The 72,089-nt window shown below is 41.9% G+C and overlaps 2 protein-coding genes and 1 pseudogene across 2 annotated transcripts; all 3 read left to right on the forward strand.

The window, feature by feature from the left end:
• The first annotated feature begins 6,536 nt into the window (after positions 1-6,536).
• On the forward strand, positions 6,537-44,172 carry EGY3 (ethylene-dependent gravitropism-deficient and yellow-green-like 3). The gene is made up of 8 exons (XM_087393826.1): positions 6,537-7,256; positions 7,369-7,518; positions 16,113-16,646; positions 16,754-16,951; positions 17,114-17,338; positions 33,125-33,363; positions 43,156-43,310; positions 43,500-44,172. Exons 2-8 carry the CDS (start codon positions 7,378-7,380, stop codon positions 43,853-43,855), a joined length of 1,848 nt encoding a protein of 615 aa, XP_087249952.1. The 5' UTR covers positions 6,537-7,256; positions 7,369-7,377; the 3' UTR covers positions 43,856-44,172.
• On the forward strand, positions 34,463-35,089 carry LOC147888168 (uncharacterized). Its single transcript, XM_087393981.1, has one exon. It carries the CDS (start codon positions 34,463-34,465, stop codon positions 35,087-35,089), a length of 627 nt encoding a protein of 208 aa, XP_087250107.1.
• LOC147888169 (uncharacterized) lies at positions 35,090-38,593 on the forward strand (annotated as a pseudogene).
• Positions 44,173-72,089: the final 27,917 nt, after the last annotated feature.

The raw sequence follows: 72,089 nt of genomic DNA on the forward strand, positions 1-72,089 counted from the left end.
AGTAGAGGACGGAGGTTGGATGCTAAGGAGTCAGGGTTGCTGTAGCCAGTGATGAATATGGGCTTCACGGGCTTGCTCTTATATAGCCACCAGTCGTAGTCGGTTAGACCCAATTAGGAGACCGACCCAGTCGGCCCAAAACGGTCGACTGGAGGTTGGTCTCGAAATAGGCCACCGACTACATGATAGAACCGTGGCGCAAAATAGAGCAATTGACGTACAGTCTCCATTCAGCCCAGAGCCATCCGGGATCATCTGGGGCTCCAAACGAGCCCTGCAACCCGAGAGTGAGCTGCCTCGAGAAATGCTCTATCTACCCTCAGTGCGGTCAGTCATGGGATGCCTTCCCGCACTTGCATGTAGCCTAGTTGGCAGTGTGCCAACTCTATTTGAAGCTGTCTAGCCATCAGGCCAAACATGGCCCCCATTTGGTATCCAAACCAGGACCTACCAGATAACTGAGCTACTCAAATGCCTTCTCCTCATATGGGGGGCTTACAAGTAGAGTTAGCTGGTTCCCGCGTAGTTACACGAGAGTGGAGCATTGATATCTAACATGGATAATTATGGAGGAGAATGATATATCCTCTAGAAGCCATGTGTGAGGACAAGTTCTCATCCTTGGCATTTTATGGAGGTGCCATAGGATATTTTGAAAGGGACACATGGCAAAAGTAGCCAAAAAGGAGGTGGAGGGCCCCTCTTGCATAGATTTATCCTCTCATTCCACTTTTGCAACCCATGACTATGTATAAGAATTCTACTTTCTTGAGGTTAGGTTCAGTGGTTGTGTGAAGCATGATCCCATCTTGATGTGGCTTGGTGTTGGGAGAGAGTAAATATTGAACTTCTTGAAACTTAGCATCAGAAGGCCTTGAGGGATATTGATGTTGGTAATTGAAGTATAGAACTTATTACAACTTTCACTCAAAAAGAGAAGCTCACACAAAAAAAAGATTTGAGAGAAGACATCTTCAAAATTCATGACTCTATTATTAAAGATCAGAGACCTCTACACATCCCTACGAGGCTTGTTGTGGAGGTTTATAATGACCAAGACTAAGAAGAACTCAAGCCACAAATGCTTGACTAACTAGGTTTAACTAAATAAAATGTCAACACATTTCAAAACCTTGGGCTTTAAGATCTAACAACCTATCAATGTTTTTAATTATGTAATCCATCTCTCTTTCTAACATGCCATTTATCTACTTTAGTAGTTGCTCTTGAAGCAATTAGTTGACTAGCTTTATGCTTGTCTTGACCTTTTGCCAACTCAACACCAACTTGGTTGACTAGCTTCAAGCTTTGTCTTGACCTTTTGCCAACATAGCACCAACTTTGCACTTAGAGCCAACTCTGCACTTATTCTTAGAGCCAACCAAACTTTGACTTTGATTCCATCTTGTAGACAACTTGTGTATGTAAAAGTTAAATTAAGTGCAATGTCTACAAATGGCAACCCAAAAGATCCATGTGATGGACCACAGGCACTATTGAATGGGCATCATGTTCATGATTTTAGACTACCATACTTTAATGACACATCCAATTCATTTTATGCATACATGACATATAAAACATGCATGCATGTTTGAATTGATTTTTTAAAAAGCTAAAAAGTACACATGCATGACGAAAGCTACAAAGAATGCATAATTTCATGACATAATTTGTTTTATGCATACATGACTCAAAAAACATGCATGAAATATTTGCCTCTAACAACCCTTCTTCCCTTATCCAACACCCCCTCCACAAATTCCATGTTGCCTTCTTCTGAATCTCTTCCAAAATCCATGACCATCAAGAAGAGACCCTGCAAACCAACCTCCCACTTTGTTCTCCTCACTCCATCGATCGGACTCACATCAAAAGGGACAAGTTATGAAAGTTCATGTAGCTCTAATGGGCAAACCAATTGAATGCAACCAAGGTTGAGGCAATGCTAAGCACCTATAACAAATCTAATTAACTTATCCCATCAATGGTAGGAAAGTGAGCATCCATAGACTATTGGTGGACAAGGTGTTCTCAACTTCCATACGCCCATCCCGAATTCGTAGAGGTGTGATAAGTACTTCAAAGAGGGAAGGTACAATGGTTCCAGGGGCAACTTGTTAGAAGAACCAAGATGAGTCAGTGAAAATACATTGGATTGAAGAGAGCACTAGCAACATCCCTCAAGCTTACCTGGCCAAAGCAATAGCCGCATATAAAGACAAGTTTGAGGTGGATTCGGACACAATGTTCTACAATAAATTTTTATTAGTGTGCAATAAGGTTAAGTGCATTGCAAACTGAGATTACACTTATGTGTGCTCAACATAAACCTAAAAGAAGGGGTACGTATCGTGGTTGAAACTAGATGACACTTCCATTGTCAACAAGCTAGCGGGGCTAGAGTTTATTGTTTGATGCGGGTTATTGATGCGCACTCAAGTAGATGGTTGCCTTGTCAAAGAATTGATGGTTGTGGACGTGTTGCTAGATGCAAAGTGCCTACTTGATGGTCTTCTAGTTCTTCTTTTGTATATTGGCATGCTTGATAGTCATTTGTGGTTTGCATATGGGTCATAGAGTCACTACTGTAGGTCACTATAGTTTTTCGATCTTTGTAGCTGAGTTGTAGTAGTTGTAGTTGATTGTGTCACCCATGGGGGAGGCGTTGAAGGCTAGCTCGTGCTGCTGAGTTGTTATAGTTTGCTTTTTTGTTGCTTTGTTGCCTTTGTTACATTCTGGCTATGAGATGCACTACTTCCTATATATAATCTAGGTATCTCTCACTAAGCTGGTAAAATAATAATATATTGCTTTTCTGTTGTGAAATGTATTGCTGTTAATTTTTGCTCAATAATGCCACCGAGCTGGTCAACAACTAATGTCTGTTCAACCACGTTGTTCAAGACAATCACATAACTGGTGATTGAGCTGAACCAGCCTACAGTTGCATGATGTTCCAATCACCGGGGTGGTTTAGGACAATCACATTTAGTCTAAGCTTGATTTAAGAAATGAAACAAGTAAACTATCCCAAAGCTCAATCACAAACAACCATCGGGCTGGTTTAGGCACCACTGACCTGTGTTGTATCAAGCATGTGTATGATGTGCTCCTTAAACACCTTGTGTTCCGTTTGCTTTTTACAGATGTCCTTTTTAAACTGTTGTATTTTCATGCCAAAATGTCGTCACTGTAGCAATGACTTCCGCACTTAAGCTATCTCTCCTTTTCTTGCGTTTTGTTGAAGCCCACAGACTTCTCGGATCGAGATGATTGTGCATTGCTTTTGCTCTACATTCAACCCATTGGAGCCACGTTGGTCATTCTGATTGACAACATCTTTGACATTGTGCGCTCAAGCCATTTCTCCTTTATTTTAAGAGACACCAACATAGCTAATGTTGCCCTCTCTATAGCTAGTTGATCTAAGCTATGAACCCCTTTCACTTTTTGTAGGCCATTTCTCAGGTTAGAGAGCATCGCCTCTTGTACGTGCATCTCCCGAGGTGTTGGTAGGGTTGTTACTCTATGAACTTTAGGGTGCAGGCTAAAGCTTGTGAAGACTCGCGACTAGTATTCACTTGAATGGCCTGATGTTGTTGCCTTGAATGCTCCCACCACCACAGCTTGTGTTCTTTACTCCAATGGCAATGATCAAATGCGTGCATTTGCAACCGCTTCCTGTTGCTGCTCTACAAGGAGTCTTCTTTCTTCTCGTTGTCTCTCCCTTCACAATTGTTGCTTCCTGTTGCTGCTCTACAAGAAGTCTTCTTTCTTCTCGTTGTCTCTCCCTTCACAATTGTTGCAAAAGTGTCTTTCGTTACCATTTTGATACCAGGCCATTGCTTTCCTTGACTCGCAATCTGTTCCTTGTGCCTTGACTAGGCTTTTCAGCTCTCCTGTCTCGTAGCCTTTGTCTGCTTCTCTTGCAAGCCATGGCGAGCTGCATGTTGCCATTGATGCCATGGCCATGATCAATCCAGAATAGACCCAAAGAAGACAATGCCAAACCAAAGTTCGCACAAGGTCACATTGATGTGCGTGCAGGTTTGCAGGGCGTTTGCTGGGCAAGGGCATGTTGTAGGTACTTAATCTTCCAAGATTTGATGGAAGGAAGGTATGAAAATTCAAAATTCGTGGGACTAGCGAAATTTTCAGCCATCGATTTTCCCGCCTCTGACGATACACGTTAGCATAATTGGATATCCCAAACAAGTGCAATATGGTCTCAAATGCTTTAAAACACAAATAGGTCAAAGGGCATGCTATCTAGGTTTGATGTTGTGTACTATGAAATGCAATGACCTTTGGCATTCTAATGAGCCATATAGTAAGTAAGTACATCGAAAAAGAAACAATTCAAAATTGTAAATAGTGTTGGAATTATTAAAAGATCTTTGCACATGCACGAATTGCACATTTTCAACTTCTTCCATTTTAGGGTGAATCTAGATATCCAACAACTTTCAATGTTTTAAGACCACCATGAGTAGTCCCACTAGTTTGGATTCCAAATTTGTAATCCGTTTTGGTTTTCAACAAATAAAAAAAAGTTATGGAGCGTGCCCTCAAATGGGTGTACATCACTTTAGCACAACATTGGAGGCTCGTTAATCCATGTCTAATGTTCTCATTTAGGTGTGTCCTTGGGTTGAGGCAAAGCTCACATAGTGTACTTTGGAACAATTACTTGGTTGCATGTATATATAGAACAAAATTTTGATGTTTTTGAATAAATTGCTATATCCTATAGTCTTCAGGATGCATGCTTCACATGTAACAACATAGCACTTGTAATGCTTTAATGGTCTCATTCCAGATCCTTATTCCATAATTTTTTGGAATAAGGATTGTATCTATTCTTCATCATGAATAAAAAGGATGCATTTATTATGAGTCAAAACTATTGTTTTGTCCATTAATATGTTATGCAATGATATATAATTTTCTTTTGGTATTTAATGACTCTATTCTTCATATATTCTAGCTATTGTAAATTGTATATATGAGTAAATAAGTAATTGAATGTGTGTGTGTGTGTGCACACACACATATGCCTACGTGTGTGTGTGTGTGTGTGTGTGTGTGTGTACACACACATGCATGTATGTATGGAGAGAGAGAGAGAGAGAGAGAGAGAGAGAGATTTCATGTATGACATTGTAGGGACAATTGATAAGTCCCCTCTATATTGTCTTATGCAAATGAGTGGGAATGCAATTGCCTTTGGGTCCCACTTTAAGCCTTATCCATACGCAAGGAGCAAGTAGTCATTTAAGGCTTGAACGATATGGTACCAAATGTGTGTAATGGTTTCTCTTGGTCTACATTATTAATACAATGTAATAATGAGCATTATTCTAGCCTTTGCCAAAGATGTAGAGGTGGTAGTAAGTAATAGTCATGATCACATCTACCTTGTGCTGCCACATGCCACCCATTGTGTTTTGTCATTCAAATGCATGTTGTAGCTTGGGCAAGGGTGATGCTATGGTGGTGGAGGGTTACAGTTTATTGCTTTTGTTTGATGAGAAGACTTGCAAAATTAGGAGGCAAACCCTCACCATGAGTAGTGCCCATCACATGATGTATACCAATCGGGACACATCATTCTTATATTCTTCTAGGTAGAATCCTAAGCACCCCATTAGGAGAGTGTAATCTTCCATTAGGGAAATGCAGCATTCATTCTATTTATCGATAGAGAAACGAAAAAGCAATTTTGCTTCTTTTTCTCTTAAAAGTCTTCAAGTTTCGGGCTAAGGTTAGTCACAATATCACAGTATGTTTTGGGAAATAAAAGCTCAAAACTTTCAACAATTTGTGATTACACGACCGATATTAAAGGGGAAGCTTTCTATGAAGATGTGCAACAAGGGTTAAAGTGGAAAATGAATGTTGGGGGTAGAAATAAATTTTTTATAATTGACAATCACCCTCAAATATGAGTGATATTTGAGACTCATATTTGAGGGTGATTGTCAATTTGGATCTCATCGTGAGATCAGCACCAATCCTCTAATTCGTTTGGTTTTTGCGACTCAGAATGTTAAGAGAATGTCTCAACATCACACAAAAAGCTAGCCCATTTACAGCCCCTTTTTAGCGCTACCATGTGGGGCCTTAAGGTTAACCCATTGGACCGAAACCATTGTGATTCCATAACCTTGATATAGGATGGTGACCTCTCCTCCGCCCTTGGACCGAAACCATTGTGATTCCATGACCTTGAGAGAGGTAAGGCAACCCTTTTGACTTGAGCAATGGAATTTGAGCGTGGTGAGCTAAGGCGTGGGGTCTTAGGTGGTATCATGCTCATTCCATACATAATCGGAGTCGAAAGCGGGCCTTGATTTGGCTGGCAGAGGGGAATTGGATGGGTTGCATGGCCAATGAGGGTGAGACACGTCAATTGTTGGCATTGCACCACGTGTCAGGCATTCCACCCTCGAACATTCTCACATCCTTCTCGAACATCCTGGGACGATCTACAAGGACAAGTTTCTGAAGCTCATCAAGTAGCAGCACTCGTGCTGAATTTCGGAGGCGGCGAAGTTGACATTGAACCAGTATGAAAATATTACACGGAGCAGCTGAAATTGGAACGACAAGATCTTGAATTGGAAGATAAAGAGCAGCGACCTTAATCTGTAGGAATTAGACGCAGCTGCAATTGGGCTGGGCTTATCCAATTGTGGACTTAGAGCACCAGCTTCTGCAAGCATCACGAGGAGCAGCTGGAATTGGAAGAAGCAGGAAGAGCATCAGTAGCTGGCGGAACTCCCGACTTTCCCAGGAGGAGCTCAAGACGCAGGAGCTGCGTCTAGTTTGAAAGGAGACTCCACGCTTCGAAAAGATTGCATTGCGCATTTAATCGTGTGATTGCTTGAGGTCTTCATCCCTGATCGATAGGATTGTGCAAAGTTGTCTCTCTTCAGTTTTTGGAATTCAACTCAATTCAACACACAGCCCTTGTCGGCCTCGCAGCAGCTGATCGCTTCCGATTCCTCTTTTACTAATTGGAATACGTATATTCCCGCCACGATCGATAGTTTCCAATCCGCTGATTTCGTCTTCGTCCAGAGCAATCTTAAGTTCGTTTTTTCCTTTCCCATTGGAACAGCTCCATGAGCTAGGAGGTCACTTCTCTAAGAAGTTTCTAGCTTGATTTTGAAACGAACAGCGTCTCGCACGAGAAGGCAGCTTGGTTTCTTGGCGTAAGGTGTGGCTGAAGGAAGGTTCGAAGCTAGGAGGTCAGAACTATTAATCTTGCGTTCGCTGACTCTCATCAAGTTTGGGTTATCTTTTTTCGGCCTCGGTTTCCTGGAAAACCGAGTTCATTTTTTCTAATTTGTATCTTCGTAGGAGCATCGAATGGCAACTCTATTCCAACCGTTTCCTGTTTCTGGTTTTACGTATCCTATCGAAGTTCGGAGCTTTCACAGTCGAAGAGGTTATTATAAGAGAAGAATCCCTTGCAGGAACGACCTGCGGAAGTCTAATCTAATATCTCAGGTAAATTTGTTGCCGAAATGGTTTTTTGTCTCGCTCTCGCACCTAGTCCTGCATTCTTGAACAAAAGATAATCAGAATTCTTAGGGGCTCGCATGTGTTGTTCTATGCACGTCGCATTGCAGGTTAGTCTATCTTCGCAAATGACCTTTATGGAGAAGAGAATCGTAAGATTGAATATTATGGTTCACTCTTGAGATTTAAGTAGGACATCATTAGTGTGGAGCTTCTATACTTGAGTTGCTCCTATGTAACAGTATTTACGCTTACACTGGTAGTAACAGACAATTTTAGAGAGGTGCATTTAGACTGGGGGATAAAAACGTTCACCAATGTACACAGGTTTTAAGGAAGAAACTCCACTCTGAAGAGAAACTCCACTCTGTCCTACGTTATAGTCATATCTTTGGAATGGGTATGTTCAGGATCCTTGAATGGAGAATCAAAATCGAAAGTGGGAAGCCATGTTCCTGTTGAATTCTTAGGCTTGTTCCATTTTTGGTGGTCATCTACTCTTCTGTACTTGTTTAGTTTTTATACACACACACACACATTTAAGACGATATATTTCATTAAGAAGAATGTACATTCATAGCTGTTCCAAAATGGAACAGCTACTACTAATAAACTAAAAGCAGTGATAAAACACTATTTTGGAACAGCTACTACTAATAAACTAAAAGCAGTGATAAAACACTTCTAACTGGGCCAGAGGAAGGTCTCCAAGAGAATGCGCATCTTGAAGCGGCCGATGCAATGATGAACGAAAGAAATGATCAACGTCCACCAAAGTGTGCCCTTATAGTCGAATGGTACTGACGTGATATAATGACAATAGAGCCCGATAATGACAGCAGCAAAAGAACTGAGCATAGTCTGGTATAGAGGCATGCCCACCAAAAAGCGAGAACTGCCTGCCAAAAGAAATCGTGAAAAACGAGCATAAAGACCAGTTCTCAGCCTAGGAAGAAAATCACGAGCAGTAAGATGGGTCCCAAAAAGATGTAGCACAGTAGCACAGTCTTCCTCGGATGCGAACAAGTAGGGCAGGCCGAGGAAGCGATAAGCCTGGCAGCCAATAAATATCCCACTGGCAATGCCCCTACCAAATAGCATCACAACAAAACTGGTGCTTGAGAGGAAGTTTACTGCCCCAGATGCGTCAAAGACAAACCTTCCACCAAGTAAGACACTTGTAAAGATGCTCAAAATGATTCCCATATCGTTGGATCCATGGCTGTGGAAGTAATAATGATTCACATAATATTTCTTGCCAGAAGATATACAAAAAAGGGGAGTAACCAGGAAGTGCCGGATCGAACTTCCAATCCAACAGAGGAAGAGTAGTGAGCAGGTTGGGGACAAACTGAAAAGGTTGTAGCATAGCAAAGAGAATCCGCCAAATAGGCCTGTGATGCAAACCCAAATCCTGGCCTGAGGGAAAGAAGAAGTATAGCCCCGATCATCCAGCACATCCTCCACTGTAGAAACACTCAAACGATGCAAGAAATAGGTCTTTTAGGCTGAAGATGGGCTGAAGAGGGAACAAACGTGCAGCTCCAATGAATGCTTTGCAAAAACGGAGGGTGTTGCCAGGATCTGCAAGGTGACCTGACCATTGCAAATAAGTCAGAAGCTGCTGCCAATCATGAATCAGGTGAGTAGAAAAGGGACAGCCAAGAATATCACCATGAAAGTGCCCAAAAATAACATCAGAGATAGCGGGAATCCAATGGCCAAAAGCAGTTGTAAAGAGAGCCAATCATACTACAAGAAAGCATAATAGCCCTCAAAACTCCATGCATCCTGGGCGAACAAACATAATGGTATTTGAGAAGACGGAGCGCCTTACAATCATGTCTGGTGTGCCAAAAACATTCCATGACTTTGTGGTGATAGATTTCTGAATGTCCAAAGAAGATCAGAGGATAAGTGGCAAATAAAACTTCACATATGCCATGAGAATGGACTGCACAATCCGAAGGCCAACACGCAGTGGCCAAGTAGACAATTTTTAATAATCCAGCTTATGAAAAAGCTCCAAAGTCTCTCTTGCGGCAAAGAGACATGCCATCCAACAGGGTGACCCAAATGACGTATCACCTAATGAGGAGGGAGCAAGACGCCAGGCCACAAACAATCACACTCCCTCAGAGGTAAAACTTTGGATTTAGTGAAATTCACTTTCAGCCCAGCTGCGAGACCAAACAAATCAAGGCCCTGGCCCCTACATAAGATGCCTAACATCTACTTCCTAGTTCCATAGAAAGAAAAAATAATCATCTACATAAGCCTGGCTTACGAAAGGTGTGCCTTTAGGAAAATCAATGCCATGCAAACACTATTGCGAAACTAAGGTATTCAAATGCATCAACAATAGATGAGTAGCGATTGCAAAATGCAGGGCACTAAGAGGACAGCCTTGACAAATAGAGCGGCCTAAGAACCAAGAAGCTAAAATAAGAGGCAACAAGCTGTGCCATCTTCATAAAGTGAGTAAACCACATTTTGCATCTTGGGTCCAAAGACCAACTGCCACATAACATCTGCAATAATATCCCATGAAACATGACAAATGCTTTTTCAATATCCACCTGCATAATCAAGACATCATGATGGGTGTATTTGGCATATTCGATGCCAACGTAAGTATTTGCAATATTATCCATGATCTACCTATATGGCAGAAAACCATACTGAGCAGGCTGCAAGCCCGTATTTACGAAATGCAATGTGCGCAAGACCAGCATTTTAGAAATCTGCTTATAAATCCCTTTTTCCACGATGAAGCATAGTGCTAGAGAGCCAAGCATCATTAATCATTTCCAATAGAACAAGGCTCAGCCGATCCCAAAATTCAGCAGAAAACTCACCTATGAGGCCATCCCAACCCAAGGGTGTAGCGTGCCCTAACTTCGAGACTACCACTTTCAATTCTTCATCAGTAAAAGGCAGATTCATCTCATGTGCTTCCTCTTGGGAAAGAATTGATCGAACTTGTTGAAGAAAACATTCCAAGCATCAATCTGTATAGGGAAAGTAGGAGGAGGGGCTGCAGACATATCAGATAATATTTTTGCACCACATCATCAAGTTGTTGCCTATTCATATCATGAGCCATTCTGATTCAGCACTTGATGCAAAGAATGCATGCGGTGGGAAGTATGAAGGATTTTGAAGAAAGCCTTTACCTGCATGGCTTTCTGATGAGAACGAAGGTGCCATTTTCTTTACAAACATCATTCTCAGCCAAGCAATGAAGGGTTACTTGAAATGCAGATTGGTCATCCATGGACACTTGGTGCTGCTGCACAACAGAAGTAGAGCGCTGAATTGGAACCTTTGCATCTACCACTTTGCGATGTAGGTAGCATTTGCCATAATCTTTGATTAAATCCTGCCTGCCTGACGAAAAACAGTCCCATGCCCATTCTGCATTGATAGAAGCATGCATTTCACGTCTAGGAATGAGAGCCTTGACCATAACTTTAAAGGCATGGTGCTTTATATAAGAATTGTTGACCAATAAAAGCCTTTTGCAAGGCGGCATGCAATGGCAGACCAAGATGCAAGGTCATACATACCGGAAAGTGATCAAATAGGTGCAAAGCCATCTCACAAGTAAAATCATCAAACTGTGCTGCATGGAGCATGTGCCATCGATCCAATTGAGCCCAATATTGAAAGTGTACCCAATAGTAGTAGGCATAAGACACTGCTCTAAATCACAAGCATGCAAAGTGTCAGACATAAGTGTCCATGCATCTGTTTCTCTTTGCAACATGTGAGAATGATGAGTGCTACTATCCTCGGTGTTGGGAGAGTTGTTTAAATTTAAAAATATGAAAGCATTATCCCTCCAGGGATAATTTGCCAGACGATGCCACATTTCACCGGAACCACAGAAGCAGAAGAGGCATAAATTGAAGCAAAGTCATTAGTATGACAATGAGGTAACAACCATGCATGTCATTATATGCCATCTGCGGCTGTAAATCATGATGAATCAGCTTAGCAGCCCCGGAAAAGGAAGCATGGCCATTATAAAAGATGTGAAATCCCACAAAGAAACCTTCATGGCCTGCACGAGAGTACTGATTATGTTCTTGCAAACAGACAATATATTACTTGTGAGCGGAGTCTCAAAGTAGCCTCCTTTTATTTACATTGTAGAAGCCTTGAATATTGTACGTAAAGCACTTGATTGGTATGTACACAGTTACAAACAAGTGGATGTAGCACAACATCAAAGCTCAACATGCATGGCCATGCCAGGTTGTGGCGGCCCAGTATATTGCTGGTAGGCATGCCCTTGCTCATCATTAGTAATAGTGCTGGGGAAGAGACAGGATTATGTAAAGGCATAGCGTGGTAAACACAGTGGATTAGCATGAACCACCCCAGCTGGACCAAAGCTTGCCAACCTCAAATCCATCAACCACAAGAGTTTCCTTGGAAGAGGATGCATTCTACGTCCAATTTTTATTATCCATTATCCTTGGCTTGAATACTTTTTGCCAATCTAATGAAGAGATTTTCTCTCCAGCTAGCATTGTGTCCCCTGCCTTGGAAGGTGTAACTTGCATCTTAACCTTGTCTTTTTTAGCCAATGAGGGGGGAGATGCATTTCCCGAACCGCGAGTGTGTGGCACTGCAGTAGACTTTGCCAAAGAGGCATCATTCAGGCATGCAACAACAAGGGGAGATTTCAATAAAACCTGTGGATATTCATATTGCATATGTCCAAATTCGCCACATTCAAAAAAGGAACCTGCAAATTTACCATTTCAATTTGAAAAAAGCTTGTTGGATGGCATTCCCACCGTATCAATCTGAAGAGCCACAATGTGGAGGAGTGGGTCTATCAATACACACACACATGCAAAATTTTTTTTGGGGGTGAAATCCGTATACACACATACACACAAATTTTTTGTGTGGGTGAAATCCATATATTTTTATATTACAAGAGGCTGTCCCCAAGATGGAGACCAGCAAATACAAGATGAGAAAACTTCATTGTAAGACAAGTAGAGCGCGCAATGTATTTGACGAACAGACAGGCAACCATAAATGGATTGCCGGAGCGACATCCGGAAATAGTAGTACATGGAAGAACTAGGGGCTCTAAATACTCGATGGTATACACACACACACACACTTTTTTTTTCTTTTTGGTGAAATCCATGTGTCTTTATATTACAAAGAGGCTGTCTCCAAAGTGGAGATCAGCAAATACAAGATCAGAAAATTTTATTGTAGGACAAGTTCAGTATAATCTAATGGATGAGCAGATAGGCAATCATAAAAGGATTGCCTGAGTGACATCCGGAAAAAGCAGAACATGGAAGAAGTAGACTCTCGAAAGACTGCATGGTTCCTATGTTTCCACAGAGTCCAGAGTGCCCAATAACTAACCCACATGAATAATAGATCATACTCTGCGTGCCGTGGCCAAAGATCCAGGAAAGCTTGCCAAAGGAAGCAGTTGGAAAGCGAGTCTAGAGGCGCTATTGAAGAAATAACAGGAAGTCACGAGTGGCAGGACAAAGCCAAAAAGGATGTAGCAAGGATTTCCCAGGAGCCAAACATCTATGGCATAAAGTAGGAGCAACATGTCTACGGGCCAAGAGAAGGCCGAACGGAATAAAACCAAGCATCACCCGCCATAGAAAAACCTGTTGATGAAGTGGTAGTTGGTAGGACCAGAGCTGCTGCGATCTTTCGTGCCACCATTTGGCATTGCGATTCAAAGACCAAAGCTGATTTGCATTATGCGATATCCAAGGAGGAGGCATCAAAACCTTGTATAGACCAGCCACTGAAATATCAAGCAGGCATAATGGTCGGGAAGAAGAACCCCGCGATGTAAGGACCAATCAGTCAGGCAATATGTAAGCTCCAACCTAGGCACTGGTAAAAAAGAATGAAGCATTTGATAAAGACAGTGGCAGAGGGGTGGATAATGCATCCCCAAGCCATACTATCTGGCCGCCAAAGGAAAAGGCAATAGAGTACTATCGTCATGAAGTACATCCCTATAGGTGAAACAAAATATGAGCGCCAAGGTTCCCGCAAAGAAGGGGTTGATCAAACACCTTTGACCAGTGCAGGTTCTCCTCACGCAATGAATTGCCATCCAGAGAGTCATCCAAAGAGTCACGACCATTCCATTTGAGATGAGAAAGAATCTCCTTCCAGACCAATAGCACTTTAGAAACAAAAGGACAGCGTTTAACCGCGCCATCAATATAACCCAGAATGAAGTCACATAGTGCCCAAAAGTGAAAGTAGTCAACTGCAAAAGTAAATGAGACATCATAGCAGCCCAAGGCTGATCACCCTGTAAAAATTGCAGCATCACTTTTCCCTTGTGAGCCAAAATATGGATATGAATATTCAATATGTTCAAGCCACTTGGGGAACATAGATGTTGCATAGAGAGTAATCTGATACTCTTACGGCCATGCTTTGAGCACCAGAAAGTACACACACACACTCACATATACATATAATCTATGTACGTATATGTATATATGTAGACACTTTTTTTTGTAAAATAACCTTTCATTAAGAAGGATGTACACTCATAGCTGTCTTGAAAGTGAGACAACTACTACTCATATGTACACACACTTTTTTAATTTAAAAGATTAGTGAAAATCATATGCACACACACACACATTTTTTTGGCTGAAGTCCACATGTCAGCCGGTTGCCACGCAGCCTACAGCTAGCTCAGTAGACTTTACAGGTGCCACGTCCGTAGGGCACCACATCATCGCCAGGTGCCACATCAGCAAAGAGCCACATCAGCGATGACGTCAGCAGGTCGGTTACCACATCAGCAGCAACAGGTCGGTGAGCAAGAGTGGTTTGGTCAATGGGCAGAAATATGCCTGGTCGGCCAGTTTGCGGCCCAAGGGAGGCCTATAAAAGCAGCCCCCTTGGCCTTCATTTCTCATCCCCATCTCAGGCCTTCTAAGCCCTTCAGTGCAGAAGTATATAGGCTCCCCTGCAGCAGACCAGCAGGGTGCCTCAGTCTCTATAGGGATCTCGTGAGGATTCACCTCCTCTAGGTAGTCTAGTTTCTTTCCAGTTTTGCATTTGAGGGTTTTAGCCCCTCCATACAGTTGTATTCAGCCCTTTGGGCATTCATACATTTCAGTTATATTCTCTCCCTCTGATTCTCTCACTCACATCCACAGCATCACTTTGTGTATTGAGTGCATCATCTTGCATTTTGCAGTTAGCAAGCAAGAGAAAGAGTGAGGATAGTCTATCTCCCGCTACAGATAATGACACCAAACAATTAGCCACCAAATCCACAGATATGTACATTTGTTACATCCTTAAACTACACAAACAACACTATGATCACTCAAAGACTTTCACATATCACATTCTAATTGGAATGTAACAGCTAATGCATATATCACATTCATATATCACTATGATCACTCAACAGACTTTCATATATCACATTCTAATCAGAATGTAACAGCTAATGCATGTGCAATGCTGGAATTCGGGACTTTAAAGTTTAGTTTTGACTTTTAGACTTTCAACTTCCACATCTTTCAAATTCTTTGGATGGTAACAATACCTTTCTTGGGCCTACTATTATATATAAGCATATACCTGGTAGGTTTTGCCTGCATCTGAAATACAGCCTTGAATTTGGCACCCTCGCCTTCTGGTGGCTCTGCTTTGCATACAAGAGTGATTGAATGTAAATTCTAGAGTCAAGTCTCTTCTGGACTTGAGCTATTTAAAACTTGGTTATATGACTTGTTGCAAGGCTGTGGTAGCAACAAGCAAGAGTCAACGTCTTCAGCAATTTAAGCTGTTTGAACCTTGGCTATTTTTATTTTGAAACTGAGAAACAAATGATCAATTCAAAATAACCAAATACCGAATTACGATCATTACAGCAAAGGTGGGAGAGTTGTCTTCATCCCACATCCACAAGAAACCCCCAAAAAAACACAACAGAGGTGGAGAGAAAAAACTCAATCTGTAATCTCTCAAAACCCTGCTCATAGGGTGAGATGAAGGTCAATCCCACAGGTCAACAAAAGAACCCCCCCCAAAAAAAGAAAGCCTACTCCTGAAAAAAAGATGCTCTAGATAAGGAACGTGATGCTTTGCCCCATCAGGTCACACAAGAAGCCCTCAAAAATCACGTTGGTAGGGGATCTACTTTCCTCCAGCCAGAAACAAATTCAAGGGGCGAAACTAGCTTTCTTCCAGCATTTAATACATGCACCAGAATCTTATTCCGAGGGGAAAATCCTTCCTTTGATAGTGACATTGTTAGTGTTGCGGGTTGGATGCCCTACATAATAATTTTGATGATTTTTGTATTTGTATGAAAAGGCTCCCCTGTATAAGGTTTGTCTTTCTACTGACAAGCATACTAACGTATGGTTGGCCCTTTATAGTACAGTATGCTTATTTTCATCTTCTAAGATCTAAAGTTACAAAAATAATTGTTGAAAGCATAAAGCTAATTTATGCAAGTAGACGTGACCATATCGTTTCAGATTTTACCCTCCTCAGCTTATTTATTGTACTTAATGGCTTAATGATTGCAGGTCTGGGGTGGAATTCTCTGTCCATGGAACTTGCAGGGTCAGCTTGTAAAAGATGTTTCACAGAGATCCAGAATTGTCTCTTCGAAATATGATGAAGATGGACAAGCAAAAGGTGGCAGTGTTCTTGAGGATGTAAAACCTCAAGCTTCTCAAGATGGCAGAAGCGGGGAAGATAAGTCAGAAGCCCATAAGGGAAATGTGGAGAATCCAAGTCAAGGGGAAGAGCAAGAGGCTGTAGAGGGTCAGCAATCTCCTGGTCCATCAAGTTTAGTCTCGGAACCACAAGAGAAAAAGCAGGAAATGGATTGGAAACTGGATAATGACTTCAAGAAGTTTATGAGCAACCCCTCAATTGAATCAGCCCTTAAATTGGAAAAAAAACGTGCTGAACAGAGGCTGCTAGAACTGCAAAAACAAAATAGTGGAAACATGTTTCAAAATCTCTTTTCAGGTTTTGTGAAAAATGCTTTGGTGAAAGAGAAAGAAAGGCTGGAGAAGGCAGAAGCCACCTTTAAAGCTTTGGATCTGAATAAGGTGCATTCTTTTTTTGTTGTTCGTTTATCTTATTCATTTGACACATACTATGTTCATATCTCAGGTTATTGTTTCATTGTTAGTAATCTTTTTGTTTACATGTGCAGCTGAAGAGCTGCTTTGGATATGATACCTTCTTTGCAAATGATGTACGTCGTTTTGGTGATGGAGGTATCTTCATTGGTAACTTGAGGAGGCCTTTGGAAGAAGTAAAACCCAAACTGGAGCAAAAGCTTGCAGAAGCTGCAGGGAGGGAGGTTGTAATTTGGTTCATGGAAGAGACTGTCAATGACCTGACAAAACAGGTGCAAGGACAAGCTCATTTTCTGAGCCTTTCTATTCTTCTTCCCATCCCTCTAGGCACCATAGCCGCTAACTATTTTTTAAATCCCGTATAGACTGTTATTTTTACTTGAAATTTGTCTCTTTCACACTTTACATCTAGCATTTGATGTTGACACCTTCAGGTATGCGTGGTTCAACCTAAGGCAGAGATCGATCTCCAGTATGAATACAGCAAACTCAGTACTTTTTGGGGATATGTTAGTGCAGCCCTTCTTGGTGTGACAACCCTGGGAACAATTGCTTTGATGAGTGGATTTTTCCTCGAACCAAATGCAACGTTTGAAGATTATGTATCACGTGTGCTACCTCTTTTTGGCGGATTCATCACAATCATTGGGGTTTCCGAGGTAAATAACATACATCTGCCGGTATTTTGGAAGTACACCTAGGTTTTCAGATTAATACAGTGTCCCATAGGCATGGTGTAGGCTGTTCTTGAAATATCGGTGTTCAACCCATAGTTATGTCTTGTTGCACGTGGTAAACACCGTAATGGGTTGGTCCAGTCTTATTAAGACTGTAGTGTAATAAGAGCGATCTGTAAGAAGATCTGTAAAGGTAGTGGCCAATTGAAGCATTTGGAATTGTCCAACATTAATGAAGGACTACAAAGCAGGTTGGGCCTTCTGACACCATGGTGATTGCTTGTCACAAGCATCCACAACCTGTAGCATGCAGCCTACAGGCATGCCAGCAAATACAGCGCCAAGAAGCCTCAGAATACACGCAGGTCAAAAAAATGCAGAGTTGACTTTCCAGTCAAAAAGTCAATGTGTTGATTTTTGACTGACCTTAGGGCCGATGTTGGTTGGATGGTCAACGCCGACTGTTAACTTTTGTCGGCTGCTCAACGCCAATAGTCGACCAACAGATAAGGAGGGCCAGGTAGTAGCAGATCTGTCCCTCTTCCACGATCTCTACAAGGTTCCTACATCCGGGTTACAGCAGCAGCGAGGGTCTGCCTCATAGCAGCCCTCAGTTTCTAGCTCTATAGTGAGGGATTCCCCTCCATGCCGTATTCTCTCTTTCTTGTGTAGTGAGAGTTCTATTCCCTTCAGACAGTACTTATTCTTTCAGTTGTATTCAGCCCTATTGGGCAGACGTATATTCAGTTATTCTTTTCCTCTTCGGAGGCCCCTTATATTCCTCCCTCATATTCTCACACTCACTCCATAGTTCCACTTGTGTCTGAGCACATTATTCTCTGAGTTCAGTTAGTAGTAAGTAGAGAGAGTGTGTGAATTAAGCTTTCTTCCTACTACATCGATATCAGAGCTTCACATTTTTCTCTGCAGAGATAGGGCAATTCAGATCAAGGACAACCATTGTTTTATGCTACAGACAAGATTAGGAAAGGACACCATGAAGGATCCTCTTTCCAAGCCTCGCCACCATAGAACCCCACTCTGGCTCTGCATAGGCCCCGATGATAGTTTCTGCGATGGTAGCCATGATGCAAACCATGAGGCAGATGTAGCAACAACAGTCCAAGAGTCTCTTTGCTCACATGCTTCAGCCCAAGAGATGTGGGATGAACGTGAGCAGGCCATCAGAGAGCGTGAGAGAGCAGCTCAAGAGGCAAAAGAACAGTGTGATCGTGAGGCTCGAGAAGCCAGGAAGCTCAGAGAGCGCACCACTCGAGAGGAGAAGGAAGAACGGGACCGACATCTTCTCATTTCTCTGCTCCGCCCACAGGGAGATGAGGAATGGGGGAAAGCTCTGCAGGCTGTTAAAGTTTCATTTCTCAGGAAGCTCAATTTTCCACAGTATGATGGTAAGATCGAATCTTTAGTGTTGATTTCCTGGCACAAGTGATGTAGGCTAGGGCAAGCAATGGAAGCTCAAAAATGAAGAGGAGAAGACAAAAATGAGCTGCTGTAATGAATTGCTGCAAAACTGAGTGGAGGCTAACATAACAAAACCCTAGGGTTAAGTGTCCTAACTGCCCTAAGTGGTACATGTACTAACTGTACCAACTGGCTGTAACTAGGCCTATGAGGCACATACCAAGGAATGAGTGGCACCTATGGATAGCCTATAGAATGGCCTACAAACTCCCCTCCATGGTATGGGCTGAAGTATCTTGGACATGGCTCAGGATACCTGAATATCTAATGTCATGGTTGCACATGTTCATCTTGTAGGGATATAGCAACCTATGACTATACAGAGTACAACAGATCAAGTCACAAAAGGTACTATATTTAAAGCTTGCCAAAAAGCTTCAAACTTAGGTTAAGGTAGAGCCGTTGTAAAAAGATTTGCCAAGTTGTCTTTAGTGGGAACATAAGACAACTGAATATCACATGCTGATAATCTCTTTCTGACGTAGTGATAGTGAACCTCAATATGCTTTGTGTGAGCATGGAAAACGGGATTCCGTGCAACAACCAAAGCACTCTGACTATCAGTGAAGATGACGGTAGGAGCAGTCTGACATGCAAAAAGATATGCAAGTAACTTCCGGAGCCAAACACACGCCAATGTAGCTGTAAAAGCTGCTTTGTACTCAGCTTCACAACTAGAAGTAGCAATTGTAGTCTACTTCTTTGACACACGGGTGTCTGAATAGCCTGCCCAACACTATCAGTGAATCCATGCATAACAAGTGAAGAATCAGCCTCATAAAGGAGGCCCAAATGCTGAGTGCCTTTGAGATACCTGAAGACACGCTTCACGGCCTGCCAATGGTGTGTAGAGGGGCTGTGCATATGTCTGCTCAACTGTGAGACAACATATTGAAGATCGGGTCTCGTATGTCATAAGTAAGTCAAACAACCAAGCAATAAAAAAGCACTAAAAATTGGTAGCTTTATTGCATGTACTCTTCATTTGGCCCCTAGTAGCCACAAAGCATTTCAAAGAGTAAAAAATCAGCTCAATCCAAATCACTCCAAAAAGCCATAGAATAGGCAATTATGAGGTTAGTAGGCTATAAAACAACAACCTTGCATCTAATTGTTAGTAAAATAGGCACCATTTGTAACGGCTTCAAAAAAGGCACGATTCAATGGATAGGCGGTTGTGAGGAACAATTGCACCACTTAGTAGGCTATTTGTAAAGCCTATTTAAAAATTGTATGGAAATAAATTTTCTTTGATTTTATCATTTAATTATTAGTAAAATAGGCATGATTCGATGAATAAGGACTTGTGAAAAACAAATTGCGCTTAGTAGGCTATTTGTAAATCCTATTTATAAATTATATGGAAATGATTTTTCTTATTAGGCTATTTATTAATCAAAAGGAAAGAGAAGGGAGAAAGGAAAGGAATAGAAAAGCACGAGGGGGAAGGAACATCTGGGGGGCAATGAATGTCTAAAGCAGTGTTGTGTCTATTGGAATGACCCAATAGCAGAGCTACAACATAGTGAGTGCACCTAAGCTGAGGCTCCTTGAGAAGATGGGCAAGGTGCTTCACGTAGCTTTATTTTTCTATCCTCTTCTGATAGACATCTTTCTTATTGGGGGATACCCTTGGATCTTGAGTCTAAAATGCAAAGACAATATCATGAAATTTCTATATAATGCTACTACATCATTGTTGTTGCCTTTGGCACGAGGATGGAAACAAAATTCAGTGTTTTTCAATGAACAAACAAGATTTTGTAGAGGAAAATTTCCTTCTATGGACACACAAAAGCTTCAAAGCTTTTGTAATGTTGAATTCCTCATATTTTCTTCCACCAAAATTCATCACCATCATCATGGTAGACCTTTTGAAGGAAACTTCATCATAGGTTTGTGGCTGCTTGACATGGGTTAAGGTCTTGCGAATGTTGCTCCTTGCAATTGAAGTTCATCATTGGCATTGTGCAAATGCTTGACACGGGGATGAAAAATGATTTGTTCAAAGATATCCTTTCTGGCTACTAAGTCCATTCCACTTGTCTATCTCATGAAAGAATGACACAACCTCATTCACTATCTTTTGTCTTTGTCCATGTTAACTGTAACATTAACTTGATCTCTAGCAGCCCCGTAGTAGCTTGCTTCGTCCTTGCTTTCTCTCAATGCTTACTTTTCTTCATAGCCTTATACTCTTTGATAACATTTATCTCTTGTTCTTGACTAGTCATGTGCGTGAGGGTCCCTACATTGACATCCTCTAGTGCCGAAGACATGCTGCAAAAGCTGTCCAATATACTAAGATTGTGACATCCAAATGCCCCCTCACTACTGCTAGCAAAATGAATGCCTAGATAGTAATGCAAAAGACCAAGATCAGACATAAAAAATATCTTCTGCAAGTCGAGCTTAAAAGCTGCAATTTGCTCAGCGTGTGTCCCAGTCACAAGCATGTCATCCACATAGAGCACTAAAATCAGCAAATCTGTCCCACGTGAGGTCCCATGATCCATCTAGACTCATGGGATTTTGATCATACATGGCACTATAGTTATTTCATTGTGCGCATTTGATTTCCATCTTAACTTTGTGCATGAGATGGTCCTTCATGGAACCATGTTGTTTTCATTCTCATGTTGATGTCCATACACATGGTGACATATTGTATCCCTTTCATTTTTAGACATATTTTCTTTAATGGAAATACCCCATCCTCAATTCGTTGAGGATGGCGAATGGTCTCATGGTGGGGAAACTTTATATGGGTTTGGAGGCCTTCTCCTTAGATGATTTTATCTTGTACACGTTTGAGGACATGGTTGAGGACCATGTGCACACATCCTATTTGAGGCCCACGTGCCAATTTTGGTAGACCTAAGGGGATTTCTTTAAGTGGCATACCTTGCTTTTAGAACCTTCAACCTCAAAGTCAGGAGGTTGGGAAACATAGACCTCTTCCTGCAAATGCCCATGAAGGAAAGCTCTTTTGATATCAAGCTGATGTACCTCCCAATGACAGTGGGCAGCAAAGGCAATAACAATGCGAATAGTAGTGATCCTAGAAGTGGGGACAAAAGTCTTCTCAAAGTCAATGCCTTGCTGAGCATAGCCCTTAGCAACAAGACGGGCTTTGTAACGATCCACTGATTTTTCATTTGATCTTAGAAACCCACTTAGTTCCAATGGCATTCTTGCCAGGAGGCAAGTCAAATATCTCCCAAGTGTTATTCTGATAGATAGAATCCAATTCAGCTTGCGTAGCCTTCAACCAACAATCATTTTGAAAGGCAACCTTATGACATAATGGCTCTTCATTGCATGCTGTAGCAACCAATGTACAAGCAACCAAATTAGCATGCTCTTTCCCGACAGCCTCTCTAGTATGGGCTGGCAGAGGAGTATCTTGTTTGCTGTCTTTCAATGTGTCAAGGAGCCAATGGGGGACCTTTTTGGGCTCTTGTATTTCAGCTCTTTCCTAGTCAAAAGCCTTGTGCACAATGTCAAGCTGAGGCATATCAAGCTGTAAATGAGGCTGAATATCATGCTGCACATATGGCTGCAAATGACCAACAAATGGAGGAGGAGCAACCTCAAATGTGACATCATCATGGGCATCTGACGGAAACAGAGGAAGATTCATCAAAGACAACATCTCTACTGACAAAACACTTGCCCGTGCGGGGCCGGTAGAGCTTATAGTCCTTGCTCTCTGAGCTATACCCAATAAAAATGCATTTGACAGCTTTATCATCCAACTTGGTGCATGTCTGAGACGGCACATGGGCATATGCCAAGCATCCAAAAGTCCTCAGGTGAGAAATCCTAGGTTTATGACCTATCCAAGCCTCATAAGGTGTGATGGTCTTCAATGCCTTTGTGGGACATCTATTCAAAATGTAATTAGCACACATAACAGCATCCAACCATAACTTGTTAAGAAAGTGCTTGCCTTTCAACATACACCTGGCCATCTTCATCACTGATCTATTCTTTCTCTCAGCCACAGGATTATGTTCAAGAGTGTAAGGCATCGTGCACTGACGATGAATGCCACGTGAGGTTAAAAAAACAACAAACTCCTTTGACATATATTTAACCCCCTTGTCTGTATTAAGGTGAGCAATTTTTATCCCACTCTCGTTCTCAGCCAAGGCAATAAAATGCTTGAGGCATGCAAAAACTTCAGATGTGGATTTTAATGCGAAAATCCAAGTATACCTGGTGAATTCATCAATGAATGTGACAAAATAATAGAATCCCCCAAGAGCTACAACTCGCATACATCACTATGAAGCATATAAAGCTTGTGTGAGGCACCAACTCTCCCATCCTTAGAAAATGTAGATGGTGCATCTTACCAAGCAGACAAGGTTCACAAACATGCTTTGAAGGCATATGCATTTTTGGAAGATCAATAACCATACTATCTCTATGTAGCTTCACCAAAGCCCCAAAGTTGAGGTGTCCAAACCTCTCATGGCACAAATGGATATCTACCATGGTAGAGGAATCAACAACAAAGGCATTTGCATCTGCAAGTGCAGCATCATCCAAGCATTTGTCATAGGCCATTGAGTCTGTACAGCCCTCTAGTCAATGCCCCAGTCAAGACCATGGTAAAGGCATGTGTAGCATCATAGATCGCACACCGAACACCATCAAAGAGAACCTGATAGCCACAAGTAGCTATGGCTGAAATAGAGATGAGGTTCTTGCGAATGCCTAGAACATGAAGCACATTCTCTAGAGTGACAAGACCACCAGAAACAGAAGTAAGAGCAACTTGCCCAATGCCTTCCATTGTATATGATGCATTATGTTTTGCACATGTGAGTGTCCCCCCCTTAGATGCATGCTCAAGTGAGCTGAATAACTTCCTGCAGGAAGTAATGTGCTTGCTAGCACCACTATCAAAGAATCAGAGATCAGATACATCAGAAACTATCATGCAGGCATCATGAACGTCAGGATTATACTAACATGTAACAAGAAAAGCCCAATGCTGGTCTTGTGCAAAGTTAGCTTACTCATGGCGATCATCTGGACTAGGAGAATCAGATACTGCAAGACCAGTCTCTTTCTTCTATTTCTCAGAGGCAATTCTCTTCCTGCATTCAGAAATGTCATGCTGCATCTCTTCTTCTTCTTATCCCCCAAAGAAGAAGCATCATGGGAGTGACCAGTATGTGACTGAGGGGGTTTACCAGCTGAAACCTTGCCTTTGCCTTTGTTTTTATGCGGGGCAGCAAAGGCTTGATCACTAGCCATAGAAGCATTGCGATTTGCACGGCTTTGTTCCTCCTGAAGTAAGAGGGCAACCAGCTTGTCAAAGGAATAATGGTTGGCATCAACTGCTCTTTCAAATTTTTCACACTGGTAAGATAGGCATCCATGTCACCACCCTCTTCAAGCTTCAAGTCCTTCAACTGCTTGCGGAGATACGCAACCCTCGCCTCATTCCGCACCTGATATAAAGATGCAAGCTGACCCTACGCTTGCTTTGTTGTCTTGCAAGACCGGATATGAGGGATGATGACCCTTTAACTGAAAGAGCAATCAAGGCATGTGCTTGGTCATCCCATTGAATCTGTTTGTGTGTAGGAGGCAACAAAGTACTTGTAGTAGAAGATACAACTGCTCTTGAAGTAGCATTAGACCATCATCAGATGAGCCTGAAGCAGTACCTGTAGTACTAAGACAGGAGCTGGAGCACCAAAAGCTGCATTACGTGTAGGCCTGACCTCAACACCTGAAACACTATCCACAAATTCTTGGCAACCAAAACATGCCCCATCATGTATGCCCACATGGGGTAATTTGTGCCATCAAGCTTGTCCTCAGCCCCAAGCATCCCAAACAAATCATCCTTGCTGCTAGTCATGGTGCTGAAATTCAAGGCAAATGCACCAGCTGGTAAGGCAAATGAGAGAAGGGCAACCTCTCAAAATCAAAGGCAAAACGTTGCTCAAGCTTCAAATCTTTTCAGTGCAAAAGACTCTGCTGTCCCAAGGTGTACCCAATGGTGTAGCTCGAAAATACAGCAGGGACAAGGCTCCAAATGTGAGCAGAGGGTTTCACCATTGAGAGAGAGGTGGAAAAGACAGCCATAACAGGCTGGGAAAGCTGTTGTACAGTCTGTACTGTAATAAATGCTCCGTACAGCAGTTCGTACTACTGTACAAACCACACGTGCGAGTTTTGGAGCAATAAATGAAGCCGTACAGCACCAAAACCTGTAATTAATGCAGCCGCCTGAGCCGTACAAGCTGTACGGAATTCCATACATCAGTAAATGCAGGTCCAGGTCTATATAGCACTAAATATGCACCGATTTCTGCAAAAGGGGCTCCAAAGCATTGATTTCCTGCACCAAATGCGAAGTTCTCGTGATGGAAATGCTCGAAACAGCCCCAAACCACTTCAGCTTGCTGCAAATGACTTGAGAATGAGGCAAACAGCAGGAATGAGAGCTTCTGGGGCTGCCAAATAGCTTGGAAAAGCTGTCAATGGCTGAGGGAATGGATTCCCGACCTGCTCTGATACCATTGTAGGCTAGGGCAAGCAATGGAAGCTCAAAAATGAAGAGGAGAAGACAAAAACGAGCTGCTGTAATGAATTGCTGCAAAACTGAGTGGAGGCTCAAGAGAGAGACAACATAACAAAACCCTAGGGCTAAGTGCCCTAACTATCCTAAGTGGTACATGTACTAACTGTACCAATTGACCGAACTGACTGTAATTAGGCCTACAAGGCACATACCAAGAAATGAGTGGCACCTATGAATAGCCCATAGAATGGCCTACAAGTGACATAAGGATCACTATGATGCAGACGAGGGGGCACGTCTTAATGGGTGGACAAAGATCATAAGATTATCTAGAGGCTAGACATAGTTCTTGCCAGCTTAGTACTTGGACAAATTGCAAAATCAGTTCTTCGAGATGCACCAGGGGGACATAGATAGTGAACCATTATGCCAACAAGTTTACACAGATGCCCATACAATTGCAAAAAAGGAACACTAGAAGCTGGGTAAGTTTCTTCATGGGTTGCATACAGATATCCAGTGGTATGTTTGAAGTTAGGATTCTGAGAGTGCATATTAAGCTTGCCCAGAATTTTGACCTCATGCACAAGGGTCAAGGATCCAAAAGCAAGAAGTCCCAAGAAATCCACCACTCTAGTAGATGGTGGGAATGGGTAGCAGAAGAAGAGGTGGATGATGAAATGACAAAGGATAGCAACGGCTATGTCAGTTTCTTAGACGCACCGACTCGAGTGGCCTATGCCAAAGAGAACTGATGCTTCCATTGACATGTGTAGGGCCACAAGAAGCAAGATTCCCCTTACTTCAAGAAGCTCGAGGCAGAAGACAACGTCATCTAGACCTTCAATTCCCATGGGGACAACATCAGTGGTCATCGAGGAGATTGAAGATAATCAAAAGGGGGAGCCTCACAAGTTTCCCATAATGTTTCAGTTTTACGGCCATATTTTTGGTCAGAAGGTCCTCATCCTAGCAGGTACAAGGAGTTCCGAGGATATCATTTCCATCAAAGCATCCAAGCATGCCAGTTGACTCTTAACACCAATAGATAGCATTGCCTTGAATGGCTCATTTTTGGGGCAGCAGATAGAGAGGAACATGGAGGTCTCTTCAGTCACTTTGGAGATCTTAGGGTGGATAGACAGCCAACCACTCCTGGTTGCACCAACTTAGGCAACGGATTATCATCTTGGGAGCATGATGGTGGCACCAATTTGAGGTTCGACCTGATTACTAGAACCAGGGCTTGGATATCAAAATCCTAGGCTATGGGCCCAAGTTCATTTCTTGGCTTAGGGATACGCTGCCTTGACCTTTTATTTTAGCAGTTCAAAGGATTGGAGTTAGGACCCCCAAGTAGGAAGTATTACCACAGCACGACCAAGATATTTTCCTCACGACGAGATTCCCTTCATCCCTACCACCAGTATGACTGGAGGATCATCACATTGAGCTTCTTCCTGGCTCATCACTCCGCAACAACAAGCCTTACCATAAGATGGAGGGGGAGCGTGAGGTTTAGTTCCCAAATTCATGAGCTGGGTACCTCCTTTCAGCATGTAGGGGGGCTTTCTCATACCCAGTTCTAATCTCAGCAAAACAGGCCTCCACAACCTGCTAGGCAGCCTCAACAGACAGCGCAGGTTAAAAACACAAATTTGAATTTCCAATCAAAAAGTCAACGTTGACTTTTTGATTGATTTGGTCACCTTTTGGCATTGACCAGCCTACCAAGGTTAACGATTAGCGTTGACCATCTAACCATGGTCGGCCAGTCTGTCCTAAAAGCCTATATAAGGCAGCCCTCTTGGCCATTCATTCCATCCTCCATTCAAGTCTGTTCCAATGCAGAAATTCCTAAGCCAGTCGTACAGGATCAGCAGCAGATAAGGAGGACCAAGCAGCTGCAGTTCTGTCCCTCTTCCACGATCTCTACAGGGTTCCTACAATCGGTGTAGTTCGGGTTGCAGCAACAGCTAGGGTTTGCCTCATGGCAACCCTCAGTTTTCAGCTCTACAGTAAGGGATTCCCCTCTGTACAGTACTTCCTTATGTAGTGAGGGCTTATTCCCATCAACTTATTCTTTCAGTTTTATTTATCCCTATTGGGCAGGCAGATATTCAGTTATTCTTTTTCTCTTCGGAGTCCCCTTATATTCCTCCCTCGAATTTCTCACACTCATTCCACAATTCCAATTGTGTTTGAGTGCATTATTCTGTCAGTTCAATTAGGAGTGAGTAGAAAGAGTGTGTGTGTTAGAGGTTTAGTCACCTTTTCTCAATTTAAAAAATAGGAAGGTGGTATATTTTCTAAATTTCAACTTAATATATGCTTAGTACATTAATCTTTTAATCCTATGAAATTCACATTACTTTACTCTCCTGTTGAGAGTGGAGGCGGTCCAAAAGAGCTCCAAAAGGAGGAGATTCCCCTCAATAAATATTCAAAGTCATTATCTCCTCTTCCACACATGAGCCCTACCTAGTAAGACAAGGAGCATTACATTGTCTCAATAAAAGAACCAAACAACTTATAATTAACAAATATAAGAAGGCAATGCATTTGAACCGGAACCTTGTCAGAATTTAGCAGGGTGGGATGTGACCTGCAAATGTGTAGGTGCAACGTAAGCATGGTACCTACCTGTCTTTATGTGCCTAGCAGCTTAGAAAAGCATTATGGACCGTGTTGTAAGCTTTGTGTTACTAAAAAAGGAAGAGGCTTTAGCCTAGAGCAAGTAGTTGCATTGAGATACTTTTTGACTCTCAGATTGCAGTGTGCACTCTTAGATCAAGGGAGTCTGTCAGTTCTTCTTGCATCAGAGTGTAGCTGTCAATTTCATTGTATTAGCAGATTTACCAAATGTGGAACCTAGAATATCTTCAGATGCCCTATCTTGTTAGTGAGAGTTCGAGTAAGAACCTCTACAGATGACACATGCCAGTGATAGCAGTGCCATTGTATAGGAAGGGACAGCTGACACACATACAGCCCACAAATGTGTCAGAAGGGGCACATAATCCTATCATCTGTTGTGTGTCAGATTCATCCCTCCCTTGAGATCCAGGTACCTATAAACCAGCCCTTCTTGAGACAAGAAGGGAGATGGATAAATGCTACCTACACAAGGTGGGCACATGCTTACTTGAGAAGATATGGAGAGGAAGGTATAATCCTCATTTTATGTAGCCCATGGAGGACCACATGCTAGCTGACGATCCCAAAAGTTCAACTGACCAGTGAGCAAGCTGTGTCATCACCTATTATAGCAGCCACATTAGCTAACCGCTACTTGTTTTTTGTAAGGATGACTTCTAAAAGCTTTGAGCAGATAGTATGTCCCACTTTGTAGAGACTCATCTTGTTTGTCACCACTTGTAGTCTTTTGTTGGGAAATAGCTAGGGGTGGTTTCTATTACACAAGTGTTTCCATCCTCTGCACCTTTTGCAAAATACTCTTTTGTGGAACCCTCTATGGAATTACTTGTGCGTTGGGTTGCACTCAAATCCCCTAGCACTTGAAGACAATCACAAGTCAACACACCCTGCATACACCACTTCCGCACTACGCTTCCCAGCTTGGGTTGTATATACATTTGTGACTTGCGCGTTCTTTTCTTTGAAGCATGGATCAGTGTGTATCTAATTTCCTAGAAGGCTCTATAGGTGCTTGCAAGATACTAGTTCCCTCCCATGCATATATTAACTTGAAGCCTTTTGGTCTTCATTTAGTTTACTGACCACATTCTTGCCCCTAGGTACATGGCTAAATAAATCAACCCACATTAATATGCATGGAGGTTCTAGAGCTTTCTAGTCATCTCATTCCCGATCATCAAAGACCCTGATAGACAAATCCTTGACCTCAGGAGTCAAAGAAAACTTTGACCAAGCCCGGGCTGCCATAGGGGATACTTTTCTTTTCACCCCTATGGTGGTACTTGGGTGTGACACAATTTGGAACGTACACATTCACATACACATACTTGTACACGTGCACATCACGTACATGTATACACATGCTGATATTCCCTTCTGCTAGGTTATCTCGTTCCATCTTCATTAATCTTATTACACATATAACTTGTCCATTATACACAAAATTACAAATGATAAAGACCTCAAGGAACCGATGGACCCTATGAACTTTACTGTTGCAACTCATCTTCAAAGTCATGCCACAAACCTTGCACCGACTCCACTATGAGATAGGTTCCAATGCTAGATGATTCCATGCTCAAGTTGCACTTGATGGCACGTGTGGAACTTGATGTGTATGTGTGTCCCTCAAATTTGGATACTGTACCTTTTTACTTTGTAAGGCACATCAGTTGTCTTCATGCTTGCGAGTAATGAATATTGGGAGTAGTGGGATGTTTCAGGTCATCCACAGCCATATACCAATGTACCTCTAGGATTTTCTGTGTTCTAGGATATTCTCTACTATGGAGTGTGAAGATGCCGGCAGCACGACCCTTGGAACTTGTGGACTACTCCGATATTGCTATTTGTAGTTCTTTGGCACCCCATGCTTTCTGCAAGACTTCCACCAGTGGTTTCATCTTGCTCTTAGATTGATTGCTCCTTCCACACTCCATCTAGGATGAAGGGCCTTTACAGAGAGCAGCCTCCTAGTTCAGAGCATGATGGTGTATAAACTAAAGCACAGCTATTCAATGATAATTTCACTAGAGTACAGCCATGTCATCACCAAAAGATCCCACACTAAAAGGACTTCTATCCAACTGCTCCAAATGTATAGGAATAGATGGAGCAGCAGCTATTGCAACCCTTTGACTCTCATTTTTAGGCAACCAGGCCTTCACTGGAAGCAACATGTGAAAGAATCTTCCTTGAAGTAGAGGATCTAGGACTTCGTGTTCTATATGATGTTTTGCAAGCTACAAATATATCAAAATTCAAGATGCCTGCTCTTGTCAGAGGAGTCCTTGAATGTGTGATCAGTGGCTTGCTGAAATGTTGATATGCAGAGGTCCTTAACAGCAAGAGGATTATACTAGCTGCCTCACTTTTATTGCATTTATTTGGTGGTATAGATGCTTGAAGGACAAAAAAGGCACGACTACATGACCATATCATCTAAGGAATGTGTGCCTGTCGATTTGTTTGTTAGGTTGTGGATGTGACTTCTGCTCTCGGAACCTTGATCTGGTATAATACTCTTTGGCAGAGCAGGCTTGAGCTGAAACATGTGTAGCATGAATAACTGTCCGATGTCCAAAGCTTGAGCACTCTTTTTGCAAGGTATGAAGTGTGCTACCAGTGACAACTGACGATTACCATAATTTAAGTTTAAGTATAAGACAAAGTCGTAATCTATGGAGATGATTTTCAATCTTTCAGTTGGAATGTAATAATTTGAAGAAGTCTTGGTAGTAGCGTTTGCGCTTGCTTTCAGTTGTAAGCAAGATAAATAAGAAGTCTCCATTTTAATAAAGTAAGATCAGTATAAAATTGTAGGCTGTTTTAACAGGAGTCTCCAATTATCTTATCATATACTTTACAAATTTTCCGTATAATGGCATGACTTGGGTGACCCCACTTCAACTCTAGAAGGTAAACTGCCAAAGAAATGCAGCAGTGTATATATATATATACATATATATATATATGTATATATATGTATATATATAGCGCGCACGAGAGAGAGAGAGAGAGAGAGAGAAAAGAGAGAAAAAGAAAGATGTATTAATGTCCTCGGAAGGCCTTGCGGGCCTATGGGACAAGGTACAAAGTACCCCAAAAAGGAAAATCTCATACAAGCCTGAAGGGGATGGAGCGAAGGGCGCGCTAGGGCCCTTGCTGAATGCTAAACTAATCTATGGAGCTCAATAGCTTGAACAAAATCAGATACAAATATATGAATCAAAGTCAAAGACTAGCTGAAGTAGGCTGAGCTGGGACTCATAAGCTGAAGCGCAGCACCACAGTGGCTCGTCTATGGGCGGCGAAAATGTCTCGGCATCTGCGTTTGACGGGCTGTCTCATGCATTGATGGTGGGGGAGGGCATGGTCTCCTCGATCTTTGAACCTGTTGGGCTATGTTCAGAGTGACCCCCCCAATCTCAGGCGGCCTCCTCTGAGGTAAGCTGTGATAAGACGGACCTCAATTGTGTGAACTCTAGTCGCTCTCTGTGATGCAGGTTGTCTCTGCATCCCTCTCTCAGCGATCTAGGCTGCCCGCATGTCAACTATATCCTCTACTCCTCTGTGTCTTGGAGGTGACTCAAATGCATAGAAGTCTGTGACGTGTCGCTATGCTCTATCAGCCTTTGTATCATGTGGTCTGGTCACCTCCTGTTGCTCTCTAATCTGTCGTAGTAGAGGCTCCTTGTGTCAGCGCATCTCAAGTAGGTATAGGCCAATGCAAACCTGGTCATGGAAGCGGATCAGTCGTGAGAGTGGGCCGAAGCCGCTCCCCTCTTGGAAGAGACAATGGTATCGCTCTCTGATCTCCTAGTAGGTGGGGCAGGTACATAGAAAGTGCTCCTCTGTCTCAACCACTCCTAGTGTGCATAGCATACAAATCCGCTGCTCTCTGGTATGCATGTTGCTCTCCCTGTCTCAATCCTCAACTGATGAGATGAAACATGCATCTGTCTATCCATCCTCTGATGCATACACTCTATCTAGTCTTCCAGCCCTATAGAACTTCCCCTTTCTTCTATTGTTCCAAGAATATCCACCAATACCCACCAGAGCCTGCTCAGCTCAAACCATGGTTGAGACAAACTTCCTCCCAGCCCTCGGATGCTGCTGACATACATTTTTGCCCGAATGCGACCGATCATCCCCCATCTCTGTGAAGTTCCAATCCCCCCTAATCCATTTATCTACCCCCATCTTTTGATTCAGAGAATTCCAGCATTAAACACCTCTTCCCAAGGTTATCTGGGGGATACATGCTCACCGGACATTGTCTAACAGGACAGTAATCTCACGAAACAGCTCCTTCCCTCTCAAAGCTTACATGCAATAGCTGAACCTCCCCTACCACAAGAAGGGCAATTAACAAAGGCATTATACCTAGCATGGGTCAGGGAAAACCAAAACTGATCCTTCTCACCACATTTAACTTCCTGGAGCAAAATGACATAAGGATTATACCTTCAAATCAGGGAAAGACACCCTCGCTGCTTGGTAAGATTAGGGCATCCCCGGAGATTCCAGGAAAAAACAGTAACTAATCTCACTCCCCCACCACCAACCATCCCGACCTGCTCCAAAAGTAATTTTGATCTAACTTCAAATGACATTTTAAAGTGTGGATCTCTACCTTGTTTGAATTGTGAATAGATTCTTTAAAAGATAACATATTTGGTAGTTTTGTAGTAGTAGTAGTAGTAGTAAAGAAAAGCCCTCTCGTTTTTTATATGTGGTTTAGCAAATGATTTGTCATTCATCAAATGGTTTTAGAATAAAAGCTGGATCTTTAATTATTGTTTTCAATCAATGATCTTGGTGTTAGAAGAGTGCCCTTCTTGGTATTTTACCTTTAGAAATTGTTTGCTTAGCCCTTAGCTCACTTAGAGAATGCACATGTTCAAATGTCTCTTTTTCCTTTGGGTATGCTAAGCTGAACTTAAAAGTAAAGGGTGTGCACCTCATTATATTGAGAGTAGACCATACACGAGTGAGACATAGGAAGGTAGAAATTTATTGCAATTTGAATAGTCTTAGAATTTTTTTCTGACTCACTGTATTGTAACATCCAGGTTGCAACCAGATGGGTAGCATCTTTGTATGATGTTAAGCTAAGCCCCTCTTTCCTAATTCCTTCCAACTGGACAGGCTGTTTGGGGATTGTGAACAATTTTGAATCAATGCTGCCGAACAAAAGAGCACTGTTTGACATTGCGGCTACTCGTACTACAAGTGCATATCTTACTTCGTTTTTACTTGCACTGATCGCATTTTGGTTGGATGGAAGTTTAAATGGTGGAGACAATGCTCTGTAAGAAATACTGATCCTATTAAACCACTAAGATTGTGTTGAATGATGTGTGCTTGCACGGCATGTCCTTTCCTCCACGTCACTGCATGGCACCTTCTATTGTTTGAGGTGTTACATCTTTAAATGTAGGGCTTGAACGAAATTTTGTTGGCCCATTGCTATGGTGTGTTGTGCACCCATGCTTTTAACTAGCATAGAGTTGTTCTTGAACCTCACAATTTACTTGGACCGATCACATTTTGGATGGATGCAAGTTTAAATGGTTGAGACAATGCTCTGTAAGAAGTGCCGATTTTGCTAAATCACTTCAAATTGTATTCATGATGTTTGCATGCATGGAAAGCACCTACCAATGTGGCACGTTCTAGTTTTTGAACATATCTGTGTTGGAAATAGAGGCCAATGGGGCCTTGGTGTGGGTGGTCCAACCCCCTCGTGGGTGCTAAGGATTAATGTGGTTAATGAGCATGTGATGATACAGGGACATGAGGGAGAAATCCCATAAGCATGCTTTAGGATTGTGGATCCTTGGATATAAAGGATTGATGAAGGCCCTCCTCATATCCCTCCCGGGACTTTTTGGGGAGTGAGGAGGCTGACTGCGTGGCTAGGAGGCGGGGTGTGGGACCCCCCTACTCAACGCATGTTGGACTTCCATGTGGCAGTATCTGGTGATTTCTAGTAAGGTATTCTTAGGGACAAAAAACTATGGTGATGAGTTTTCCACAATCACCATGGTGTGCTTGCGTGCGCACGCCCACGCGTGTGTGTGACTGCCTGCATGCACGGGATCTGGATTATCCTTCTTTTTGTCCTATAATGACATCTTTTGATGTTGTAACTGCTTGTCCCTTGTTTTTGTGAGGACAGTTTCATAGATTCTTGTAACATAATACATATGGATTTCACCCCCCAAAAAAATGTTTGTCTGTGTGTGTGTGTGTGAGAGAGAGAGAGGAGCAGGTCGGTGGCTTTCTCCCTACCTCCCTATCTGTAGCTGGTCAGCTTTCCCCCTCTGGGTCTCAGTCCCTCCAAACCTTCCGGCGGTCTCAGAATTGAAATCGCAACTTGAGGCTTGTAAAATGATGTATCTGCGGCCATGGACAAAGAGTCTCAGAAAAGCAGGGAGGCAATTGCAGCCGTGGAGGCAAGTGTTGTTAAAGTGAAAGCAAATGTTGAAAAAGAGGTGCATACTTGGGCCGAGGTGGCTAAAGATGCAAAAAAACAAGCACAAGAAGTGGGCAATGAGATGAAAGAAAACACACCATGGATTGAAGTGGTTAAGAAAAACAGAGGAGTAACAGCTAATAAAATAGAGGTCATGAATGCCACACTAGAGGAAGAGGCAAGGAGAAAGGCTCGGATCTTGCATGTTAGAATTGTGGGATGGGAACAAAAAGAGGATGCCACTAAAGATGCGAAGGCACTAGCATTGAAGATAGGGGCAGAAAGTGTACCTATTGCTGCTGCATGGCGGGTAGGAAAAGATGACACCCGGCCCAAGGCCTTGATTTTACGATTTGAGGACATGGGGGGGAAAAAAGCATTTTTGTCCAAAAGGACAGCCCTCAAAGGTCAGAAGATCTACTTAGACGAGGACCTCACTCCTGCACAAGTGGCACATAGGAAGGAATGCATGCCAAAGGTGCTTGAAGCCCGGGAACAGGGCAAGTGGGCCATGTACAGAGATGGGAGAGTTATCATCACAGAGAGGAGATCCACATGACGGTATGCGGCCTCGAAGACTTTAAGGTTCAGTATATGGAACTGTAATGGTTCTCTGAGGCTAGATGCAGGCTATTTTGAGGATTCTTTTAGGCATGCGGATATCGCTATTTACACAGAGACACACCAGTGCAAGGGGAGGAAACTTTCAGATGTCAGAGGTTTTAGGTGGGAATCAATATGCCGACCACAGCCACGGCAGGAGGGACTAGAGGCTCTGGGGGAGTAGCAGTATTGTACAGAGAGGATTTGCGAGACATAGTACATGTCGTTCATAGAGATGCAGAAGCCAGATACATGTGGATCCGAGTGGATAGAGGGGACCCCAGGGATTTATATGTAGCTGCATGCTACTTTCCACCTGCCTACTCGAGGTATGCACCTGAGGGCGAGTCGTCGTACTTGCCATTATATGAGGACATTATGAGATATGCGAGCATGGGGGAGATATTGCTAGTGGGGACTTTAATGCCCGTACACACTTGAGGCAGACATCAATATATGACTCGAGTGATGCCATCTACAGAGAGATCAACGTAGAGGAGGTGGGTTTGCATAGGTCGGCACAGGACTTGGGAGATGTGACAGAATATGGTACACATTTCTTAGCATTAGGGAGTGCCCATGGATTGATTATCTTCAATGGTCTGTCTTATTGGCCAGGTTCAGATGCTCTTACATGCTGGAACCCGAAAGGAGGTGCTAGTACAGTTGATTATTTGATGGGGTTGCCGTCTCTAATCCCAGAGATCCGTGATTTCAGTATATCTAGCAGACCCATTGGAGTGGCTGCGGACCATGCTATATTGAGGTTTATTGTGTTAGGAGGATGCTAGAGGGGGGCAGTCAGGCCTTCGTTTCAGAGACAACCTAGATACCAATTCATGGAGGAGACTGCTACAGTGTATGGAGATGCAGTGTGGGACAAAATTATGGTGCTAGACCCTCATGGTCCCCTGGAGGAGATCACCCGTGGTTTGACAGAGGTATTACATGTGTCAACACAGTATGCATTCCCACACACAACAATATCATCCACCCCTCCTTGCAGCACTGCCCCACAAAATAGTTGGTATGATGATGAGTGTCGTATGATGCGCAGACAATTACAGCAGGAGGTTGCTACAAACACTCGGACACACAAGCAAGCCAAGGCCATCTTCTCACGCCTAATACGGAAGAAGAAACGGGCCTACTTAGCTAGATTGGAGGCAGAGATCTACCAATTATTCTTGGGATAGAACAACAAGAAGGCATGGAGGATGTTTCAGGAGAGACAGCCTGGTACACCGATTGTAGCACCAGAAGCTTGGGCCGACTATGCGCAGTCATTATATGATATACCAGGACAGCCACTGATTCCGTACCCACAGGATACGAGGCCTACATATTGCTCCTTCTTCAAATTGCATATGGTCAATGATGCCATCGACAGATTGGGACATGGAAAGGCTTTGGATCATGATGGATTAGCGGGAGAGCACTTCGTGTACGCACGGGACATTGTGGCACCGCTTCTTGTGCATGTGTTTAATAGAGCAGTTTGTGAAGGATTCCCCCCTAGCTGGACAGAGCATACCATTGTACCGCTCTTTAAGAGTGGAGATCCGATGATGCCCAACAATTACAGGACTATCATGATTGGCCACTGCCTGGCCAAGATATATGGATCCATCTTGGAAAAGGAGTTGACCAGATGGGCAGCAATGCATGGACACAGAGCGGTAGGACAGGCAGGTTTTAGGCGAGGTTATACCACTTTGGATCACATCCTGACTCTCCGGGCACTCATAGAGGAAGGCAAACATCATCATAAAAGGATATATTGTTGCTTTGTAGACTTCCGCAAAGCCTTTGATAGGATATTGGAGTACCACATGAGATGCAGTGTGGGATATATGCCTTGTATGAGACGGTGATGGGCCGAGTTAAAGCACCTAGAGGGCTGTCAGATGCAGTTATGAGTACTATTGGTGTGAAGCAGGGGTGCCCTCTCTCTCCCACACTATTTGGCATATACATTGATGAGCTCTCAGAGTATATCAACAGGATAGGAGGACCCGGAGCCAGCCTAGCAGGAGTGTTGATACCCATACTGCTCTATGCAAATGATGTAGTTTTGATTGCAGATTCCCCGGAAGGATTACAAAGACATTTAGATGCGCTACAAGCTTTTTGTGAGGACAGGGATCTAACAGTAAACCTTGGAAAAACCAAGGTGATGGTATTTAATACTACACAGGCTTGGGTAACGCGCTCAGCATAACAGTTCACTTTCAAAGGTGAGACAGTAGAGCAGGTACGATCTTATGTGTACCTCGGGGTGATCTTTTCTGGTCCACAATTTTCATTGAGAGCCACGATTGATGCCAGATTGGATAGAGGCTATGCAGCTTTGGGGGCACTAGAGAGACAGTGTGCACATGTACAGTTCCAAGAGCCACGCACAAAATTATGGTTGTTTGAGACATTGGTGGTGCCCACACTATTTTATGGTGCAGCTATATGGGGCCCCAGTGTAGGGGGTGCAACTGAGTGGAGGAGATTGGAAAGGCCATTAGTGACACTGATTGCCCGCATGATCCAGAGCAAGCCATCTGTACCACATCCGATAATACGAGCTGAATTAGCAGCTGCTCCACTAGTGACTGAGGATCTGTTCCAGGCAGTAACTTGCATACATAGATTGTGGGATCTACCTGGCTCCAGATATGCACGGTTGGCTATGATATCATCCAGGCAGCTAGCAGAGGAGGGTCGAACATGGTGCTGGTATGCTCAGCTACAGAGATGGTTTGTAGAGCATGAGTTGACAATGGATGCACTCCCACCCTTTCAATACAGTTTGGATCCCAAGTTAGACCTGTCTCGCCATGACCGAAACAAGATCATTAGAGCTGATATTGTCAAGTTGGAGACTGAGAGAACCTGGACTAGACCACATGAGCCCCTAGGGAAGAAGATGGCACACTACAAGAACCATTTTCTTCATTTATCTCAAGATGAACTTATAGCCAGGCCAGCATACATGGACACACACCTATCTCACGGGCTACGTAGTATTATTGGCCGAATTCGAACCTCATCACATCAGTTGAGAATAGAGACAGGGAGATACACCCACACAGCCCATCAGGATCGGATATGTCAGTTATGCCAGCAGGAGGAGGAGACAGAGGAGCATTACGTATGTAGATGCACGGTATATTATGAAATCCGAGGAAGATACCACTGTCTATTCAGAAAGGGATTTGGCCCACTCCGTAGGGTGATGGAGTACGAAGATAAAAAATGCTTGGGTTTGTTTTTATCAGAGCTCAGGCGACATAGAGAAACTTTGTTGGGAGACAGACAGCTGAGACCAGCCCCACCCAAGCAAAGTGTACACCCAGAGACTTCTTCACTGCCAGCACCTCAACTAGTTTTATGCCCTCCCTGCCATCAGAAACCCCTGGCGCCATCACCTTATCACACACAGGCAGATTGCCACACTCTAGTGGTATGATTTTGGACCGAGCCATCGCCATATCCAGGTCACGGAGGCCCAGGCCCCCAAGACCCTGTGCCCGGCACCCATATCTTCATCGGATCCGTGCCATCATTGCCAAACACCGGAAACGTGTGGCACTGAGTTATGAGATCCTAGAGCTGCCCATGATGGGGATTTTTGACATAAGAAGAGTGCAACCTTTTTATTGATTAGCTTTCTGCCTATGCTGATCAATTGGTACTTTTAGTAAATACTTGCTTGGTATTTCATTAGTTTTGGGTCACTTGCAGTCCCTCTGACTGTAATTACCTTTAGTAGCTCTCAGCCTTTAGCTTATTTATTTTGTTGTTCTCTTTGATGAGACAACACTAGCAGATGTATCAACTGTTTTAGTCTCATAGGCCATTTGGCCTTTTAGAGACGTTAATATCTATCTATCTATCCATATATCTATTTGCGTCACCACTGCTCTTGCCTCTTCTTTCCAAATTCGTGTGTAGGTCTTCTACTTCTATTATACCTTCAACAAGAATGGAGCTAGATTGTGAACACAAGTGAACTCCAATTGAAATGTTCAATCAAATGAAGTACAAATACTTGGTATATATAGTCCAAGTACTAGAACACACTAAAACTCCAAAATAGACTAAGTCCTAGTCGATCCTACACCACCATATCATTGTATATATCTCTACAAATCCCCCTCAATGATATGGCTGAAGTACTTTGGAATGATCTGAGAAGTACCTGAAGTACCATGGTTGCACAAATTCATCCACATGTGGATATAGAAACCTCTGGGAGTACAAAAGAAAACAATGTCATTTTACAACGCCCTTGACATTGTTTGAATGTCTCGTATCCCCAACCCATGTCGATGTTGTGTGAAGAGAGGCGCTAAGCTTTTAGTGAAGATATCTACCACATTGTCCTGAGTGGAACAATATGTGAGATCAATGAAGACATTTGTGATACAATCCCGCACATAATGATAATGGTTTTCAATGTGTTTCATGCAAGCATGAAACGCAGGATTGTTTCCAATAGCAATGCATTTCAGGCTGTCACACAAGATCGGAGTTGCATATCCATCTTGAGCATGATGCAAGTCATGTAGAAGCTTCCTTAACCACATACATTCCATAGTGGCTGAATTTGCAGCTTTGTATTCTGCTTCACTGGAGGAGAGAGACACACGGTCTTGCTTCTTACTGAGCCATGAGATGCACGATGAACCCAATGAGAAGCAATAGCTGGAATTGGACCTGCGATCGTTGATGTCCCCTGACCAATCTGAGTCGGTGAAGCCACTCAGAGAAATGTCACCATCTAGATAATAATGCAGCCCATAGGAAATTGTACCACGAATTGGACCTGCGATCATCGATGTCCACTGACCAATCTAAGAAAGAGCCAAGTGAACCTGAAGTAATCATCAATGAATGTGACGTGCCAATACCGTCTATGGGTTGGGACATTCATTGGACCGACAGTCTTTTTGGAATAGTCAACTTTCTAAGAGTACACCCTTCATATACCTCATGGGCTGGTTGCTGCAATTTTGGCAAACCTTCAACCATATTATGATTATACAAATATGCCAAAGCTCTGTGATGCGCATGACCAAACCTAGCATGCCATAAATCACTAGGAGTAGCATATGAGACAGCCAAAGCATGCTGATTATAGGGCTGAGCATCAAGCTTGTAAAGACCCATGCTGGCGTCATAAGAGCCTGTAGCCACAATCTCATACCCTTTCTTTGGATCCTTGATCTTGCATTGATCATCCTGAAATTCCACAAGCATGTTCTGATCATGAGCCATGGATGGAACTGAAACAAGATTTTTCATCAAGTTAGGAACATACCAAACACCACGAATATACTTTTTCTTTCCTGAATCCAGAAGGATGGGAACATCTCCCATTCCTGTGATGTCCTAAGTTGCATCATTAGCACAAGTAACGTGTTTGTCTTTTAAAAGCCTGCATACCTCTTGCAGGATGCATTCTCTGTATTGTGTATTGCGCCTAGATGGCTATTATGACCTATGTGTAGTTTCACTTGCCATTGATTCCTTAGTCTTTTACAGATATTCAGAAATTCATATTCAGGACTATGGAATGCCTTTGGTGCACTAAAATTGATTGTAAGGCGCTTCGGCTTCTTAAGTACAGCTATGTTTGTTCACCCAAAATGCATGGGGGTTAAAATATCTTGAACATTCGCGCTCATATAATAGCTAGCAAGGCTACTCTTTTGCTTACTTTTCTCGAGCAGCTTCAGCCATGGGCACTTATGCTCTCGTGATTGTTTGCTTCACTCCATTCTGACACTCTTGGACATTGGATTCCTGCTCTATTTGATGTTATTTTCGGGCATCTACATGGTTCTATTCCCGGTTGTCTATTTTCTACTTGTCTGCTCCATGATTGACAGCTTCTTCTGGCACATCTGCATTGGTCAGGCCGTCCTCCAAATCCGAAAATACACTCTGTTTGCAGAGTATTCATTGGAGCCGTGTCTTTGATCTGCTGTTAGCTCATCTTCAGCCTAGAAAGGCTTATTTTCTACATCAGTTGGGTATCTCCACTGTGGATGATGTGGTGGATGTCGGTGTCTTGGTCTTTCTTTCTTTCTTTGATTGGGCACGCATCCTATGCCTATTTAGCGTACTCTCGCTATCATGCTGCTTCGATTTCAGCCTGTCCCCCATTTATTTACTAACCATTCTCTCATGGATTGGAGATTTGATTGAGGCATTCCAAGCTATTCTTGTTTCTCTTTTGCGGATCTTATTGGTGCAAAGAAAATTACGATATTTTCTCCAACAGCCTTGGATTCAGGAGAGTGGGCTTTCTATTTGGTATGTTTTCTTGCCAGCTTCTTGTAGCTGGAAAGTTTTCTTGTAGTGGGCTTTCTATTTGGTATGTTTTCTTTCCAGCTTCTTGTAGCTTATGAGTAGTAGCTGTCTCACTTTGGGACAGCTATGATTGTACATTCTTCTTGATGAAAGGTTCTCTTACACACAAAGAAATGCATGTCTCTGGATTACCCTGCTTTTTTGTCCTATAATGAGATCTTTTGATGTTGTGACTACTTGTTCCCTTTTTTGGGGGGGGATAGTTTCACATTTTCTTGAATATAATATAAATGGATTTCCTCCAAAAAAAAAAAAGTGTGTGTATGTGTGTGTGAGAGAAAGAGGTCCACTCTATGGATGATGTAATTCATGATGATGGTACCATGATCTCTCCGGTTGCCAGACAATATGGTTTAGGGATGCATTATGAAGATTGGGCTCTTCAATGTCCATATTCATCAGCCCGTCCTTTGAGGCTATCTCACATTACGGTACCTTCCTTTGTATAAAGTTTTGCTGCCCCACCTTGGATTTCTGATAAGGCGAATCGCCTCTGGCGCATGAATCGCCCGGCAAAGTGGTGGAGGAAGAGATTGAGGCAGCTTTGGAGCTTCAAAGCTCCTCTTCGCCAGCATGCTTTTTTGTGGCGGGTGATGGTCGGAGTTTTTCTGTCTGGGCAGCTTTTGGCACATTGACATATTGCTCGGGTTGTTTGTCACAGATGTTTGGCTCCACAAGAATCTGTGCCTCATCTCCTTTGGCATTGTCCATACACCCGTGACTTCTTGGGTCTTCTTCGGCAACATTTGAGAGCTAGATTTCCTACTGCTGCCTTTGGGAAGCATTTCTGGCTTTTTAGGATTCACCACGCAAACATGGATTTGAGTTGTTTTTCATTTGGGTTCGTTACTTGGACTCTATGTAAGGATAGAAATCATAGAGTCCTTGATGATCCAACCTTTTTTTTCCCCTTTCCCTTTCTTTCGACGTTCTCTGCAGCAATCTTTTTTTGATTGTTTGCAAAACTCGCTACATAGATTACAATGTATACTTGTCATATAGTGAGATCTTCTGCTGATAAACTTTTCAGCTCCCCATTCAGGGGAAGCTACTATCTAATATAAAGCATTAAAATTTTCACCCGAAAGAGAGAGAGAGAGAGAGAGAGAGAGATGTTTATTATAATCTTAGACAAACAAAAGGGCTAATACGAGAAGGAAGAGTAGTGCCTCTTGCTCACTAAAGGAAAACAATTGAGTGCAAGGTACATCACTCTGCAGCCTGCTGATGCCTGTACAAGTGACTGACACCAAGGCTGGTTGGTACTGTCAGTAATGCTCAATATATCTCAAGCAGGATGAAGTAGCCATCTTCATGGAAATGGGTGTATCTAAGGAGTCTGCCCGACCATGTATGTCAAGGTTCATAGAACACTGCTGCTAGACTGAGTGGGGAGTGCTGCATGTATTGGTATTGGCGTATAATGTGTTGGTACTAGACAAATGGGACAAAGAAGAGCTCATGTCGCTAGTTTAGCTTATCCCTTTTAACTTTTGTTGGTGGCCCTTTTAACTTTTGTTGGTGGTCATCTTCTTACCCCCTTATGACCTGGATGCAGTGTTTCAGATATCTTGTGAGGTCATAGTCTTAAAGAGAGGTGAGGGTATGTAGTTCTACTATTCACACTCATTTGCTGATGTTTCGGTTTGACAGGTACATCAGACCACAATTTTTCTACAACAATCCACTGCTGTCTTTTGTACAGTATGTTATTGGTCCTTACAGTGATGAGCTTGGCAACGTCTTACCTCAAGCAGTACCAGGTGTTGGTGTTCCTGTGGATCCTCTTGCATTTGCTGGGCTTCTAGGTGAATTACCTCCCAACCATAACTCTGCTTAGTCTTGCAATGCATGCAAACAATTAAATTTGGTGTTCTCATGCAAGGACGGGCTATTTGACTATATATTCTAAGCAGCTCTTTTTCCTTCGCAGCCTTATCTTTTCTCTTTTGATAATGAGTTTGTAACTGAAAGGTCAGCTGTTTGCATGTTTACAGGGATGGTTGTGACTTCTCTAAACTTGCTTCCTTGTGGCAAACTAGAAGGTGGACGCATTGCACAAGCACTTCTTGGTAGGAAATCTGCTGGCATTCTATCCTTCATAACTTCATTGGGGCTAGGTATAGGAGGCCTAACTGGGAGTGTTCTCTGCTTGGTTTGGGGATTTGTTGCCACATTTTTCCGTGGAGGGGAGGAACTTCCTGCTCAAGATGAGATCACCCCCATAGGCCAAAGCCGTTACATATGGGGCTACATCCTGGCAGTTTTGTGCTTCTTAACCCTCTTTCCCAACAGTGCGGGGACTTTTCCTAGTGCGCTTTATACCCCACCATTTTTCAGGGGAGAATTCTAGTGTATGTATCCATGTTGGCTTGATGTATTGTACCTGAAAATATTGAGCTTGCAGTCTCTTAAAAATTGATACGTGCTTTAGGGTATAAGAGTGGGACGTTTGAGGAATGATCATTGTGGTTTCCTCCACAGGAATTTGGTCATATGAAAGCTAATGTGATATTCACATGGATGTAAAGGAAATTAAAGTTTGAAGGCTTACAAGATTCTGCAGAGAAATGAAAGTGGTAAACAAGGAACAGTAGCAGACGCATCTGACTAACGATTCCTTAGCGTGACATAATCGACCAAGGAACAGAAGAGCTGTTGTTGACGCTAGTACAGTCAACAGCACTGGTTGATATACTGCTTAACTGACGGTTAACAGAATGGATTTTCTAGTGAATCCATCAACGTGAAATGTCTTGTGCATATGGAAAGGAAACTTAAAGTATCTGGAATAAGCATTGTGTCTTGTACATTTTGAAGGAATTTCTAGGTGAGGCCTTGCCTTATTGGAAGGATACTGTGAATCTGGAATAGGCTATTCTGAAGTGATAATTAACTATTTACTATTCGACATGAAAGATGGAAGGATACACTATTGTAAAAGCATTAAAAGAAATAACTAGCAAAAGCATAGTGAGGTCTCAAAAGGACATGAAGAATTTGCCAATGCCTTCTCAGTTTCCTCTATGCATTGGCCAATTAGTCCGAGCCACGAAAAAGTTGGCGTGTGCAAGATCTGAATCTTTCAGGAAACTTTACACCCCCTTGGAGGCGTGGTGACTTCATTCCAACGGATGAATAAATCAGGCAGGGGTATAGTTGTCAGAGCCATCAGCTGGAACGTTTGTGGCATGTGTTCCATGTGGTAATATAATGCACGCAAGAATCTAATAGTTGAGTCTCGTCCTGATATCCTGGCCTTATAGGAGGTTAAGTTAGGTAGTGACCCAACAAGGTCACTGAGCTTTTCTGGTTATGAGCTATTCTACTCTGGTTCAGTTCAAGGATGTGGAGGAACACTCTTGCTAGTTAAGCCCTGCTCAAGCCGCAGCCCATTTTCAAGGATTTAAAGAGAGATATGTAGTCGTCGACACTGAAATACAAGGTGAGGTCTTAAGACTAATGTCTGTATATGCGCCGTGCTCTTCAACTGATCATACAAGATTGAGGGCTCAGTTTGTGGAATGGATAGCTGAGAGGCGTTCTCTTGTGGTAGAACCAAACGGTTAAGGATTCTGATTTGTCGCATCTAAGTTACAGGATGAGTGGAGAAGAGCGAGATGCCTTGGAGCTTTTGATGAATAGCTGTGAGCTGGTTGATTGGGCTTGTTTGGACCATCTCGCTGGCAATGCAGATGCCTTTACATGCTTATTAATATATCATATTCATTGATATATTCATTCAGAGGGCCTGCCCGAAGGATATAGGTATTCGAGGAAAGAAACGTTGAAAGCTAACATATTTGCACACCACGTTCCTGATTTGCAAAGCCCCAAAACAAGATCGATACAACCATGCCCTCCCCCACAATTCCGCCATCACGTAAAAGAGGCAAAGCGTTCATATGCGGAGTATATGGACCCAGAAAATTTGGACCCAAAGGATAATGATGGAGCACCTCCTTCAACGGATACAGCAGGAAAGCAAAATCAGCTGTAAGGGGTAGAACAGGGCCTCCATGGGCAGCCTGTTGGCCAGCTTGGTGTAAACAAGCATGAAACCAATGGCCATAGACAAATTCACCCAGGTTTTCAGAAAAGGGATAATCTAAGCACTGCTTCCTTGAGCCGCCACCATAATATCCTTGGTGTCTCTTAGAATGGTGTAGTTGAAAAGAATGCAGAAGGCATCAATTTTCCTGGCCTAAGTTTTCTCTACGTTCAGGCCAACAGGTTTGTAGGTGTTTCCTGTGTGAGAACAAGTTGCCCGTGATGGGAGGGTAAACCCAATTCTGGGTCTCATCTCCAGAGGTGAAAGCTGCTGCAGCCACTGGACCGGCAAGTCTCTACCTGCACCACTCCCATCACAGTGGCTGCAGCAGCTTTCCAATGGATTTGGCATACAGTCTCCGAAATTTGGTTTCCCTCCATCACCTGCATGGGAATTCCTACTGTCAGCAGGTGCTTTCGAGTCGACGTCGGGGGAAACGCCAGGGGCTTTTGGACATAATGCTTTGGGCTTGGGCTTGCGTTGCGAACCGAGGGCGAGCTGCTGGAGGCAGCTGAGCGAAGCCAAGAAGACTAGGAGGAAAGTCCTCACGCACAGTTACCTAGTTGAACAGACAACGAGATCAAGAACTATTGGAACACTCGCATCAAGAAGAAATTGAGGCAGATTGGCATTGATCCAGTCACCCACAAGGCTTTGAGTGCCGTATCCAAGCAACAGACGGGAAGGACGTCATTAGCATTGTGACATAAAAAATCTGCCCTCTAGTGAAGCCACGTGTCAGGTTCAGGTTTAAATTTTCATTTTCATTTTTTATTGATTCAAGAAACTTCCTCCAAATCAAATGTTGCTTCCCATCGTCTCGTCCAACTGCCTTCTTGCTCTGTTTAGTCAAATCGCCTTCTTGCTCTGTTTTGTCGTCCACCCTACTAGATTTCCTTCTTTTGAAATTTCATGTCATTGCGATCATCGAAGCTTGCTATTGTTCCTGTTTCACCATCGCCATAGCAGCAGCGGCTGCTCCTAGTGCTGTTTTCTCTATCGCCATCGCCTGCTATTGCGCTTGGTGCTGTTCTCTCAATCGTCTTTGCCTTGTAAGTCTTGGTAGCCCTGTGTATTCATCTTCCATTTGTTTTCACGTTGAAACTGTATGATTGCTAGAAACTGCGAGGATGACCTTGCAATTAGGTGGGTGGCTCTTCACCCAAATCAAAGAGCAATTCGCATGCTTGGAGCAGGAACGTTGGATTATCATAAACTCCTTCCATGACTTAGAGAGCCAATCCTACAAGCATCTGCTGAAAAGAGTGCCCAACATCTGCTGAAAAGAGTGCCCAACCTTTACACTCTAGGCCCTCTTCTCCCTTCTTCTTGTTGTTTCGAGTTGGAGTGGGTGCGAGCTTGTGCGATGAAAACAATTGCATGCAATGGTTAGATACGCAGCAAGCCTTTTCGGTGTTATATGTTTCCTAATTGGGGAGTATTGCTGCGGTACCTATAGTTGGAGTGGGTGCGAGCTTGGGCGATGAAGACGATTGCATGCAATTTGCTGCGGTATCTACAATGGAGATCTAGGAAATGGCGTTCGGGCTCGTGGCGAGTAAACAACCGTTTCTGTGGGTTCTATGAGTGGATTCAAATGCAAAATCCGGAACAACAATAAAGGAAGCTCTCCTAGATGGACTGAACGTAGAAGCTCTGCCATATGGATTCGAATGCAAAATCTGGAACAATAAAGGAAGTTCTGCCAGATGGGCTGAATGTAGAAGGGCAAGGGATGATAATACGCTGGGCACCCCAACTGCGAGTATTATTGTACGAAGCGGTGGGAGGGATACTAGGCTTGAACTTCACTGCGTTTTCCCTTTGTGCAATAGTTCTACTGTATTTGCTAGTTTGTAACTACTTTTGTTGATCACACTTCTATATGCTTAGCTTTGGAAAGATCTTCTCAATTTTCTGAACTGAATTGGAGAGTTTTTGCAAACGAGCTTGGAAAGATCTGCTCAATTTTGTGAATTGATAAGATGTGTGAATTGAGTGTAGAGGTTTTGCAAGTTACGAGCTTTGTTCACAATTCTGCATGCAAGCTATGCTAAAATTCTTCTGGGACATGAGTCCTGAATTTCACCTTGAAGCCTTCCTGTTGTATGCTGCCAATCACAGACATTCTCTCATCTGGCGCAAACGCTAGGCAGTAGACATCCTTACTCCATGGGTAGAGGACATTCTTCTTGGAAAGAGTCATGGTTGCTCCAAGCTGGAAGTGAAGCGCCAAAATAGGCAATACTCTCTCCGATCAGGATTTAATCCCATAGTCTCAGCCCTCACCCCTTCCCTCTAATCGATCCCACACTCACAGAGAAGGCAATAAAGTAATGCACGTCCTCTGTGGTAAAGCTATATCCTCGTATTGTTCTAGGCAATCCTCTACATGATTCACGTTGAAACTGTATGATTGCTAGAAACTGCGAGGATGACCTTGCAATTGCCGTATCAACAACGAGCAAGGTGACTTAGCATTGGCTGGTCTGAAACCCAATTCTCTGAGCGCGTAGCTCCAGGGTAACCTTGAAGCCTTCCTGTTGTACGCTGCCGATCATAGACATGCTCTCATCTGGCGCAAACGCTAGGCAATAGACATCCTTACTCCATGCGTAGAGGATATTCTTCTTGGAAAGAGTCATGGTTGCTCCACCCTGGAAGTGAAGTGCCACAGCAGGCAATACTCTCTCCAATCGGGATTGCAACACTAGTAAATCAAAACGCCACTGGTAAATCAAAATGCCACAATCACAACAGTTTTGTTTATTGCTGTGCAAAATCTATCTGCAGGTGAGTCTGTATTTTGAAAATTGCAGGATGAGGGTATCAAAGCCTAGCAAAACTACTATCCTGAGTGGCTCAAAGGCATGTGTTAGTGTATGAGCCATAGCGATGGGTAGGTTGATGCATCACTAGATGGGCACAACTGGAATTGAAATAGATATGGCCATGGGAGTAGTCTTATTGACATGTATGCCAAATGTGGACTCTCGACGAAGGACATGAAGTTTGAGATAGTTTATGTAGTGACAAGGCGTGCAATGAATGCAGGATATGCTTAGCATGGGCATGGTCTTCTTGCACTGGATGGCATTAGGCCAGATAGAGTGACTTTTTTGTGTGTTCTTAAAGCATGCAGGATTGGAGCTTTAGGGCAGGGCTTTTGAATCCATGAAAAGATCAATAGTGGGGGCGGAAATCAGATCTACTAGTTGGCAACAATCTTGTTGACATGCATGTGAAATGTGGAAGCCTTGAATAGGCATGCAATGTGTTTGACAAATTGTCAAGTCCAGATATGGGGTCGTGGTGTGTGCAATTATTACTAGATATGCACAATTTGTTGATTGCATTCTGGCAAGGCAGTCAAGCCCCACCTCCTGCATCCTTCTGGATGATTTGGTGTAACCTACCCTGACGACCTTATTGCAGACCATCTTTGCAGACTTCTCTTGACAACCTAGAACAAACCAAGAAGCCTCCCATTGAAGCCTATAAAATCCCTTCTATTGGCCCCATTTCGGCTAGGTATTGCGCTAGCTCATGTGCAGTGCCGTCAACAAGGTCTATTGCTAGACCATGATACTAACAGGGTGGCCCTTGAGGCTGCCCTAAATTCAATTTAATAAGGATATCTATATTCTGCCCATGTGGCATCCAATCAACCATTCACCACTTAGTATGCCTGCATTCTGTAAGAAAAATATCTTTGCTCAAATGGAGATTGAAGGTTTTCAGTCAAACAAGGTCACCTTTTTTTTTTTGGGTGAATGTCAAGGTAGTACTTCAGAGTAGCACAACTAGATGGCACATCTTGGAATGTAATTATCACTGCATGTGCCATCTTTGAAGCATTTGATGAGGTAGGTCCTATAACTATAAGTTCTGTCTTTTAGACTCAGTTATGTGCAGTTCATAGACAGATTTAAAATGCATGTAATACTACAGCAGGAACACTAACATATCAAAGACTACCTGAAGTCCAGTGTTTTGGTGTTGTAGCTACTATTGTTAAAAAGGGGAGGGCAAGTGATCTATGTTGGCCCTTTGGGAGAACGATCATCCAATGTTATTAAGTACTTTCAAGTAAAGCGAAAATATTCAATTGGACTTCATAGTGAGCAATTAAAAACAAACATAACAGTGCCTTTTCATTTAATGAACAGGCAATTCATTCCAGGAGTACCCAAGATAAGGGATGACTATAATCCTGCAACATGGATGTTGGAGGTGACCTCAAATTCTATAGAGACCCACCTGCAGATAGATTTTGCACAGCAGTATATGGCCATCATCCCAGAGGAGACCTCAAGTTCAAGTGAGCTGCAACTGTCACTTTGGTGAGGAAGAAATCGAAGGTACTCACTCACATAAACTCTGGATAAAGAGGGGACGGAGCCTCTGCTACTGTCTTTGTCTCTATCTCTATTTCTGTCTCTCCTCTATCTCAACTATTGAGGTGTCCAAAGAGCAGATCTCTATCTCTGTCTTTGTTTCTCCTCTATCTCAGCTATTGAGGTGTTGTCCAAAGAGCAGTTGGCTGAATGTGGCCATCCCAGAGGAGGCCTCAAGTTCAACTGATTTGCAATTGTCACTATTGGTGAGGGAGAAATTGAAGTTACTCACATAAAAGCTAGAGGGGACAGAGCCACCGCCACTGTCTCTTTCTCTATCTCTATCTATATCTCTCCTCTATCTCAACTATTTAGGTGTCCAAAGAGTAGTTCTCTGTCTCTGTCATTGTTTCTCCTCTATCTCACCTAGAGGGAGGAGGTCCATGAACATACTACATTTGTATAAAAACCAAAGAGCAGTTAGCTGAATGTGGCCATCATCCCATAGGAGGCCTCAAGTTCAAGTGAGTTGCAACTTAAACAATGATTTGAGTTATAGAGCACAAGCGATAGGGCTGATCTTGAGGAATTTCTTCCTTTGAAAAATCCAACTACTACTTCCTCCAAAGAAAGCAATGAAGAGGAAGACCAGCGAAGAGAATTTGCCAGATATAACAATGAGGATAAACCTAATTGGATGCTTGTTGCATGGCTACAGTGTCCACAGATGGAGCTTAATGGCCATAGAAAAGAGGTAAAATCCCTTTCCCTATCATTTATCCCACCTTGAAAGTTTAAACTCACCTCAATGTACCTGACATTTGGTTGCTTCTTTGCAGAGATGCTCATCACGGATACAAATTCTTGACAAGGGGGACTCTCAGCCCATGCAAGAGCAAGCCTTCACCTCCTCCAAATTATTATTGCGTTAGAGATCAGATGGAGTATTTTTACCATTTTTGTGAGACAAGAAGGGAGCTCAACATGTTCCAAAACTTGAACCAGTTAATCCTTTAGATTTAGCATTGAAAATATGATGGAGGTCACCATTTGTGAGGGAGAAATTGAAGCTACTCACATAAAAACTGGATTTGGAGGGGGCAGAGCCAGGAGTATATGGATACGATCTTTAGTGCCAAGTTTTACATAACTTGAGTCCACTATCATCTAATCTAAGTACCTTATCAATGTACTGCTGCCACTGAGCACTTAACTTTTTTCAACTAGTCTGGTAGCCCTTTTTACTCCCATTGACCTGTGAAACGATGCTATAGACTGGCCACTGCCCACCATTTGTGTGCCTGTAAATGGCCCATTCTAGCCCATGTGACTGCCCGTTTGTCAACCCTTTAACTGTTTTCCATAGAGCCAAAGTGTTTTATGTGCAAGTAATTAATGGCGTTTCTTTTCGTACACCATATAGATGAGCAACAGTAGAAGTTCCAAAGTAGTTCTTTTATTGGCTTCACTTGTAGATGTAGTAACAGTTCATAGGGTCGTTTTCTTGGCTTCAGCCTGTAATGAGATGCACACGATTCTAGAAGCTGCGTGACAATTCAGAGTTTTCGAAAGGCAGTGTGAAGATTCAGAGTATTCAAGAGGCAGCGTGATGATTACTACGATTGTTCATATTTGTATGTTCGCTGCAAATGTTTGGCTCAAGTTCCCCATCCTTTGAGTTAGAATCACTATCACTTTCTTGGGTGAAGAGATTCGGTGATAGAACGTTCGAGAGTTAGTCTTGTCCGCACCTTTTGGCCAGCTCACCTTCCTCCGCTAGCACCAGTCCTCCATCGATTTCAGAGTGCACAATGGGAGAGCTCCAATCTGTGCATAGATGCACACGATTCTAGAAGCTGCATGACGGTTCAGAGTATTCGAAAGGCAGTGTGAAGATTCAGAGTATTCAAGAGGCAGCGTGATGATTAGTACAATTGTTCATATTTGTATGTCTGTTAAATTTTCAAAAATGCAAAATACTATGTACAAAATACAAAATCATACATTTCTAAAAACAAAGTACCATGTGCAAAATGCAAAGTGCTATGTTCTATATACCAAACTCAATTGAGGAGCATTCAAAGAGTAAAAAAGAGTTGACAAGAGCAAGAAAGAAGAGAACCGTGCTTAGAGACAGACTACGTAGCAGGAAGATTAAAAACATTGCAAATTTGAAGGCTGGGACTAGTGGATGCAAGCGACGAATTAAAGAAGCAAGGTTAGATTGAAATTTATCATTTTGTATACTCAAAAAGGCTCTCAAATGACTATATCTATTTCGTCCCTTACCGCAAAACAAGAATGGAGGTGCTGAATGATATAGGCATATTGTGTTGTTACTATAGGAAATTATTGGAGCCTGCAAAAGAAAATATGGATCCGAACCTTCTTGCTGTTAAACAAATGAAAGGATTGCTTTCTTGTGGTGTAGCAAAAGGTTTGATTGAGGAAAAAAATACAAAACAGTCAAACGCAATGTTGTAGAGGACTTTGTATCCAATAATCAAGTTGATGGCACTATAATCCAAGAGGCTCTTGATGTTAGTGGAGTTAGCAGGAAGGGATATAGTTCGATTTTCCATGCGATATCCTCAACTTTGAAAGATCAAAGGATTAAACGAGTTTTACTGCCAAATCCAGCAACCGTGTGGAGGATAAGAGGTCATTTGAATGAAAGTATAGATGAATTTATTGGGCAATATATCCATATTGAAGAAATATTTCATGGTGGTAAAGGAACCACTGTGTATGATCCTTGGAACAATATATTTGTAGATCTACAAAAACTTCAAAGAAGAATGGTCGAGTTTTATGGAATAACATTTGAGGAGTGCAAAGGCATTTTGAAATTTGTTATCAAACTGGATGAGTGTGAGGTTGTAAAGGAAAAGAAAATGGAAAGAGTTACTATTACATTGATGAATGGAGCAATTGATACATCATTGACTGAAGCGAGTTCGAAGTATTTTAGTGTGCAGTCAGAGAAACACATATGGTGGTTAGGCTCGTTCCAGGTATGATCATTTTTTGTTTTGTACTTGATTTTGGTCATTGTTTTCAAATCTGTTATAGTAAGACTTTTGTTTTCTATAATCTGGCAGGTGAAGACAGAAGACCATGAAACACTAGATTGGGTGTTTCACCACACGGAAATACCAAGAATAATCAAAAGACAAGTGCAAGGCGAGAATCTCCATGTTGCAGGAAAAGGTGATTTTCAAGTAGAGTGGCACATGGCTGGGGATCTTAAAACACTTAAGTGCATGTATAACGTTAGTAATGGAGGCAACTCAAAGTCTCCTTGTCTTTACTGCAAAGAATCAGCTCAAGTAATGGATTCAAAATGGTGGAAGAGAGCACCTAATAGAGATAAAGTTGACCTTGACTTCAAGGCCATTCTGGACATTCCACTATGTAATATTCACATCTGCACATTGCATGGTCTATGTTGAATTATTGAGAAATTGGTATTTTTATATATTGGATTTGCTTGGAAACTCCGTCCCAAAAAAAATAGAAAGGATGCTCTTCAAGCATTGGAAAAAGTGTTATCCGATATAGGTCTGCATGGAGGAGATGTTCAAATCACAAAGGATTTTAAAAAGTCTACCAATGGCGAGGAGGTACCAATCAAGCCCTCTATTGGTGGTGTTAAGGCAAGAAGATTCTTGTCTCGACCCAAACACAATAAGCAAGTAAGGCAAGGTAGAACAGTTTCAAAGATTAATTATGGATTGTGGAAGCAAAGTCCATAATGCTGTGAAAGATCATGAGGCAGATGGGGAAGCACGAAATAGGAAGGCAGAGGTGTGGAGGTCTCTTGATCAACTCTTCATGTTCTATGACAAAGTAACATGGACAAAGAGTGATTACAAGAACTTTGAGGAGGCAATTAAACATTTTGGGAAGTCAATGAAAGACGCGTGGACAGCCTGCAATATAACTCACTACATGGTAAGGTTCTGTCTTCTTCTTTTACTTAAGTGTGATCCTCTTTTTTTTATTACTTACTATGCATTCTTATGTCTTACAGCATATCATCTACAACCACCTTTCCTATTTTGTCAAAAAGTATGGATGCCCAGCAATTTGGTCTACCCAAGGCATGGAGAAGTCTCACTACATGGCACGTAATGCATTTTTCAGACACACACAACACTATGGAGGGAGTCAGAAGGCAAATAGTCTAAAGGAAGTCCCAAAAGCAAAGATGAAGACAAACTCATTCAATGGCAGCAGAGAGACATAGACAATGGAGGGAATCGAAGATATTTAGAAACCATAAATGGACAAGTAAACATGAATAGGACTCATTTGTAACTTATTGGTGCTACGTCCACATGTTTTCAAACTCAATCAATAGAATTTTTTTTTGTGGAACAAGTGACTCTTGGTGTTATGCATCAAAAGTATTTCTTTTATGAAACATATGATCTAAACGTAATACAATTTGTTCACAATTTCAATATATTGTTTGTTTAATATTTAACGACACCACTCTATCTAAATGTACAAATCATTTCATCTTCAACTTATTGTTCATTTATACAAGATCATACCAGACATCAAAAACTTTGTACAAATCAGTTCAACTTCAATATAATGTTTATGCCATATTTGATGACTAAATCCTATTTCTCCCAGGGCCTGCCGATCGGAACTCTCTTTTTGATCTTGATTGGAGTCTTTTTCTTCTTTATTGGCTTGATGTCGACTATCTGTTTATCAATGCTTGCCTCTGTTGCTTGTCTGGGAGGGGTATCCTTTTCTTCAGCTGTCTCCACCTATTCTTCTTCTTGGATTGTGTGGCCTGATGCAATCATGGGTGGCTCTCGAAACCTTATGAGCTTGTGTTTTCCATAGCCCTCCAGACATTTGGGCTCCTTAACACCACATGCTAATGCATAAGAAGTGTAAGACAAAAAGTAAGCGGCCCTAGAGGCCTGCTTATTCACATAATCTCCAAATATATCTATGGCAGACAACCTCTCTATCAAAATGATCTTTTCCTTTTGCCATGAAAGATCATGTCCACCTAAAACCCTGGACAAACATTTTAAGAAGTAAACAATGGCTTCTCCATTGTTGCTCAACTGCCTATGGTAAATCAAGATCTTAGCACTGCCTAGATCATGAATATAACGAGCTAGGCCTGACATTTTGCGAAACCCAACCGGCCTGCTTCCACTTGATCTCTGGAGGAATGTGTCATCCTCAATTTGTAGCTGCCACATATCAAAAGATTGGAGTGAGACAATACACAACCTACAAAACAAAGTTAAGCAGAAGACAAAGTATTTGATTTGAAGTACCTTCTCATTTTCATCAGCAACAAGCAGTTCATCTTTCCAAAGATTTATTCCTCTCCCCTCTTGTCCAGCCTCTTCTTTAAGCTTTTCTGTGTATAGTGCTGAGAGATTCATAGCTTCCTGTGTGAGCTGGAAGGCAGCTTCATCTGGCTCTTGGAACTTTTCAGCCTCTTTGAAACAAAAAGTAAGGGCCTCTGCAGGATCAGAAATTGTTTCCAAAGCCAGTAGTGAATGGTCATCCTCTATGCCAACCTCCTTGTCAAGCCTTGAAGCCTGGGCAATAAGGGAAATGGCATAGTCCTCCCTCAAATTGAACATACACTCTATATCATGGAGGAAAACATAATCTTTTCCACTAATCAAGACACCTGGAAGCATGGGCACTGCATAGTTGCTGCTCTGAACATCAAAATCTTCAACTAGCTCTGCTCCCCTAAGAGTTTTTGTCCTCAGTTGAACAAGGTCAAGAGCAGCCACTTGCAGCCCCTCATCCTGAAGGTTGATATCTTCTTCTTGCTCTGCCATTTCTGTTACCAAAGAAACATCCTCTTTTTCCTCTGCTTTAGATGTGTCTTCTTCTTCAATCTCCTACCCTTGTTCATCCAAAGACTCCTGACTGAAGACAATGTACATAAGGAATGCCATGGTTTCCTCAAGCACTCTGCACTTTCTGGTGTGCAAGTTACAGTTGAATTTATATTGATCAGGCAGGCTGTCAAATCTTCTGTTCACATGGTACCTCAGCCTGTCAATGGAGATAATATGATTTATATGCACAAAAACCTTTTCTCCTTCCACAATTCTTCCTACCTCTGTCAGTTCTTTGAAGGTATCCCAATGGTCTGAAAGAAAATCTTTGTGATGCTCTAGTACAGAACTCCATGTTGAAAATACTGTGGTATATGTGGAAGTTACTCTGAGCCTTGCATTTGTGAAGAAACTCAGATAGGAGCAAATCTAGAGACTTGTCCTCTTTTGGTTCCTTTTGTCTTGTGATGGAAGAATCAGCATTCTGCTCCAGTCTCTTCCTTTTGCCTGTTCAAAAACTTATATAGTTTGAATTCTATATGCTGACCCTGCCTCCCAATCTTTCATCCCTGCCAGGACCCTCGCATCTTCCATTTCCTTCTCTCTCTGATCCTTTCCTACCTAGCACACTCCATCTAGACTGCAACCTGCCTGAAGAGTACTACCACTACCATATCTCCAGGTTACCTAGAGTGCAGAGTTCAAGCTAGTGAAAGAGCAGTAGATTCACTAGTGCAACTCCAACAGCATGGAAAAGGAAAAAAAAGGTCAGAATTCTAGATTGTTTTCAATGTTTTTTGACATATATTTCTTCCATCCATTGGATTTTTTATGTCCAAATGTCTTCACTCAGCTCCACCCTTCTTGTTACATATTCAATTGATACTGTCCAAGAATGTGGTAAATCACCCAGGAATTTGATTGGAGATGGATATGAATAGAACCTAGAAATTTGCAACAAAATGCGAGGAGAGTGGTTTATACATCTCTAATTAGCCCATATCGCATTTTGCTGCAAATTCCTGTTGTTGACACATTCCTCATGAAAAGCTTCACTCAGCTCCAACCTTTCTCTTGCATATCAAATCATACTGTCCAGGAATCAATGAGATGAACCTAGTGTTTGATTTGACATGCATATGAATAGAGCTGAAGAATTTGCAACAAAATGCGAGGAGAGTGCTTTATATTTTCCAAATGGTCCCCCATCGCGTTTTGCTGCAAATTCCTATGTCTGATTTGGTTCTCACTTCTACCTCATTGTTTTGCTATCTTTGGCCCTGTGGAATTCTTCCTTGATGATGAGAAATGTTTTTGCTTCGGAACAGTTGACTCCCAGGCCCCACCTTTCAAGAGGAAGCTGGACTTTTCTGCTACTATTATTAGACCACAACAATCACCAGGTGAGTCATGAGAGCTCATGAAGGAATTATCTGGTGACCCATCCACACGTGTGAAAAACGACTACATTCCACACGTGTGGGATTTAGTAGCTGCCTTATTTGTATTTTGCACTTATTTGTGGTATCCTGTCTCAGCCCTCTTGCCGTCCAGTCTCTGCTGTCTTGCCTCCCTACCTCCATACTCTGCAACATCATCATCCTGACCAGCAGCACAGGTTCATCCCCAGCACAGGGTACTCATCAGTAGCACAGCACATCCACAGATAGATTTCAGGTCAATAATTATGGGTTCTTCCCTCAGTCTCTGCAATCTTCTTGCCTACCATAGAAACAATCCATCCTGCATGGAAATGCATAGACTCAGTCCATATTTTATTTAGTTGTCAAGACAGAGAAATCACTGCAGGAATGCAGATCTTCAAGTGTGATAATTGCGTGTGAGGGTAAAACTGTACTTATGGGTTCTTCCTTCAGTCTATGCACACTTCTTGCCTTCCATACACTCAATCCATCTTGCATGGACATGCAAACACCTTCAAATGACTGAAGGCATGTTCCAACATGCTGCCTCATGAATTTGCAGGAAAACGCGAGGAGAAGGCCTTAGGAATTTCAAACAGCCGAATCGCATTTTGTTGCAAATATTGAAATGTTGCTTCATCCACCCCTGTCATTCTGGTTTTGTGACTTCCATAGCTATCCATGGCTGTACTCTTCTTGCATAAACTCCATTCATACTGTATTTAGTTGTAAAGATAGAAAAATCACTGTAGGAATGCACCAGCATGTCATTTCAGGAATTTGCAGGAAAACGCGATTTGGACCTGTTAGGAATTTCAAACTCCTCGTATCGCGTTTTATTGCAAATTTTTCAATGTTGCTTCATCCACCCCTGTGATTGCCTTTTTTTTGTCAAAACATGTTCTCCATGGCTGTAATCTCTTTCCATTGCTTCGTATGCAGTTTGTCAGAGTGATGGCAAGAACCAAGTCAACTGCAAGGAAAGCTGGCAAAGGGCCAGGGCTTGCAGCAACAGCAGCTGGGGCAGGTACCAAGAAATTTAGTGTGCCTCCAAAGGGAAGAGCTGCACATGGCAGGAAGGGTAACCCAATGAGCCTGCTCAAGCAAAAGGCCAAGAGATTGAATCATGGTGCAAGTGTGCTAAGGGAGATCAGGAAGCAATAGAAAGCTATAGGCTTTGCAATCCCCAAGGCACCTTTTCAAAGACTGGTGAGAGAAATATGTGATAGTTGGCACCTTGGGTTCAGGTGGAACAGGAATGCCATTCTTTCCTTACAGGAAATGGCAGAGGATTACTTGGAAAAATATTTTGAAGATGCAATGCTAGTAGCATCCCATGCTCACAGGGTGACTTTGATGGCCAAAGACTTCAACACTTTGTCTAGAGTGAGATGGAGGTATGACAAGCTTGTTCATCCTATGGAATGGCAGGACATAAAGATGAGAGACATATTATTAATTCCACCTACAAGGAAGTTGAAGGTAGATAAGGTTAAGGTTATTGAAGTAACCCACTCAAAGAACACTAGAGGGAAGACTGCTTATCTTAAAACTTCATTATTTTGATATCATACTAACTAAATTATATATATTGCAGTTGTATCAGAAGGCTTCTAGATGCATTGGATCACTGTCCTCCTAATGTCTCTCTTTTGGATTCAATAGAGCCAATAAATCTAGAGGTAAAAATTCGTTCCCTCTACTGATGTCTATTTCATGCTATGCCTTTGAACTTATTGAATAATTTTGTTTTGTTCAGAGGTTAACAGTTTCTAACATATCTTTCCAATTGTACAGACACCACAACAAGATGATTCAAGTAGCTGCGGATGGAGAGTGCTGATCAGTGCCAAATATCTACTTTCAAGCTATTTTGAGAAAGAACAGCCAGACCTTGTAAGAAAAAATAATTTTCATTTAGCTTGAAGATAATTCATAATGATACAAAGTGTTCTAAATTATCATATGCCATTGCAGATGAAAGAAGATAGCTTCAACTCAAACTATGTATATAATTTTAGAGCTCATACAATTTGGAGGTTTTTGAGCTATGCCTCCCCCAAACTTATTGTACCAGCTATTGTCGAGTTGGGTGAGAGCTCTAAAGTACAAGAAGGTGTCATACACCTTGATGCCATAGATGAAGCTGATGTGGTGCCACAGGAACAAGCACCTAGTGCTGAGGAGGAGAAGCCACAGGAGCAAGGACCTGCTGCTGATGTTGTTGAGGAGAAGATGGAGCAGCAGCAAACAGATGCTCCTGGGGCAGTGGAGGAGACAATGGAGCAGCATCAACATACTGTACAGGACAGGATGGAGCAGCAGAAAATAGATTCTCCAAAAAATGATGATAGGGAGATCTTGGACCATGTAGAGCAGCCTCTGGATCAAGCTATACATAAATAGAAAATGGATGTCAGAAATATGTTCTACATGTACAACTAAACACTTGTGTACAAAATCTTACTTGATTGAATACAAAACCTTTGTTTATGGAGTCTGTGTTATCTCAATTTTCAAATTTTCAATGCCTTTGCATTTTATCGAGCTCTCTCTTCTTTTGAGCAACTGCAAAAAAGCAATATGAATCAGAGTGGTAAAGCAAACTAATAGCAATGCTTAATGAGACTAGGATAAATTAGATGGTGTACCTTTTTATTGTTGTAGATAAATAAAAAGTCGTTTGAAATAGAACCTTCTGTCTCAAACAGAATGTCATTGCGCAATTGAGCTAGGGAGCAACATTCTCTTAATGAGATATTGACTAGCACATCACCATTCCCAACAACATCAATATCAAGAAGTTTATTTTGTGCACCAAAAGAATCTTCATCTTGATCCATTGGGACTAGTTTTGTGCCTAGCATTCGACTGCGCTTATAATAAAAAGAAAAAATAAAAGTTTGTGATGCAACCATGTACTTCAATTACATAGAAGGTTGGACAACCTCACAAAACACTGAACTACATGTATTCTTATCCCAACCTTTATCCAAAATTTGTGGCATGCATGCCGAACTTGTTGCTTTAAGTGTGAACATTGTTTTTGAAACCTTCACTGGAAAGGTATTAAACAAGTCCACAAAAACTGTGAGAGGCATGCGTAAAGAAATTTTTATTATCTTTGTGGCAATATTGGGCCTCAGAGCTTTCTATACTTCTTTGAAAAGCTTGGCCCTATATGCCTCTGTAACACTAGAATGTGGGTGAGGCCAATCCACTGAATTCCATGCCGGAAGGTCTTGTTTTATTAACACACCATGTGTGTTAGCATTGTCCAGCAACTAATAAAAATGATCAGTAAAAAATAAACCCAATTGAGCTAGCTCTGTTGCACATCGACCTTGGTATTGTTGTTCTCCTATCGATCCATGCAGAACATCTATAAATCCCAGAATACAATCGATGTTTTGCCATGTCTCATACGATGAAGGATATAAATTTGAAATAAAACAACACAAGAATGTCAATAAGCAAAGAGAGAAAGCTTCATCTTAAAAATCCATACACCTCATAAAAAGACCGTATTAGATAATTCGGGAAAAACCCAATTCCCAGAATGGCAGTTTTGGAAGAAATTGTAGCTCCCCTCAATGAAAAAACAAGAGAAATATGTGAAAATAGACTAGATAGCCATTCATGAAGTGTGAAATATCAACTACATTCTCAAATAATAAATAGAATATCAGTGTCTAAACTACGTTATCATCAACAAAATAATAAACTTTGAAACCCATTTGAGTTAGATTCATCTCGTGAGCCATAGTAATGTTCAAAAACACCTTCATAATTCTGGAATTTCCATTGATATTGAGACTCGCTTTTGTTGTGAGCATTCTCATTTGAAAATCTCCAAAACACCGTTTACAAAATGTAGAGTGTAATTAATAACCATGAGTATTGCAATGAAAATGCACAGGCTCTTTAACTTAGTAAGATATGTAGTTGATGGAGAATCAAGATATGTAGTTAAGGAGAATGAATGCCAGATATGTAGTTGATGGAAAATCAATGGGCAATGACAAGCATTTGATGTAATTTAGGTGGCAATGACAATCATTTATTGTGCACTTTCAATTTTTGGACTGACTATCATTATTGTAAAATGATAACTTTACATGTCATGTTGATTACTCATTGCAAAGTAAAAAAGTACATTTTAGGATGGAAACATAACAACTTGTTGATACACCATTGAAATCCCTGAAATAAATCATGATTCCAAAGAAACTCTCAACCACTAGCGGAGAATGGCAGTAGGATAATGGCAAAAGTGCCAATGCACATGTGAGTTTAGGATTCCTTGTGCATGTTTTCAGGTCATGATATGAGATTGGCACCACTACCATTCTCCACTGGTGGCATTCTCCACAGAGATTGGCACAATTCCATATGATCTCTGCACATGGGAGTTTAGGCTTCTCAATGACATTTCTTAGGGCCTAATAAGAGATTGGCACCACTGCCATTCTTCACTTGTACAAATGTTTACCCTACTATTCTAGGAGGGGTATTCCAGTGATCATAGGAGAGTGGTGTCCGATTCCAATCCACATGTGAGTTTGACGATCTCAGAGACTGACACAATTCCATATGATCTCTACACAACGGAGACAATGATCACTACATAAAAGAATGCACATGTGAGTTTAGGATTCCTTGTGCACCACTGCCATTCTCCACTGGTGGCATTATATAATGGCAAAACTGCCAATCCACATGAGTTTATGATTCCTTGTGCTTGTTTTCAGGTCATGGTATGAGATTGGCACCACTACCATTCTCCACTGTTGGCATTCTCCACAGAGATTAATACAATTCCATATGATCTCTACACAGCGGAGATAGTGACCACTACATAGAAGAATGCACATGTGAGTTTAGGCTTCTCAATGCCATTTCTTAGGGCCTAATAAGAGATTGGCACCACTACCATTCTCTTGTACAAATGTTTACCCTACTATTCTAGGAGGGGTATTCCAATGATCATAGGCGAGTGGTGTCCGATTCCAATCCACATGTGAGTCTGATGATCTCAGTATAATTATGTAGGTGCTATCATGAGTTTGGCATCACTTCCATTCTCCACTAGTGGTTGTCTAGACAAACTAAACCTATAGATTGACATTCCAAGGCCTAATAAGAGATTGACACAATTCCATATGATCTCTACACAGCGGAGATAGTGATCACTACATAGAAGAATGAGCATGTGAGTTTAGGCTTGTCAATGCCATTTCTTAGGGCCTAATAAGAGATTGGCACCACTGCCATTCTCCACTTATAGAAATGTTCACCCTACTATTCTAGGAGGGGTATTCCAATGATCATAGGAGAGTGGTGTCCGATTCCAATCCACATGTGAGTTTGATGAACTCATAGATTGACACAATTCCATATGATCTCTACACAGCGGAGACAGTGATCTCTACATAGAAGAATGCACATGTGAGTTTAGGATTCCTTGTGCATGTTTGCAGGTCATGTTATGAGATTGGCACCACTACCATTCTCCACTGGTGGCATTCTCCACAGAGATTGACACAATTCCATATGATCTCTACACAGCGGAGACAGTGATCGCTACATAGAAGAATGAGCATGTGAGTTTAGGCTTCTCAATGCCATTTCCAATTCCCAATTCGGGGAAAAACCCAATTTCCAGAATGGCAGTTTTGGAAGAAATTGTAGCTCCCCTCAATGAAAAAACAGGAGAAATATGTGAAAATAGACTAGATAGCCATTCATGAAGTGTGAAATATCAACTACATTCTCAAATAATAAATAGAATATCAGTGTCTAAACTACGTTATCATCAACAAAATAATAAACTTTGAAACCCATTTGAGTTAGATTCATCTCGTGAGCCATAGTGATGTTCAAAAACACCTTCATAATTCTGGAATTTCCATTGATATTGAGACTCGCTTTTGTTGTGAGCATTCTCATTTGAAAATCTCCAAAACACCGTTTAAAAAATGTAGAGTATAATTAATAACCATGAGTATTGCAATGAAATGCACAGGCTCTTTAACTTAGTAAGATATGCAGTTGATGGAAAATCAAGATATGTAGTTGAGGAGAATGAATGCAAGATATGTAGTTGATGGAAAATCAATGGGCAATGACAAGCATTTGATGTAATTTAGGTGGCAATGACAATCATTTATTGTGCACTTTCAATGTTTGGACTGACTAGCATTACAAAAAAATAACTTTACATGTCATGTTGATAACTCATTGCAAAGTAAAAAAGTACACTTTAGGATGAAAACATAACTTGTTGATACACCATTGAAATCCTTGAAATAAATCATGATTCCAAAGAAACTCTCAATTTCTAGCCCCAAAGAGAATGGCACCGGAAAGAATGGCACGAGAGACACTGTAGTTATGAACATGTTTGCATATTATTCACACACAACAATTACGCACCAATTTACATAGTTGGCAAGAAAGTAGTAATTCCCATAAGTAATGATTGTATAAAGATATACAATGTTGTTATTCAAAACTCATAGTCTGCAAATAGCTCCTCTCCTGCATGTATATCATCTATGGATTCAATACAAATGTGACCATATTCTGCAATATCTATGTTCATCATGGGGTCATACCAAGGTGGAACATCAGGGGAAAATAATATGCACCATATCCTTCATAGGGACAGTAGGGTCCTCTTGGATCGAGTATTTCTTTAGCCTTGGATGAACTCTACATAATTCCTTCCAGTCTCTGTAGGAGTACTTGTCACCTCCAGTCCCTCTCTTGATGGAGCCATGCACAAACAAGCCCAAGCCAGCTCCTGTAATGGTTGACTCATGCACCTCGAAAGCCACATTTTTTATCCAGAACACTTCGTTGATAGGGACAGGTAACTTTGGTGGTCCAAATGGATCTCGTTCTGGTATGTACCTACTCAAGCTTGATTTGAACGTACATCTATCTACATCACAAAAGACAAATTCAATTAGCTACAACAACAGTTATATATATTGAGATAAAATCAAAAAACACTTTGACATATGTACCTTCATGAAAAATACGCATTCTGTAGTCGGGTTATGTAGCCCTTAGCAATGTATTTCTTGATATAGCGACCTTTGTACCCTAGGTCTATAGCCAATTGAGAAACTTGCATAGCATTCATGCTAGAGAGTTGCGGAGCGTTTCTTAAAAGTCTTATTTGGGATGCATTGAGTTTAGGCACCTGGCCATCACCACCATGGGTTGCCCTACCACCTATATCCCTCTCTCTTAGTTGATCTGCAAGAGGAAGATTTCTTGTTTTATATTCCATTCTTGACCATGCATGATTTTCCTCCCTCCATTCATCAATTACTTTTTGGACAAGGTTGATATCCTTATGCCCCTCCATCACAGGTAATTGTCCATACCGATTTGTCTCAATCATGCTGCGCACATCTCTAGTCTCATCGAGTTGTAGTAAGTACGGCATCAACTCTCTCAATAGAATATTATCATCCTTGTCTTGTACATCAAACGTTGAAGGAAATATGCAATTTGATGGAGGGCTAATGCAAGCCTTGTATGGGGAGTCATCAACAAGAATTGTCCTTCTAGCATCACATCCAAATGCCTTTGAGATTTTTGCTAAGGGTTTGAACATTGCCTCAACACCAACCTTGTCAGGCCTATTTATCCTTGTCTTACTGTAAGTGTAGCATCCTTGCTGAGACCATATAACAAAGAAAGGGAGGCTCTCATTTGCATAATTTTGCAGCTTTCCTACCATATCAAGTACGTTATGCTCCATTGCAGTTGACCAGATACCTACATTAAATCTTTGTAGCAAGATTTTAAGAAATTCTATGCACCCAGGACGAACAACCATATAACTATTTTTGCCATGCATAATAGACGGATGTATTGGAGACTTGAATAGGCAGCGACTTAATAACAGGCCATTCAAGTCTAATATGATTGTTAATCGTGGCATATCCAAAGAAATTGTATGTGGATATAGATCCAAATTCTCCTTGAAGTTGCTGGCTTCTGACTCATCCAAATTGTCAGGTGCTATGATTTCATGCATGTTTGCAACAACAATAAGATTATCTAGTTTTGTCCCCAATGTTGAGACAGTACGTTCATCCATGTTCTCTTCTAAGAGTATAGGATTCGTGATATTCCTTGCAATTTTCTCCATTTTTGGGGTTATGTTTTCTTCTATACCTCCTGCATCCATCGCGTAATTGATAGTCTCTATAACTGGTGGTATGTTGTCCTCTACATTTGATGTCTCCACATCCTTCCATGCATCATTGGTCCCTGTGGAAGTTGAGGAATATAGAAATATTTTGACTCTTTAGAGTGGATTCAACAATGTCGAAGCACAAAAGCATATGAAACTAATAAATAACAATAAAGTATGAACATTATCCATCGTCGTTCATTGATTCCATTGTATTTTTGGGGAATGGCAAAAGTGCCAATCTCTCTAAAGGTCAATTGAGAATGCAAATAGTGCAACCTTTCTCTCTGAACTCATAGAGAGAATGGCAATAGTGCCATTCTTCTCTTGGGGTGGTGCTAGTGCCATTTTACATATAAGGTTATGGAGAATGCCACTAGTGCCTTTCTCTATACCCTCATTGGGAGGAGAGAATACTACTAGTACCTTCCCCATGTCCCAAAAGAAATGTACAATGCATGATCTGAAAGCATAGATACTGTATTACTTTGGTCCAATAGATTTGTAGAAAGCACCCAAATCAAAACTTTGGTAGCATAGTTAATATTGTACAATTTTTAATCTTTGTAATGCTTTCAACTAACATAGATTCAAGAAAGGAACATAACAGTATTACCATTTCTACATAACCACAAAGAGAGAATGGCACTAGTGCCATTCTCCATATGAGGTCGCATAAAATGTTAATAGTACCTCTTACGTATAACCCGACATAGGGAGAATGACACTAGTACCATTCCCCATGTCATTATGTCACACAATTTTATCATACCTAATGTTTAATATCTTTAATATGATGAGAGTATGTGCAATCGAGAAAATCCATAAAAGTCATATTATTTTGAAACTGAATACACAAGGCATAAATGAGTAGCTAAAGACCTTGCTCCAAATCTTCCAATGTAATCTTTGGGATAGCTTCAAGATCTGCTTCAGTTAAAGGTCGCAAGTCTTCAATGTGATGCTCACCCTCTTTAATTCCTTCATCGATAGGTGAATCAGCTCTATGTGTCTCAAGAGGCCTCTCAATGCTAGACCAAATCTTAATATGGGGATTATTTGATGCATGTGCCACACACATAGCCTCGACCTCTGTCGCCTGTTGGGATGTCTTCACTAGCGAGATCACTTTTCTTTTGCTTGACAATGCTTGTAATGCCACACATCCATTAGTAAAGACGTCAACAACAACTTCATGTTCCCTACTACAATAGCACCTGATGCACTCCTTGATGATGCCATGCTTCACAACTGCCTCTTTTTCATACTCATCGTCCTCATCAGAATAAAGAATATTGTCCTCAATTATTGTGTATGGCCTTGTGATTTCTAACATGTGCTCAAATCCATCAAACCCATCATGTGAGCTGACAAATGACAAAAAACAGAAGGTCTCAGACAAACCCTTTTGTGCACTATCCGATTCATGGATAACACCCACAAACCTTCTATGCCAAAATCGAGCCTCTATCATTGCTTCCTTGAGATTTACCATCTCTGTCATTGTCATAAATGATAGCAATACATACTGTGACGGAGTGGCAACGGTCTCCATCAAGCCACAGAGCAACTTCTTGAAGGCAGCCTTATCCCAACACATGCCTTTGGCAGATCCCTCTGAGGTGTCAAGCACACACAAGCTGATTGGAAGTTGTCCCTTGGAGTGACGTGTTAGAAAGCTCTCCCCCTCCATCTCCATGTTCACTTGAATAATTGTCCAAGGAAAACAAGATTGCGATGTAGACTTGTTACCCTCTATTGAACTAATCACCCAATCAACATAGATTGACGCGGCTTTTGGGAAATCAGGTGTGGACTTGCCAACTTGCAGCTTCTCTTTGACCCATGACTCACATGAACCCTTGAAGCTCTGATAAACAATTGAATCAATTTTGAAGTAAGTTGCAAGGGCATCCCATGTTTGATGTTGGGGTGAAGGGTGACGTGAGTTGAACTCCTTGATGAGCGCTTCTTTCAGGGCTCTATCATGCTTAATCTCCATTGCCCGTTGAGACATTTCAATGGAGTCCTTGTCTTTGCTTGACTTGACCAAGACTATTTCTTTAGACTCAATCTCTGCTTGAAGTGCACGTACATCTTCGTCTTCCAATCCTAGTAGACACCTCATATATGTTATTGTGGGATTTCGACCCTCAAGATCACCCTGCTTCACCAATGTCAAAATCCTAATCCATTGTTCGTAGATGTCATCATCATATGTGACCATGTGTGTGTCCTTGGTAGCAAAGTTTGCGCCCATCGATACGCTTGCAACTCCTTCAAAATTCTGTATAAAAAATCAAAATCATCTTAGACATTCTTCTAATCCAAATCATGTAATAGAGATAATAATGACACTAGTGCGATTCTCCCATTACCATGTCAAAAGCATGACTTGGTAACTAGAAGAATGGCACTAGTGCCATTCACACATCAGGGAATTGACACTACTATCATTTCTTTTACAAAGCCATAAACATTCTTGAAATAAAAAATTCATACAAAACAAAGTTTATTACTTACATCCCAACTTTGTCGATCTTTATGCCCTTTGACAAGGCCTTGGGCTGGTTTCTTTGGTCGTCCGAATGCAATCCACTGTGCCCTTAGGTGTTGTAAGATATCGATATATGGTTGATTTTTCAAAACGGTCTGTGCCTCCATGTTGGCCATTGATGATATCTTACAACTTGCTTCAACTGGTGCATTGACAACAATTCTCGCCTTCCTCCGTGTATAGAAACCTTTTCGTTGATTGAAGGCTTCTCCATGTGCTTTAGTTATAAATATCCTTGCAGCATAAATTGAATGCTGCCCTGCGAGAATCCAATAATTATACTCCTTTAACTTTTCCACCTTTATCTCTTCCTTGCACATCGGAGTATTTGTGCCTATGTGGTAAGGCATAAGATATGCACATGTTGCAGGAGGTCGTGCATTCATTGCAAAACTCTTGACCAAGTCACTGACATAGCTGAGGGTCAACGTCCTGTACACATATTGGCTTGGTGCTCTAAAGCAATTCATCACTGGGATCAACACCTCAAACTCCAAACCAAATGGGAAGTACTCTACGTACTCCATCAAGCCTGTCATACTTGTGTCCTTCCTTTCCAATTTCTTTTGTAGTGCCTTAAAGTCAACATCTGGCTGGATTTTCTTATATAGGATGATAGTTGCTTCAGATGATTTCTCACCATGTCCTGTTATATGTGTCTCACCACTCCCCGTTGCATCACCTCCACTTCCAATTCCATCAGTGACTATTCCCGTACCTCCCTGTTTTTCTCCTAAAGTTGTCTCTTTGTCTTTAGCATCCAGTTTATCCCCAATGCTTGTTTTTCCATCTGACCTTATTTCCTTCTCACCTGTTGTTTCCTCCTCACCGGTCTCTATAGCCTTCTCTTTCAATGTGTTCTGAGACACTTGAGAGCTTGATCCAACAACATCACTTTTCTTGGTTCTTTTCGAAACTTTTCTACTCTTTTTTATATCTTGCTTTATCCCTTTTGTTACCAAATCAAAGCTTTCTAATATCTGTTGGTTGGTATAATTTTCTGGCTCATTAATCCAACCCCTAGATATCATCGTGTCCTCCCCAGTAGCATTCATCCTCGCATGATCAAAACAAGCAGGATCCAATTGATACACATTGCCTCCCAATGTATGAATTTGGAGACAAGGAACGTTGTCTTTCTCGGTATCCTTCATCTCTTGAACTTGTCCAACATCTTCAAAAGTTTTTCCTTGGATGTTCACAAAACAATGCACTTTATGAAGTTTTTGGAGTTCGTTATTGTATATATCCAAAAACCATCCTCTTCCAGAACTAACTCCATCATAAACTGACACCTCTCGAACCTTTCGCTTTCCCTTGCTAGCCATTCTTGCAATGTTCTGTTAACAAAAGAACCAAGGACACAATGAAATGTATAATAGAAAATCATAACTGTAGTAGGAAATATTACAACCACAATGCAACTTCTATTAACAAAATAACCAAGGCGAAGCAACTTATATATGCATTATGAAAAACTATACCAACACAGCAAGCAAATATACACAATGTCAATCTCCACATATATTGACACAATTCCATATGATCTCTACACAGCGGAGATAGTGAACACTACATAGAAGAATGCACATGTGAGTTTAGCATTCCTTGTGCATGTTTTCAGGTCATGGTATGAGATTGGCACCACTGCCATTCTCCACTGGTGGCATTCTCCACAGAGATTGACACATGCTTCTCAATGCCATTTCTTAAGGCCTAATAAGAGATTGGCACCACTGCCATTCTCCACTTGTAGAGATGTTTACCCTACTATTCTAAAAGGGGTATTCCAATGATCGTAGGAGAGTGGTGTCTGATTCCGATCCACATGTGAGCGGAGACAGTGATCACTACATAGAAGAATGCACATATGAGTTTAGGCTTCTCAATACCATTTCTTAGGGCCAGCATGAGTTTGGCATCACTGCCATTCTCCGCTAGTGAATATCTAGCCAAACTAAACCTATAGATTGACATTCCACTAATTTTATTCGCCAGAGTAGGATAATGGCAAAAGTGCCAATGCACATGTGAGTTTAGGATTCCTTGTGCATGTTTTCAGGTCATGGTATGAGATTGGCACCGCTGCCGTTCTCCACTGGTGGCATTCTCCACAGAGATTAACACAATTCTATATGATCTCTACACAGCGGAGACAGTGATCACTACATAGAAGAATGCACATTACCACTAGCGAAGAATGGCAGTGGGATAATGGCAAAAGTGCCAATGCACATGTGAGTTTAGGATTCCTTGTGCCAATGCACATGTGAGTTTAGGCTTCCCAATGCCATTTCTTAGGGCCTAATAAGAGATTGGCACCACTGCCATTCTCCACTTGTACAAATGTTTACCCTACTATTCTAAGTTTAGGCATCACAATGCCATTGTCTAGGGCCCAATAAGAGATTGGCACCACTGCCATTCTCCGCTTGTACAAATGTTTACCCTAATATTCTGAGAGGGGTATTCCAAGGATCATAGGATAATGGTGCTCGATTCCAATCCACATGTTATCTGCATGAGATTGGCATCACTTCCATTCTCCACTGGTGGCAGTCTATATAAATTAAACTTGTATCTTGACATTCCACAAATTTTATTGGTTGTAGTAGTATAATTGCAAAAGTGCCAATGCACATGTGAGTTTAGGATTCCTTGTGCCATTTTTAAGGTCTTGGTATGTACCATTCTCCACTGGTGGCATTTCATATGATATCTATACAGCGGAGACAGTGATCACTACATAGAAGAATCCACATGTTAGTTTGATGGTCTCAGTGTCATCATGTATTTGCTAGCATGAGATTGGCATCACTGCCATTCTCCACTAGTGGTAATCATCACTGCCATTCCAATCATCATAGGAGAGTGGTGTCCGATTCCAACCCACATGTGAGTCTGATGATCTCAGTGTCATTATGTAGGTGCCACCATGAGTTTGGCATCACTGCCAATTTCCACTAGTGGTTGTCTAGACAAACCTAACCTATAGATTGACATTCCACCACATAGAAGAATGCACATTACCACTAGCGGAGAATAGCAGTAGGATAATGGCAAAAGTGCCAATGCACATGTGAGATTGGCACCACTACCATTCTCCACTAGTGGCATTATCCACATAGATTGACACAATTCCATGTGATCTCTGCACATGTGAATTTAGGCTTCTCAATGCCATTTCTTAGGGCCTAATAAGGCCTAATAAGACACTGGCACCACTGCCATTCTCCACTTGTACAAATGTTTACCCTACTATTCTAGGAGGGGTATTCCAGTGATCATAGGAGAGTGGTGTCCTATTCCATTCCACATGTGAGTTTGATGATCTCAGTGTCATAGTGTAGTTGCAAGCATGAGATTGGCATCACTGCCATTCTCTGCTAGTGGTAATCTAGACAAACTAAACATATAGATTAACATTCCACTATATTGAAGGATGCACATTACCACTAGCGGAGAATGGCAATAGGATAATGGCAAAAGTGCCAATGCACATGTGAGTTTAGGATTCCTTGTGCATGTTTTCAGGTCATGGTATGAGATTGACACCACTGCCATTCTCCACTAGTGGCATTCTCCATAGAGATTCGCACAATTCCATATGATCTCTGCACATGTGAGTTTAGGCTTCTCAATGACATTTCTTAGGGCCTAATAAGAGATTGGCACCACTGCCATTCTTCACTTGTACAAATGTTTACCCTACTATACTAGGAGGGGTATTCCAGTGATCATAGGAGAGTGGTGTCCGATTCCAATCCACATGTGAGTTTGATGAACTCAGAGATTGACACAATTCCATATGATCTCTACACAGTGGAGACAGTGATCTCTACATAGAAGAATGCACATGTGAGTTTAGGATCCCTTGTGCATGTTTGTAGGTCATGGTATGAGATTGGCACCAGTACCATTCTCCACTGTTGGCATTCTCCACAGAGATTAACATAATTCCATATGAATTCTACACAGTGGAGACAGTGACCACTACATAGAAGAATGCACATGTGAGTTGAGGCTTCTCAATGCCATTTCTTAGGGCCTATGCCATTCTCCACTTGTACAAATGTCTACCCTACTATTCTAGAAAGGGAATTCCAGTGATCATAGGAGAGTGGTGTCCTATTCCATTCCACATGTGAGTGATGATGATCTCAGAG

This window comes from Dipteris shenzhenensis, chromosome 22 (assembly GCF_047967505.1).
Source record: "Dipteris shenzhenensis isolate YYH24624 ecotype China chromosome 22, Dip_SZ_1.0, whole genome shotgun sequence".
Lineage (NCBI taxonomy): Eukaryota > Viridiplantae > Streptophyta > Polypodiopsida > Gleicheniales > Dipteridaceae > Dipteris > Dipteris shenzhenensis.

Excerpts from the sequence above, each read along its gene's own strand:
- EGY3 (XM_087393826.1), top strand. The coding sequence starts at position 7,378 with ATGGCAACTCTATTCCAACCGTTTCCTGTTTCTGGTTTTACGTATCCT. Across the intron at positions 16,647-16,753 it reads AAGCTTTGGATCTGAATAAG|CTGAAGAGCTGCTTTGGATA; the intron begins GTGCATTCTTTT and ends TTACATGTGCAG. Across the intron at positions 17,339-33,124 it reads CAATCATTGGGGTTTCCGAG|GTTGCAACCAGATGGGTAGC; the intron begins GTAAATAACATA and ends TGTAACATCCAG.
- LOC147888168 (XM_087393981.1), top strand. The coding sequence starts at position 34,463 with ATGGACAAAGAGTCTCAGAAAAGCAGGGAGGCAATTGCAGCCGTGGAG.